The 72,089-nt window shown below is 41.1% G+C and overlaps 1 protein-coding gene across 3 annotated transcripts; it reads right to left on the bottom strand.

Annotated features, from left to right (window-relative positions):
- Positions 1–46,002: 46,002 nt before the first annotated feature.
- On the bottom strand, positions 46,003–71,431 carry batf3 (basic leucine zipper transcription factor, ATF-like 3). Of its 3 annotated transcripts, none has more exons than XM_063055815.1 (5): positions 71,264–71,431; positions 70,523–71,031; positions 70,323–70,427; positions 50,018–50,122; positions 46,003–48,668 (listed from the first exon to the last, which is right to left on the bottom strand). In XM_063055815.1, the coding sequence occupies exons 2-5, from the start codon at positions 70,595–70,597 to the stop codon at positions 48,534–48,536; spliced, it is 420 nt and encodes a 139-aa protein (XP_062911885.1). In that variant the 5' UTR covers positions 70,598–71,031; positions 71,264–71,431; the 3' UTR covers positions 46,003–48,533. The 3 variants fall into 3 exon arrangements, with proteins under 3 accessions (XP_062911885.1, XP_062911884.1, XP_062911886.1); XM_063055814.1 differs by having other exon boundaries at positions 71,286–71,431; XM_063055816.1 differs by having other exon boundaries at positions 71,324–71,393.
- Positions 71,432–72,089: the final 658 nt, after the last annotated feature.

Here is a 72,089-nt window from a genome sequence, read left to right as displayed (position 1 = left end):
CCAACAAATATCTGTTTTAATACTGAGTATTGTGTACATCAGGAAATAGACTAATATAGTAATCATGCGAGACTTTAACCTATATATATATAGACTGGGTGAATCATATTTGTTGTAATTGTTTGACTCAGATTGATCATCATTACCTGACAAGCCAAGATCATTTCTCATCAATGCATTGACCTCCCCCCTTACCAATAGGGCCGTGCTACTCTACTTTCTTTTTTCCTGTCCACTGCCTTATAATATTCAGTTCCCAGGTTTGTTCACTCCGTAGTCATGTTTCCATAATACCCATGCCAATACTTTTGTTGTTGTAAATGCTTTAAAAATTCTTCTGGGACAGGTGTGACCTGTAAAGAAGGGATGCATTGCACTTGAATCCAAGGGGGATCAATATTCTTGCAAGCAGATTTACTAGAGTTGTTGGGAGTGGTTTAAACTATGTGACGGTAGGAAACTTTGTCACATGGTGTGAGCAGAATTATCTGCAGCTTAATGTGAAAAAGACTAAGGAGCTGGTGGTAGACCTGAGGAGAGCTAAGGTACTGGTGACCCCTGTTTCCATCCAGGGGGTCAGTGTGGACATGGTGGAGGATTACAAATACCTGGTGATATGAATTGACAATAAACAGGACTGGTCAAAGAACACTGAGGCTGTCTACATGAAGGGTCAGAGCCGTCTCTATTTCCTGAGGAGACTGAGGTCCTTTAACATCTGCCGGACGATGCTGAGGATGTTCTACGAGTCTGCGGTGGCCAGTGCTATCATGTTTGCTGTTGTGTGCTGGGGCAACAGGCTGAGGGTAGCAGACACCAACAGAATCAACAAACTCATTCGTAAGGCCAGTGATGTTGTGGGGATTGAACTGGACTCCCTGACGGTGGTGTCTGAAAAGAGGATGCTGTCTAAGTTGAATGCCATCTTGGACAATGTCTCCCATCCACTACATAATGTACTGGGTGGGCACAGGAGTACATTCAGCCAGAGACTCATTCCTCCGACATGCAGCACAGAGCGTCATAGGAAGTCATTCCTGCCTGTGGCCATCAAACTTTACAACCCCTCCCTGAGCCAATAGGGTGGTTCTGGACTTATTTCCTGGCATAATTTACATATTACTATCTAACTATTTATGGTTTTATTACTATTTAATTATTTATGGTGCAACTGTAACGAAAACCAATTTCCCCCGGGATCAATAAACTATGACTACTAATATGGCAGGGGGATGGGAACTGGTATGATAGAGCTGAGTATGAGCCAGCAGGTTTACAAGTAACATAGGCGTAACATGAATGTAAGGAAGGACAAACCAATGATTGAGTACAAATTCAGACAGAGCAAAGAGTTAAATTGTACCACAGAGGCACAATTCAAAAGGGCGAAAAATGCAGGACTGAAGCTGCTGTATTTAAATACACGTAGCATTCGGAATAAGGTAAACAAACTCATGGCGCAATTAGAGGTTGGTCAGTATGATGTTGTGGACATCATTGAGTCATGGCTGAAAGAAGGCCATAGTTAAGAGCCTAACATCAAAGGATATACTTTGTATGGAAAAGACAGGTATAGGCAGTCGTGTAGCTCTGTTGGTAAGAGTTGGTAACCTGATTCTGATTCTGAATGACATTATTAGAAAGAAGTGACATAGGGTCAGAGAACGTTGAATCTTTGTGGGTGGAGCTAAGAAACTGCAAAGGTAAAAGAACCATTAGGGGAATCATATATCGGCCTCCAAATATTAGCCAACCTCCATGTAATAAAGGTAATGTCACAATTGTAATAGGGGACTTCAATATGAAAGGAGTTTGGGAAAATCAGGTGGTGTCAGATTGCAAGAGAAGGAATTTGTTGAATGCCTATGAAAGGGCTTTTTAGAGCAGTTTGTGCTTGAGCCTACTAGAAAAAAGGCTATCTTCGATTTAGTGTTGTGTAAAAACACAGATCTTATGAGGGAGCTTAACATAAAGGAACTCTTAAGAGACAGTAATAGTAATAAGATTGAATTTATACTGCAATTTAAGAGGGAGAAGCATAAGTCACATATATCAGTATTGCAATGGAACAAATGGAATTACAGAGGCATCAGAGAGGAGCTTTCCTAGGTGGATTGGAGGAGGATACTGGCAGGGATAATGGCAGAGCAGAGGTGGCTGAAGTTTCTGGGAATAGTTCACAAGACGCAGGAAAGATATGTCCCACAGAAGAAGTTGTTCTCAAATGGCAGGGGTTAGGCAACTGTGGTTGACAAGGGATATTAAGGATTGCACAAATGCAAAGGAAAGGGCATATAACAGCAAAAGTAAGTGGGAAGTTGGATGATTGGGAAGCTTTTAAGATCCAACAAAAGGCAAATAAAAAAGCTATAAGAAGGGAGAAGATGAAATATATTGCCCTCAAACTAGCCAATAACATAAAACAGGATACTAAAGGTTTTTTTCAGTAATATAAAAGGGAGGTGAGAGTTGATATTGGACCACTGGAAAATGTTGCTGGTGAGATAGTAAAGGGAGGGCAAAGAAATGGCAGATGAACCTAATGAGTACTTCGCATCAGTCTTCACTGTGGAAGGCAATAGCAGTGTGCCAGAGGTCGGTGAGTGTCAGGGAGCAGGAGTGAGTGCCATTGCTATTACAAAGGAAAAAGTACTAGGCAAACTGAAAACTCTTAAGGTGGATAAGTCACCTGGACCAGATAGACTACCTCCCAGAGTTCTGAGAGAGGTTGCTGATGAGATAACGGATGCATTGGTCGTGATCGTTCAAATATCACTTGATTCCAGCACGGTCCCAGAGGACTGGAAGATTGCAAATGTCATTCCGCTCTTTAAGAAGAGAGAAAGGCAAAAGAAAGGAAATTATAGGCCAGTTAGCCTAACCTCAGTGGTTGGGAAAGTGTTGGAGTCTATTATTAAGCATGAGGTTTTGAGGTACTTGGAGACTAATGATAAAATAAGTCAAAGTCAGCATGGTTTCTGAAAAGGGAAATTTTACCTGACAAATCTGTTAGAATTCTTTGAGGAAGTAACATGCAGGGTGGACAAAGGAGAGGCAGTGGATGTCATTTACTTGGAGTTTCAGAAGGCATTTGATAAGGTACCACACATGAGGATGCTTAACAAGGTAAAATCCCATGACATTACAGGAAAGATACTGGCATGGATAGAGGAATGGCTGGCAGGCAGTAGTCAGTGTGAGGGAATAAAGGGGCCTTTCCTGGTTGGCTGCCTGTGGCCAGTGGTGTTCCTCAGGGGTCAGTATTGGGACCACTACTTTTCACATTGTTTGTCAATGATTTAGATAATGGAATTGATGGCTTTGTGGCAAAGTTTGCAGATGATACGAAGACAGGTGGAGGGGTAGGTAGTGCTGAGGAAGCAATGTGATTGCAGCAGGACGTAGACAAATTAGAAGAATGGGCAAAAATTGGCAGATGGAATAAAGTGCTGGGAAATATATGGTAATATATTTTGGTAAAAGGAACAATAGTGCAGACTATTATCTAAATGGGGAGAACGTTCAAACATCAGAAGTGCAAAGGGACTTAGGAATCCTCGTGTAAGGCTCACAGAAGGTTAATTTACAGGTTGAGTCTGTGGTAAAGAAGGCAAATGCAATGTTGACATTTACTTCAAGGGAAATAGAATATAAAAGCAAGGAGATAATGCTGAGCCTTTATAAGACACTAGTCAGGCTGCAGTTGGTGTATTTCCAACCGTTTTGGGCCCTGTACCTTAGAAAGAATGTGTTGTCATTGGAGAGATTCCAGAGGAGGTTCACAAGGATGATTCTGGGAATGAAGGGGTTATGAGGAGCATTTGGTAGCTTTGGGCTTGTACTCACTGGAATTTCGAAGAATGTCTGGGGATCTCATTGAAACCTACTGAACATTGAAAGGACTAGATAGTGTGGATGTGGAGTGGATGTTTCCTATGGTGGGGTTATTCAGAACTAGAGGGAATTGCCTCAAAATTGAGGGGTGACCTTTTAGAACAGAGGTAAGGAGGGATTTTTTTTAGCTGAAGAGTGATGAATCTGTGGAATGCTCTGCCACAGACTGCTGTGGAAGTCAAGTCCGTGGGTATCTTTAAAACGGAAGTTGATCATTTCCTGATTGGTCAGGGCATCAAAGGATATGGCAAGAAGGCAGGTGTATAGGATTGAGCAGGATCTAGGATCACCCATGATGAAATGGCGGAGCAGACTCGATGGGCTGAATGGCCTAATTCTGTTCCTACGTCTTACGGTCTTATGGTCTAAACATTCAGATACAGAGCCAAAAACCCAATGAAACCTCAAATACTCTGCATCCACTGCTTGTCTTTTGTCTATCAGTTACACCCTCGTTAAAAAAAAAGCCCCAGTAGATTGCTCTATAGCAATTTTTTTCTATTGTAAATCTATGTTGACTTTTCCCATTTTCAGAATCGCAATCTGTTTTCACAGATTTGAACATTCTCTCTGATACTGATCTGCAGCTCCCAGGTTTCCTCTGTTACCTTTTCCCCCCACCACCCCTCCAGTTTTCAGGAACTATCTATTTTTGTCTACACCGCTAATGCAAATTATCAGGCTCGAGGGAGTTATTGACTTTCACTTTTATTAATTACTGCAGCACTATTTTAAACTAATACTAATTTCCTTTAATGAGTCCTTTTCATATATCCTCTGGTTACCTCACAACTTTTGTAGTTGTTTTGATGGGCTGCAGATGAAGGTCTCTTCGGGGGCTTTTACTATTTCTCACATGGTGGTAGGATCGGTGCTTTTGCTGCCGCAAGTAAGGAGAGGGGCAGGGAGATCGTCAGAACTTCTTCTGCTGCTTGTGCGTGAGAGGGAGAGGGGGCTTTGGGGTTCTAACTTTTCTGCCATTCATTCTTTGGGGTATTTTTCTGTTTCGTCAATGTCTGTGAAGAGTAAGAATTTCGAGTTGTATACTGTATACATTCTCTGATATTAAATTGAACCATTTGAACCATTTGAATGATGTGAATTTTAATTTCGTACATGATTTTTGTCTTTTAAACACCCTTTGATCCATTTTATACTGGCTACACCCTACAACAATAAAGTGACTTTGATGCTTGCATCTGAATCAAAATAAGAGTAGGTTAAACATAATTAGAATCTAATTAGAATAATTAGGGACAAGCACTTGGTCACATTTGGCTGCTTCATCAATTAATGAGACCTTGGCTGACTTTTTTTCTTGAATCCCACTTTCCTGAACTAACCATATATGCCTTGTTTCCCCTAAAGCTAAAAACATATCAGTCTCTATCTGGAATACATTCATCAACTGGGCTTTCACAGCAGTCTGGCTACAAATTCCACTGAGTAAAGAAATTTCTTCTGATTTCTATCCTGAATGGTGAAGCCCTTATCTTGTGGATATACATATCCCATTCAGGGGGAACAATATCCCTTCCTTTAACACAAAATAGTCTGCAGATGCTGGGGTCAAAGCAACACTCACAACATGCTGGAGGAACTCAGCAGGTCAGGCAGCATCCGTGGAAATGATGCCGGAACCCTTTGTCAGGACTGAAGAGGGAAGGGGCAGGGGCCCTATAAAGAAGGTAGCGGGAGGGTAGGAAGGAGAAGGCTGGTAGGTTCCAGGTGAAAAGCCAGTAAGGGGAAAGATACAGGGGTGGGGGAGGGGAAGCAGGGAGGTGATAGGCAGGAAAGGTGAAGAAGGAACAGGGGAAAACACAATGGGTAGTAGAAGGAGGCAGAACCATAGGGTAGGTGATAGGCAGCTGGGGGAGGGGGCAGAGTGACATAGGGATAGGGGAAGGAGGGGGTGGGAATTACCGGAAGTTGGAGAATTCTATGTTCGTACCAAGGGGCTGGAGACTACCTAGATGGTATATGAGGTGTTGCTTCTCAAGCCTGAGTTTAGCCTCATCATGGCAGTAGAGGAGGCCATGTACGGACATATCTGAATGGGAATGTGAAGCAGAGTTAAAGTGGGTGACAACCGGGAGATCCTGTCTGTTGTGGCGGACGGAGTGGAGGTGCTCGACGAAGCGGTCCCCCAATCTGTGTCGGGTTTCACCGATGTAGAGGAAGCCGCACCGGGAGCACCGGATGCAATAGATGACCCCAACAGACTCACAAGTGAAGTGTTGCCTCACTTGGAAGGACTGTTTGGGGCCCTGAATGATGGCAAGAGAGGAGGTGTAGGGACAGGTGTAGCACCTACGCTTACAAGGATAAGTGCCGGGTGGGAGATCCGTGGGGAGGTACGTGTGGACCAGGGAGTCGCGGAGGGACCGATCCCTGCGGAAAGCGGAGAGGGGTGGAGACGGAAAGATGTGCTTAGTGGTGGGGTTCTACTAGGCACATCTTTCCCTCTCCACCCCTCTCCGCCTTCCGCAGGGATCGTTCCTTCGCCACTCCCTGATCCACACGTCCCTCTCCACTGATCTCCCACCCGGCACTTATCCCTGTAAGCGCAAGTACTGCACCTGTGCCTACACCTCCTCTCATGCCACCATTCAGAGCCCCAAACAGTCCTTCCAAGTGAGGCAACACTTCACTTGTGAGTCTGTTGGGGTCATCTATTGCATCCGGTGCTCCCGGTGCGGCTTCCTCTACATTGGTGAGACCCGACACAGATTGGGGGACCGCTTCGTCGAGCACCTCCACTCCGTCCGCCACAACAGACAGGATCTCCCAGTTGCCACCCACTTCAACTTTGCTTCACATTCCCATTCAGATATGTCCATACATGGCTTCCTCTACTGCCATGATAAGGCTAAACTCAGGTTGGAGGAGCAACACCTCATATACCGTCTAGGTAGTCTCCAGCCCCTTGGTACGAACATAGAATTCTCCAACTTCCGGTAATTCCCTCCCCCTCCTTCCCCTATCCCTATGTCACTCTGCCCCCTCCCCCAGCTGCCTATCACCTCCCTCTTGGTTCTGCCTCCTTCTACTACCCATTGTGTTTTCCCCTGTTCCTTCTTCACCTTTCTTGCCTATCACCTCCCTGCTTCCCCTCCCCTACCCCTTTATCTTTCCCCTTACTGGTTTTTCACCTGGAACCTACCAGCCTTCTCCTTCCCACCCTCCCCCCACCTTCTTTATAGGGCCTCTGCCCCTTCCCTCTTCAGTCCTGACAAAGGGTTCTGGCCCGTAACGTTGACTGATCACTTCCACGGATGCTGCCCGACCTGCTGAGTTCCTCCAGCGTGTTGTGAGTGTCCCTTCCTTTAAGTGATCAAGCCCCATGAGCCATGTGTCCACAATTCCAACTCCTATTTTTGGAAATTCACAATTTAATCCCTGCATCTATTGATGGCAAAGTGGGGCTATTATTCTGTGTTTGTGAGATTATTGTCTATTCCCTGTGACTGGGTGCTTGGCCTGGTACTTTGGTTGGCATCCCCGAGAGATGTAAAGGTTATTGAGACATTTAGCAAAGTTACCATGATAAATTACTGAAGATATTGGGAATCTGAAACAAAAACATTAGCAGACAGCATTGATGGAGAGAGAAACATAATCTTAACATTTTAGTTGATATCTTTTTCTCCGGGGCTAGGAATTGTTGGAGATAAAACTTTGTTGTTAAATTGCAGGGGAAGTGGAGAAGGAAGAGAGAACCAAAGGGAGAGTATAGAGCAACTCAGCAGATTAAGCAGCACCTACTTAGGGGTTGAAATGACTTGTCAGCAATTTGGAATGAACCCTTACATCAGGACAGAGAGTGGAAAGGGAAGATAGCAGAAAGAAGAGAGGGTATGAGATTATGAGATAGGGGCTGATTGAAGAATGGTAGATAAAGACGGCTGAAGGATGATGGACAGATGGAATCAGATACAGCAGGAAGAAGGGTGGAGATGGGAGACAGAAGCAGCTGGATGATAGGTGGAGGCAGATGGGGGGGTGGAAGAAAGTTAGGTGGACCATGTGGGGGGAGGGGAAGTGAAGGCAGGCAACTGTTGGTATTTTATGTGGTGGAAGACATTAGTAGTTAAGTAACAGTAAGGGTGATTGTTTAAGGTAAAATAGGTAATAAGGGTGTTCAGTGAGTAAGAAAAGACTGGACTGGTAGAAGTTAAAAAATTATCTGAAATTACCAGAAGAACAACTGCAAACAATGGAAATATAAAATGCAAATTCTAGAATAACTAATTATTTAATTAGTCACAAGGTGTTGTAAATATTTAGCAGGCTGGGCAGTACTCTATTAAAGAGAGAAACAAAGTTACATTTTCAGATTAATGACCCTGCATTAGAACTCAGTGATTAATTTGGAAGGCTGTAGTCAATGCCTACTTAGGAAATAAGATGAGGTTTTATTCATAAAGCTAAAGGTGTGTTGGGTGAGTAGAACACAGTTCCTTCCTACCTCCTGCAGTACTTTCAAGAAGATCTTTTAATAAGAAGCTATACTTTAATTTTCAATTACTTAACAGATTCTACCCAGGATTTATGACAGCCCTTCCTTTAACAGATCCAAAAAACTCTCATGTGGATATCTTTGGCAGAGCGGCAATGGACACCTACTTCTCTATTGGTGTAAGAATAGAAAGCTCACAACAAGGAAATGTGTCCCCATTTTCTGTATTCATGGAGAAGAGGGCAAGAATTGTTCTGGGTAGACAAACTGTCTACCAAAACGATTCTTTTCGGATCCTCTTCCAACGTTGCAACACAAAACCAGAACAGTTGAACTTGCAATAGCAATATCATTGATTAAGAATGCATATTTCTGTTTGATTCTACAAAAGGCTTTGGGACAGAACAGGTTAACAAGTTAACAAATGAATAATATGCCCTGTACATTAGCGGTGCTTATAAACTAAATGATCTCCTAATTTTAAAATGTCAAACTCTCAAAAAACTCAGTGCCTCTCAAATACTGGAAGCTGCAAGTTACAATAGAAAATGAAAGATGAACATGAAGAAAAAGGAACCAGTAAATTCCCAAAAGTAGATTGTTTGCTTGGACTGATGTTGAAACACCTACTTTAACTATTCGAGTACTGAATATTATTTTTCCAGTTTTCTACCACACATTTACATCCATAGTATTAATTAATTCAAGTAAAATTTCAGGTGTATGAATACACTGGGAAGGAAATTGGATAAAATAAGCTTTTCACTTTGTGCCTTCCCTTGATAAATTTAAAAACCTTTATTACTTGCATAGTAATCGCCTCATTAAGCCAAAATGACCTTTTCTTGTTTCCTTTTGTCCTTTGCAGTAAAAATAAAGCCGGCTATTTTCTTAAAATCCGAGACAACATTTAGATCCCCTTTTGAACTCTGTATCCGGTTTTGGTTCCTTCATAAACAAAGTGATACAGTAATTATAGAAAAGATTTGGAGAAGGCCCATGAGAAACTTTAGCAGCTTAAACGTTAGTTCTCTAAAAAATGAGCTTTGGCATCTTCAGAAATTATTAGACATGGGGCAATTCGATAGAGGCATTCAAACTAGATGGAGATTGATTGTAATTCCAAAAATGGAGATATTCTAATTCACACCATTAAATGCACAATGATAGGTATAGATTAGGGGCTCTTACTTTTCCAAAGATAAAACTAGTTACTAATTATGCTTGTGTATTGCAACCCTGCATGTTGTTTAAAAAAATTGGAGAGAAGATCATGGAATTAAAATTTATTTTCAGTAGTTAGTAATTAATAAATAGCATTCTAAAAGGGGAGGGTGAGCAGCCAGAGGTCATGGTCAATATCAGTACCAATGAGGTAGGAAGGGTGATGAGATACGGCAAAGTGAGTTGAAGTGCTGTGTTAAAGGACAGTAACTCCTGGGTGGTCACCTCAGGACTGTTACCCACGGCACTTGCTAGTGAGGCGAGTAGGAAGATAATACAGTTGAACAAAGGCTAAGGAGATGGTGCAGGAGAGAGGGCTTCAGATTTCTGGATCATTGGGCTCCCTTCTAGGGAAGCTAGGACCTGTACAAATGGGATAGTTTGCACTTGAACTGGAAGGGGACTAATATCTTGTGGGAAAATTTGCTAGTGCTGTTCCAGGGGGTTTAAACTAGATTTGCAGAGGGACGGAAACCAGGGTGCCAGGGCAGATCGTGGAGTGGTTATAGGGAAAGTAGATATTGAATCCACATACAAAGACAGGGACTGAAAGGTTGAGCATGGTGTGACTAATATTCTGAGTTGCACTATTTCAATGCAAGGAGTATTGTAGATAAGGCAAAGTTGCTGAGAGCATGGAATTATGACATCAGTGAAACTTAGTTGCAGGATGGTCAGGACTGGCAGTTCAATGTTCCGGGGTTCTGTTGTTTTAGGAATAATAGAAGGGGAAGTACTAAAGGGGGAGGGGTGGCATTACTTGTTAGGGAAAACGTCACGGAAAATGTCAGGACAGATGTGAGGGCTTCTCCGCTGAGGCTATACAGGATGAACTGAGGAATAGAAAAGAATGAGCTCATTAATGGAATTATATTATAGCCCACCCATTAGTCATTGGGATATAGTGGAGCAAATTTGTAGAGAGATCGCAGACAGTTGCAAAGGTTGTAATAGTAGCTAATTTTAACTTCCCACATACTGAGCAGGACTCCCATATTGTGGATGGGATAGAGTTTGTCACATGTGTTCAGTAAAGTTTCCTTTATCAGCTACAGAGAGTGTGATACTGGATCTCCTATTAGGGAATGAGACAGGGTAGTTGACAGATGTGTGTGTAAGGGAACACATTGAGACTACTAATCATAATGCCATTAATTTCAAGATACAGTAACTACAGAGAAGGATAGGGCTGGACCTTGGGTTGAGATTTTAAACTGGGGTAAGGCCACTTCTGATAGCATCAGAAAGGATATGGCAGGTGTGTTTTGGGTTAGATTTTTTTTGGCAGGGATGCTTAGTAAGTGGGAGCCTTCAAAAGTGAAATACATGTATTGAGAGAACAGAGTCTCTTTATCGGTTAGGATAAAAGGCAAAGCCAACAGTTTTAGGGAACCTTGGTTTTCGAGGAATATTGATACACTGGTTAGGAAGAAGGAGGTGCATGGAAAATATAGGCAGCAAGGAACAAATAAGGCATGTGAGGACTGTAAGAAATGCAAAGGGACAGTTAAGAAGAAAATCAGGAAGACTTGAGGTTGCTCTGGCAGACAAGGTGAAAAAGAATCCCAAGACTTTCTACAGATATATTAAGAACAAAGGGATATTTTTAGACTGAACCTAGTATACTGTGCGTTAAGTTTGAGTGACTAAGGACTAACTTCTATGCAAAATCTTATTAGGTGAAGTACTAAATAATACAGGGGCAATTTTGAGTGAGCCTCCCGAGGAACAATATTCTTTTGCCCACAATGTTCATGATATTTTGCGGGATAGAACAGGTCATACTGTAGATAGCAAACCACGTAGAAACTTCTTCCCCATAAAATCCTTCATTTGGGAAGAGTGGACATTGTGGAGCAGGTAAAATGGACATTGGATTGGGACTGTGGTGGGATATTCATGGGGAGAGGGCTAGCTTAGAGAGAGAAGGGAGAGAGCAGGCTGTGTGTGTTATGGTGTGTCTTTCAGGTTGTCATAGGATCTGAAGGAATGCTGGGTAAGTTATGGGAAAGCGATTGATTGATGGAGACTAATAAGGGAGGTAGAAATCACTGGCAGGGAATTGTTTGGGATTGGAACAGTTGTCAGTCAGGGAGAGGATTGGAAGCTGTTTCATGAGATAGTTAATCCTGAGCACATTGGTAACATAGTTGAAGACCAAAGAAAGACCAGAAAGCAAGAGGACCTATCCAGATGTCCTGACCTCCAGTAGGGCTGGATCTTTTATATCACTGAACCTATCCTCATCCATTCAGGTAGAACCGTGCTGTTGACAAGGCTTTACCCAGGGGTTTGAGGATAAATTCTATGATATCATGGGGTGCCCAGAACTTCTTCAATTGGACCCGCCATATAACTACAGTCAGCACTGTTTACACTGCATCAAGTGACTTACGTCCTGACAATCATAAGTTGTTTTCACCAGTTATGAGACATAACTCATGAATGTGATGCAATCCACTTGCTTAACTGAGTATAATACCAACAAATCTCAGGCAGAATGATATCATTTATCATAAAAGAGTCTACTTGATTGGATCCACCAAACAACTTAAATAGTCATTCTCTGCAATATGTACCATTAATAAAAACACAGCAGTTACTCACTTATGGTGTTCTAATAGCACCCTAGATCCCATGACTCTATAAGCAAGAAGAACAAAGTTCAAAGTAAATTTATTATCAAAGTATATATACACACACACACACATATATTAGCATATGCAACCCTGAGGTTTGTTCTCTTGCGGGCATACTCAACAGATCCAAGAATCAATAAAAGGTTACACTCAACAGGGCAGACGAACTTCCAATGTGCAAAAGATAACAAACTATACAAATACAAAAGGAAAAGAAATAATAATTATAAATAAATAAGCAATAAATAGAGAACATGCAATGAAGAGTCCTTGGAAGTGAGTCCATATGTTGTGGGAACAGTTCAGTGATGGGGCAAGTGAAGTTATCGCCACTTGTTCATGAGCCTGATGGTTGGGGTATTAACTGTTCTTGAACTTGGTAGTAAGAGTCCTGAGGCTCTTGTTCCTTTTTACTGATGACAACAGAGAGAAACGAGCCGAATCTTTGCAGACTTCTAAAGAAATAGACGTGATGTTGTGCTTTCTTTGTAATTGCATTTATGTGCTGGCCCAGAACATGTCCTCTGAAATGGTAGCAATGAGGAATTTTAAGTTGCTGACCCTCTCCACCTCTGATCCCCTGATGAGGACTGGATATCTAGTTTCCTTCTTCTGAAGTCATTAATCAGCTCGTTAGTCTTGGTGACGTTGAGAGAGAGGTTGTTGTCATGGTACCTCTCAGCCAGATTTTCAATCTCCTATATGCTGATTCATCACCACCCTTGATTCAGCCTATGACATTGATATCATTGGCAAATTTTAAAATGGCATTGAAGCTGTGCTTAGCTGCAGTCGTAAGTGTAAAACAAGGAGAGCAGGAGATGAAGCACACAGCCTCGTTTTGCACCTGTGCTGATTGAGATTGTGGAGGAAATGTTGTTGGTAACCTGAGCTGACTGGGGTCTGCAAGTTAGGAAATTGAGAATTTAATTGCATAAGGACGTATTGAAGCCAAAGTCTTGATGCTTATTGATTTATTTTTGAGGGGATGATAGTAATGAATGCCGAGCTGTAGTCAATAAACAGCATACCGATGTAACAAGGTCACATGAGAACATGATCACCTACCTGTTCTCCTCAAAGTTACACACCACCCAGTCTTGGAAACACATTGTCAGACTGTCGTTTGATGGATCTCAGTATAGGAATTCCTAATTACCAGAAGGACCTTGATGATTCGATAAGTTGCATTACACCTTCTCGGTGGAAAGTAAGGAAAAGCAATAAATGCTGGCCGCACTATTGATAACCAGATGGTGAAAATCAATAAATAAAAATAAAGTTCCCATTTGCTTCTGATCTTCCTTCCTATTTTGATGAGCTATTCCTTAATATTCCCTATAAGTCTCACTTGCCAAATATCCGATGTATTAGATGGTGTTGTTGTACTACATCGATTGAATTCTCTGTTTTCACAACTTACAGAAAGAGAATGATTTTGTTTCTCTCTCAGTTGTTTCATTATTTGTCTGAAGTATGTTCAACCATGTCCTCAATCTTCCACACAATAATCTTGGATTGAGATGTCATTTTGTAGTTTAGCAAGATTTTTGATGATCTGTTCTTCAACTTGAGCACCCTTGCAAGATTTGTTTCTTCCGTGATATTTTTCATCCAAGCCACTGGCACTGGATGCAATGGTAAAATAACTCTGCTTCATACCATCTTTATTTCATAGTGCCCTTAAATAAAAAGGAATGAAGCAGATTATTCCCCAAGACAGACAATGATCTGCTGGTTAGCCATGATGTGTTAAAATGGATCTCAGTTCTTCAATGGTACATTATTGCTGTTTTCACCTCAATCCTTTTTGAGGAACTATTTGAGACTGTTTGTCCCCTTGTCAAAATAACTTAAGTGGAAAAGTGTCATTGGTAATCACTTCCACTGTTAATATTTCTTCAATGGCTTGGGCCTGCAATCTTGACAGATGGGAGACCTGTCATGAACTCTGCAATGTATTTCAATAAACCTGGTCAATAAACAATGCTTCTGGTAATGCACTCATCGTACTCACAATCCCACCATTAAACTCTCCTAAAATGTTGGTGGGTTACACCTAAAACCCCATTTAATATAACATTGTTCTGATAACAACTTGTACTTTAATTTGCAACACACATCAGTCGCATATATTGAGGGAAATGATCAGCTGACATGTTGGGTTGAGACTCTCCATCGGGACTGAAAAGAAAGAAGAGGAAGAAATAGCCGGGACGAAATGGCAGGGGAAGGGTAGAGCAAGAGCTGGTGGGCAATAGGTGATTCCAGGAGATCCAGTCATTTTTGTGTTGCTCCAAATTTCTAGCATAAGCAGTCTGTCTGTGTACTCATAGCTTCTCCTTGTTCATTTGTGTCTCCCCACTAATCTCCCTCATGGCACCTATCCCTGATAGCAGAAGTGATATACCTGCCCAATCACCTCCTCCCTCACCTCCGTCAAGGTCCTAAGTAGTCCTTCCAGGTGAGGCAGCACTTCACCTATGAATCTGTTGAAATCATCTACTGTATCTAGTACTCTAGATGTGGCCTCCTCTACATTGGTGAGACTCAGTCTAGATGAAGATGCTCACTTTGCTGAGCATCTTAACTCTATCTGTCAAAAGCAGGATTTCCCAGTGGCCAACCATTTTAAATCCAACCCTTATACCATTCTGACATGTCAGTCTATGGCTTCTTCTGTGGGCATTCAGGTTGGAGGAGCAACACCTCATATTCTGTCTGGGTAGCCTCCAGCCTGATGGCATGAATATCGGTTTTAGCAAATTCCGGTAATACTTCACGTTCCCTCTTCCCTCTTCTTCAATTCCCCACTCTGCTCCCCCTTATCTTCTCTTCTCCTCACCTGCCTATCACCTCCCTCTGGTACCCCTCCTCCTTCCCTTTCTCCCACGATCCACTGTCCTCTCATATCAGCTTCCATATAGAGTCATTGAATCATAAAAAACTACAACAGAGAAACAGACCCTCAACCCATATAGTACGTGCTGAAACCATGTAAACTGCTAAGACCCCATTCACCTTCATCTGGACCATACCCTCTAAATCCCTCCCATCCATTACCTATTCAAATTTTTCTTTAAGTTGAAATCAAAATCTCATCCACCACTTGTGCTGGCAGCTCATTCCACGCTCTTATGACCCCCTGAGTGAAGAAGTTTCCCCTTATGTTCCCTTTAAACATTTTACCATTCACGCCTAACCCATGACCTCTAGTTGTAGTCTCACCCAACCTCTGGAAAATGTCTGCTTGCAGTTACCCTCTCTAAACCCCTCATGATTTTGTATACCTCTGTCAAATTTTCCTTCAATCTTCTATGTCTAAGGTACAAAGATCTAACCTATTCAATCTTTCCTTATAATTCAGGTCCTCCAGTCCAGTCTCTGTACTTGTCAATCTTATTTACATCTTTCCTGTAGGTAGGTGACCAAAACTGCACACAATACTCCAAATTAGGCATCACCAATGCCTTATACAACATCAACACAACATCCAACTGCTGCACTCAATACTTTGATCTATGAAGACCAATATGCCAAAAACTTTCCTTACGACCCTATCTACCAGTGACACCACTTTCAATGAATTATGGACTGTATACCCAAATCCCTTTGTTCTACCACACTCCTCAGTGCCCTGCTGCACACAGTGTAAGATCTATCCTGATCTAGATCCTGTTGCAAATTTTGATCATCTTCCTCACTGTCCACTACACCCCCCATCTTGGTGTCACTGATCAATTTCACCACATTATCATCCAGCTCGTTGATATAGATGACAAACAACAATGGACCCAGCACCAATCCTTACGGCACTCCACTAGTCACAGGCCTCCAGTCAGAGAGGCAACAACCTACCACCACTCTCTAAGCCAATGTCTAATTCAATTTACAACCTCATCTTGAATGCCAAGCGAATGAACCTTCTTAACCAACCTCCCATGCGAGACCTTGCCAAATGCCTTGCTGAAGCCAGTGTAAACAACATTCACTGCCTTGCCTTCAACTTTCCTGGTAACTTCCTCAATAAACTCTATTAGATTGGTTAGACATGACCTACCATGCACAAAACCATGATGACCATCCTCCATCAGTCCCTGTCTATCCAAGTACGCATACATCTGATCCTTTAGAATACCTTCCAGTAATTTTCCTACTACTGTTGTCAGGCTCACTGGCTTATAATTTCCTGGCTTATTCTTAGAGCTTTCCTTAAACAGTGGAACAATATCAGCTATTCTCCAACCCTCTAATACCTCACCTGTTGCAAAGCATGATCTAATTATCTCAGCTAGGGCCCCTGCAATTTCTGCACATGCCTCCCATAGGGTCCGAGAGAACACTTTGACAGGCCCTGAGGATTTATCCACCCTAATTTGCCTCAAGACGGCAATCACCTCCTCCTCTTCAACCTGTATAAGGTCCATGATGTCGCTGCTGTTTTGTCTCACTTCTATGACCCTGTGTCCATCTCCCAAGTAAATACAAATGCAAGATATCCATTTAAGATCTCCCCTGTGTCTTTTGGCTTCAAGCATAGATTACCATTCTGATCTTCCAGAGGACCAATCCTTTCGCTCTTAACATATCTGTAGAAGCCCTTAGAATTCTCCTTTACATTGTCCGCTAGAGCAATCTCATGCTTTCTTTTAGCATTCCTGATTTCTTTCTTAAGCGTTGTCTTGCATTTTTTATACTCTTCAAGTACCTCATACATTCCTGCCTGCCTATAGCTGCCATACACCTCTTTTTTTTCCCTAAACCAGGGCCTCAAGACAAAGGTCCCTAAACCTGTTATCCTTGTATTTTATTCGGACAGGAACGTATAAACTCTGTACTCTCAAAATTTCACTTTTGAAAGTCTCTGACTTACTAAGTACGTCTTCGCCAGAATAAAAGCCTGTCCCAGTCCACACTTGCCAGATTCTTTCTGATACCATTAAAATTAAGCTTTCTCCAATTTAGAATCTCAACCCAAGGACCAGATCTATGCTTTTCCATAATTACCATGAAACTAATGGTATCATGATCACTAGTTGCAAAGTGTTTCCCTACACAAACTTTTGTCACCTGCCCTGTCTCATTCCCTAATAGGAGATCAAGTATTGGTCACTCTCTCACTGGGATTTCTATGTACGGATTAAGGAAACTTTCCTGAACACATTTGAACACCTGAACTCTATCCCATCCAGCCCTTTTACAGTATGTGAGTCTCATTAATATGTGGAAAGTTAAAATCACCTACCATCACCACTTTATGTGATCTCTCTACAAATTTGTTCCTCTAAATCCAGTTGACTATGGGTGGTCTATAATATAGCAGCGTTAATGTGGTCATACCTTTCTGAATCCTCAGTTCCATCCATAAAGCCTCACCAGATGAGTCCTACAGCATGTCCTGACTGAGAATGCTGTGATATTTTTCATGACTTGCAGCACCACCCCTCCATCTTTAATCTGTCCCACTCTACAGAACCGCAGGACTTTGAGCTGCCAGTCCTGCCCCTCCTGTAAACAAGTCTCACTAGTAACTACAGTATCATAAGTCCATGTGTTGATCCATACCCTGGACTCATCTGCCTTTCCTGCAATACTTTTTGCATTGAAATATATGCAACTCAGAACATTAGTCCTACCATGCTCAACCTTTTGATTCCTGACTTTGTCTGAGGTCTTAACAGCATCTGTCTCCACAACCACTCCACTACCTGTTCTGGCTCCCATCCCCCTGTAACTCTAGTTCAAACCTCTCCCACGCAGTACTAGCAAACCTTCCTGCAAGGATATTAGTCACCCTCCACTTTATGTGCAAACCATCTCTTCTGTTCAGGTCCTACCTTCACTGGAAGGGAAGCCTCCAGATTTTACCTTTTCCACCTACTACCTCCCCCACCTTCTTATTCTGGCTTCTTCCCCCTTCCTTTCCAGTTCTGATGAAGAGTCTTGACCTGAAACTTTGTGTATTCGTTTCCATAGATGCTGCCTGGCCTGTTGAGTCCCTCCAGCATTTTGTGTGTTGCTCTCGACAAAACATCTTATTTTGTTTCTATCTTCTATATTTGATTGTGTAATTGAAATAGATGAAGTCTTGACCTTTATGATTGTGAAGCAACCTTTACAAACAGGATCCAGAATTGCAGTTTATATTATTTAATTTTCAGCAACACATATTCACTATTATCAATAGTAAATGTCTGAAGTGATTTAGATACGTATTCTTATCCATAAATGAGTGATCTCCTAACATATTAATGCACTGACAACTAGAATATACTCTTGCCTTGAAGTCCTTCTTCCCTCAATTCAACCATCCAGCATCCTCTTTGACCTTCTGCCATCAGGCAGGAGACTCTGATGTATAAAGACAAGAATGGCCAGGATGGGAAACTTTCTTCCCTCCGCCCATTAGGCTTCTGGACTCCCTGCCTCATCACATTTGAATTGTCACTGGTTAATCTGTTCTGTACTTTACAAAATTTAATTTATGCACTTTAGTTTGTTTATTTATGTGTAATCCATCTGTAGATGTTGTCCTTACTTTCATAAGTAATTGTGTGTTTTGTTTACTCTGGTGCTTTACTCCCTGGTTTGAAGAAACGTAGTTTAATTCAACGGTATACACGTCTGTAGTTAAATGACAACAAACTCGACTTGACTTGAAGATTGTTTCTGGTAGTGTAAATGCTAATTAAGCTTAATTGTCCATTCTTCTCAAGAGCTTTGGCACAGTGAAGACTTCTTTTCTGTGGCTTCATGTTGTGAAGCATTCCCCTTCTTTGCACAATTCAAATTATTTTGGTTAACTGTCTTGATGTTGGACCTTCATACTGAAGATGTGTGCTTTTTATGTTGAATCATTTTACCATTTTAATTCATATGCATGTAGTAGATGGTTTCTGCAACAACTATAAATTAATTCATACCAGTCTAGGTTCAGAGAGTCAGAGATAGACTTCTTGGATCATAAGACCATAAGACCATAAGACATAGGAGCAGAATTAGGCTTTTTGGCCCCTTGACTCTGCTCCACCGTTCCATCATGGCAGATTTAATATCCCTCTCTACTCCATTCTTCTGGCTTCTCCCTGTAATCTTTGATGCCCTGATCAATCAAGAATCTACCAACTTCCATTTTAAATATACCCAGTGACTTGGCCTGCACAGTCATCTGCTCCAAAGAATTCCACAGATTTACCACATTCTGGCTGTAGAAATTTTTCCTCATTTCTGCTCTAAGTGGGCATTCCTCAATTCTGAGACTGTGCCCTCTAGTCTTAGACCCCCTCACAACAGGAAACATCCTCTCCACATCACTCTGTAAAGACCTTCCAATGTTCGTAGGTTTCAGTGAGATCCCCCCCACCCATTCTTCTAAATTCCAGTGAGTACGGGCCCAGAGCCCCATTAAACACACTTTATATGTTAACCCTTTTGTTCCTGGAATCATTCCCGTGAACCTCCTCTGGACTCTCTCCATTGCCAGCGCATCCTTTCTTAGATAAGGGGCCCAAAACTGCTCACAATAGCAGTCCAAGAGCGGTCAGACCAATGCCTTATAAAGCCTCAGTATTACATCCTTGTTTTGCATCCGAGTTCTCTCGAAATGAATGCTAACATCGCATTTGCCTTCCTTACCACCTATTCAATCTGCGAGTTAACCTTTAGGGAATCCTGCACAAGGACCCACAAGTACCTTTGCACCTCTGATTTTTGAATTTCTCCCTACTTACAAAATAGTCTATGCCTTTATTCCTTCTGCCAAAATGCATGACCATCCACTTGCCTGTATTATATTCCATTTGACACTTCTTTGCCATTCTCCTACACTGTTTACGCCCTTCTGCTGCCACCCTGCTCCCTCAACTCTACCTACCCTTCCACCTATCTTCATACAGTCCACAGACTTGGCCACAAAGCCATCAATTCCTTCATCCAAATCATTGACATAAACGTGAAAAGAAGTGGTCCCAACAACGACCCCTGTGGCACACCACTAGTCATCAGCAGCCAACCAGAAAAGACCCTCTTTATTCCCACTCTTTGCAAAGATAGGCGGGGGGAGAGAGAGAGACGGGGGGAGAGACTAGTCTCCTTTTCTGTAACACTATGGGCTCTTATTTTGTTAAACAGCCTTGTGTGTAGCACCTTATCAAAGCCCTTCTAAAAATCCAAATACTGTAAATAACATGTACTAACTCTCATTTTTCTATCTTGCCTGTTATTTCCTTGAGGAATTACAACAGATTTCTCTGGCAAGATTTCCCCTTTAGAAAACCACGCTGACTTTCACCTATTTTATCATGTGTCTCCAGTACCAGTACCCTGAAACTTCAACTTTAATGATAAACTTCTGCAGCTTTCCAACCACTGAAGTTGGGTGAACTGGCCTATAATATCCTTTCTTCTGCCTCCCTCTTTTCCAGTGCTCAGGAACCACTCCAGAATCTAGTGCTTCTTGAAAGATCATTACTAGTAACTCCAAAATCTCTTCAGCTCCCTCTTTCAGAACTCTAGGGTGTAGTCCATCTGGTTCAGGTGACTTATCTATCTTCAGACTTCTCAGTTTCCCAAGCACCTTCTCCTTAGTAATAGCAACTGCACTCACTTCTGCCCCCTGACACTCTCGCACATCTAGCATTCTCCTAGGGTCTTCCACAAAGAAGACCGATGCAAAATGCTTATTAAGTTCGTCTGCCATGTCTTTGATCCCAATTACTACCTCTCCAGCATCATTTTTCATCAGTTCGATATCCATTCTCGTTTCTCTTTTACTTCTTATATATCTGAAGTAAATCTTTTTCTATCCTCTTTTCTATTATTGGCTAGCTTACCTTCACATTCCATTTTTTTCTCTCTTTATGGCCTTTACGTTGCCTTCTGTTGGCTTTTAAAAGCTTTCTAATCTTCTACCTTCCCACTAACATTTGCTACATTATCTGCCCTCTCTTTTTCTTCTATATTGGCTTTGACTTCCCTTGTCAACCATTGTTGTCTATTCTTCCCTTTAGAATACTTCCTCATTGCTAGGATGTATCTCTCCTGCACCTTCCGAATTGCCCCCAGAAACATCAGCCATTGCTGTTCTGCTATCATCCCTGCCAGTGTCTCATTCCAATCATCTTTGTTGAGCTTGTCTCTCATGCCTCTGTAACTCCCTTTGCTCCACTGTGATACTGATACATTTGATTTTAGCTTCTTCCTCTCAAACTGCAGGGTGAATTGTATCACATTATGATCACTGCCTCCTAAGGCTCAAAGTTCAAAGTAAAATTTATTATCAAATTGCATATATGTCAACATATACAACCTTGAGATTCATTTTCCTATGGGCTTACTCAGTAAGTAATTTATATTAAGCTTCCTTATCCTATCTTGGTCGTTACACAACACCCAACCCAGAACTGCCATTCCCCTGGTGGGCTCAACTACAAGCTGCTCTAACAAACTATCTCATAGGCATTTTACAAATCCCTTCACTTGGGATCCAGCACCAACCGGATTTTCCCAATCTACCTGTATATTGAAATCCCCAGTCCTCCATGATTACCATAACATTGCCCTTTTTATATGACTTTTCTATCTCCCATTGTAATTTGTAGCCTGCATCCTGGCTGCTGTTATATAGCTCCATTCAGGGTCTTCTATTCTTGTAGTTTCTTAACTCTACCCACAAGAATTCTACGTCTTCCAATCCTATGTCACCTCTTCTAAGGATTTGATTTCATTTCTTTTACCAGTAGAGCCGCCTCACCCCCCCGCCCCCCGCTTACTTGCCTATCCTTTCTGTACAATGTGTATCCTTGGATCTTTGGATCATCTAAAAGCTGTCTATATATGATACGCATTTGCCAGCACTTAACTGTAACCTATGGTTGTGGCTCTCAACAATTGTCTCACAAATTTGGATTAAAATTATCCTGTAACTTTTGTACTACTTCTCTAAACAAAACAACATCTGCTCTTTGTGTCATTGAAAGATTTGCTAACAAGCTATATGTTGGTTGACGGTTGGTTTTTATTGTCATATGCACTTCAGACACAGTGAAGAGCTTTTGTTTGTGTGCCATCAAGATAGATCATTCCACACATAAGTTCTTTGAAGGACTGAAAAGGAAAACAGACTGCAGAATGTAGTGCTACAGTTGCAGGGAATCTCACTGCAGATTGTGCAAAGGTCACAGTGAAGTAGGTTGGGAGATTAGACGCTCACCTTCTAGTGAGGCTGTTGTACTGCAGTTAGAAGAAACATATTCCTGTGCAACCAAATCGTCATTTTCTTCAGGTTCTGGGAACTGCTATTGCTGAGAATTGTGTTCTTTGGACTTCTCCCTGCTAATAAGTAGTTCTACATTCAGTTTTAGTACAACTCAAGTTTACACTGGATAATACCGAAAGTAACTCAGCTTTAGGCAAAAGAAGTTTTTAAGATATGAATGATTAGTGCATGGTTTGGGCAGCAGACTAAAATATAAAGTCGCTGTTTTATGTCTTTCACAATCTTGGGCATCCCAAAATATATTACTGTCAGTGATGTCTATTGTGAAATATAGTCACTGTTGTAATTTAAGAAATGCAAATTGATGTACAGCTAGTCTCCTCAAACCGCAATGTGATGATCATCAAATTAACTGCTTTAGTCATGCTGACTAAGGAATGAATTAAAGGATGTTTAATTCCACAGCTCTTCTTTAAATTAATACCATGCATGATTTTTTAATGTTATTTTTCATATGCCCTGCTGAAAGAAACAAGACAGTTTCACCTCTGATCTGAAAGCCAGCACCCCCAACGCTGCAGTTTCCTACTGAAGTGTCTGCCTGAACTTTAATGGCCCAACCCAAGGAGTGAACCTTGAACAGGAATGCTGCCACTTGGGTTTAACCAGTGCATGTTACTGCAAGGGATTAGGAGTACACGAGGCACATCAAAAATCCCCAGATGCTTCAAACAGCCATCTGTCCATGTTCAGACTTGAATATTCTTATATTTTTCTTAATATTATTCAGGATGAAATTCGACTTTGGTTGATGGTGCCAAATGGATGATAATTAATCACAGATGTTCTCATTTCTGCATAATCAATTCCATTGAATTTAATGGCACTGAAGACAGAAACAAGTCAATGGCCATCCGTGTATTTAAAATAGCTGAAAGAATTTATACTTTAAGGAAATATTTCTTCTGAACAGTATGATTTCCTTGTTAAAGACATCATTTCATGGAACAGGTGGAAATAAACAATACAGTATTTTCTGTCTCATTGGTTCCTGTATTGACAATCCAGAGAGTTTATTCACTTGTACATATTGCTTCTTTCATGGTGTTATTTATTGTAATAATTCTTAAATTGTTGATTGATGAGGTTACTTTATCAAGCTATTGAAAAGAATATCCGGTCCTCCCGACGTGGCTTCTTCTACATTGGTGAGATCCATCGTAAATTGGGGGACCGCTTCTTGAGCACCTCTGCTCCATCCACCAAAAGCAGGACTTCCCAGTGGTCAAATATTTTAATTCTGATTTCCATTCTCGTTCCAACGTGTCAGTCCATGGCTGTACCAAAATGGGGCCGCCCTCGGAGTGAAGAGATAACGTCGCTGCTCCAAAGAGCGCGATATGAGGTCATCCTTACCCTCGGCCATTGGGCTCTGTAATGAGTCAACCTGTAGCCAGGGAAGTGATGACCCCCCTCCTGCTAGACTGTTTGTTGTAACATTTTTAAAATTCTTTCTACTTCTCTTCTAATACAGTTTGAGGATAGAGGGGAAGCCTTTTAGGACCGAGATTGGGAAAAACTTCTTCACACAGAGAGTGGTGAATCTGTGGAATTCTCTGCCACAGGAAACAGTTGAGGCCAGTTCATTGGCTATGTTTAAGAGGGAGTTAGATATGGCCCTTGTGGCTACGGGGGTCAGGGGGTATGGAGGGAAGGCTGGGGTGGGGTTCTGAGTTGGATGATCAGCCATGATCATAATAAATGGCGGTGCAGGCTCGAAGGGCCGAATGGCCTACTCCTGCACCTATTCTCTATGTTTCTATGTAATATCTATATCTGTGCACTTGTGATACTACTGTGTCACTGTACTATTTCCTTTGGGTTCAATAAAGTATCAATCTATCATATATATTGTCTGGGTATCCTCCAACCTGGTGATATGAATATCAATTTCTCCTTCTGATGAACGGAATTTCCCCAATCCCTTCCTCTATTCCCCAGTCTGACCTTTTACTTCTTGTCTGCCCATCACTTCCCCCTGGGCCCTCTCCTCTTTCCCTTTCTCCTATGGTCCACTCTCTTCTCCTATCAAATTCTTTCTTCTCCAGTCCTTGACCTTTCCCACCCACCTGGCTTCACCTATTACCCTCCCGCTAGCCTCTTTCACCCTCCCCCACCTTTTCATTCAGACATCTTACCGCTTTCCTCTCCATCCTGAAGAAAGGTCTTGGCCTGAAACGTTGACTGTTTACTCTTTTCCATAGATGCTGCCTGACCTCCTGAGTTCTTCCAGCATTTTGTGTGTTGCACTGGTAGATATTGTCTCTTTCATAGTGTCATTTTAATTGTTCTTAAGGTGTTGATTGATGAGGTTACTTTATCAAGCTATTGAACCATATGAATGTTTGCTTGAAAACAAATTCCTTTTCTGTTTGGGGTAGTAAGACAGAAATGACCAGTAATATTGTTATTAAAAGTAAAGACTGACTAAAATTATAAAAGTCCTAGACTTATGAATTTATTTCAGTATAGAAAGTTTTTGTTCTGCTCTCTTGATGAGGTTGTTCAAGGGTTGTGAAATTCTTCTTTGATTTCAGTAACTTTAGTTATCACTTTGTTCCAATTTTGTAAATGCTTTATTAAAAAAAGATAATGATTCTGATTGGCTAGATTGCAGTCATTAATTCCTGGTGAAAGCCTTCAGATTAAAAATAGGAGAACAAATTGGTATCAGTGCCTCGTACCTAAGGAAGACTAGATTGTTACCTAGAGCTTGTAGGAAACAAGACTGTATGATTTTATTCTTTAAACTTTAACGTAGTTGGTAAGTTGACATCCTCACACATCTCAGAAAAATAGTTCTGGACAGAACTATTATTCCAGCCAAAGTCTGTTACTTACACCTATTTTTCTACAACATGTTTCAAGGTAGGGATGACATCAATGAGAAACATTATTCAATGCTGAGAATATTTCAATTGTGAAAAGTAACAAAGCCCATTCCAGCAGGAGAATGATACACAAATTGATACAGAAAAATCAGACGTTTAACAAGCATTTCACATTAGGATGTAGGTATATTCTAAATTGGGCAAAAGCACTGTGATGTAGTTCAGGGCAAGATTATAAAAGTGATGAGAAGTAGGATTCCACTATATGCTCAATCAGCAATCCAAATGCAAGTGGCACACACAAGATGCTCAGGTTCACGTCACACAAAATGCTGGAGGAATTCAGCAGGCCAGGCAGCATCTATGGAAAAGGGTAAACAGTCGACGTTTCATGTCGAGACCCTTCATCAAGACTAATTCAAATGCAATTTTGCTCTGTTCATTTCTATTTAAACTGCTTTTCATTGTGTGTCTAAAATCTACCAGTAGTCAGCTGGGTCAGCCAGCTTTTTACCAAATGCACTTAATTTTTTTTTGATGTATCAAGTCCTCACCAGCAGGTTCAGGAACAGCTATATTTCTGCAACCATCAGGTTCTTGAAAGTGCTTGCACAAACCCAGTCCTACCTTAGAAATGGAAACACCTCCAGCACTACCATGGACTTGTCTATGATTGTGTCTATTTTTAACAGTATGATATAATTTTATGTATATTTTTAGTAATTAATTTTCTGGGTGTTGTTTGCACTTATATGCTTGTGATATGCAAGTAAGTTTGCTTGGTACCTGAACCTCATTGTACTTGTGCATAAGACAATAAATTTGACTTGACAAGAGTTGATTAACATAATACTTAACATAAATTAATAAACTTGAAAAAGCAATTATTACTGAGAACACATGCTCTATGTATAGCCGCAAACAAGAGAAATTCTGCAGATACGAGGAAATCTGCAGATGCTGGAATTTCAAGCAACACACATCAAAGTTGCTGGTGAACGCAGCAGGCCAGGCAGCATCTCTAGGAAGAGGTACAGTCGACGTTTCGGGCTCAGACCCTTCGTCAGGACTAACTGAAAGAAGAGCTAGTAAGAGATTTGAAAGTGGGAGGGGGAGGGGGAGATCCAAAATGATAGGAGAAGACAGGAGGGGGAGGGATGGAGCCAAGAGCTGGACGGTTGATTGGCAAAAGGGATATGACAGGATCATGGGACAGGAGGCTTAGGGAGAAAGAAAAGGGGGAGGGGTGAAGCCCAGAGGATGGGCAAGGGGTATAGTGAGAGGGACAGAGGGAGAAAAAGGAGAGAGAGAAAAAGAATGTGTGTATATAAATAAATAAATAATGGATGGGGTACGAGAGGGAGGTGGGGCATTAGCGGAAGTTAGAGAAGTCGATGTTCATGCCATCAGGTTGGAGGCTACCCAGATGGAATATAAGGTTTTGTTCCTCCAACCTGAGTGTGGCTTCATCTTTACAGTAGAGGAGGCCGTGGATAGACATGTCAGAATGGGAATGGGATGTGGAATTAAAATGTATGGCCATTGGGAGATCCTGCTTTCTCTGGCAGACAAAGTGTAGGTGTTCAGCGAAACGATCTCCCAGACTGCGTTGGGTCTCACCAATATATAGAAGGCTGCATCGAGAGCACTGGATGCAGTATATCATCCCAGCCAACGCACACACAAAATGCTGGAGGAATTCAGCAGGTCAGACAGCATCCATGGAAAAGAGTAAACAGTCAATGTTTCGGGCCAAGGCTCTTCATCAGAACTCTTATGTATAACCCTCCATTTCATGAAGAAATTGATTTTAAATAATTGTTAAGAGAGTTTCAAAAACCTTTATTGACCTTGTTGATGTACCTTGGTTACTTTCGATATCACAAACAAGAGAAAATCTGCAGATGCTGGAGACCTTTCTCAGCCCGAAACGTCAACTGTTTACCGTTTTCCATAGATGCTGTCTGGCCTGATGAGTTCTTCCAGCATCTTGTGTGTGTTGCTTAATTTTGATATGATTGGTTTAACAATATGTGCAGTAACTGTGCAGTTTGAAATGTTTCCTTAACCAGTAAAACAAATAGATTCCTGCAGACAACACACATCAAAGTTGCTGGTGGCCGATTAGGAAAAGAGGAGGTGCAACGAGACCTGGGTGTCATTATACACCAGTCATTGAAAGTGGGCATGCAGGTACAGCAGGCGGTGAAAAAGGCGAATGGTATGCTGGCATTTATAACAAGAGGGTTCGAGTACAGGAGCAGGCAGGTACTACTGCAGTTGTACAAGGCCTTGGTGAGACCACACCTGGAGTATTGTGTGCAGTTTTGGTCCCCTAATCTGAGGAAAGACATCCTTGCCATAGAGGGAGTACAAAGAAGGTTCACCAGTTTGATTCCTGGGATGGCAGGACTTTCATATGATGAAAGACTGGATCGACTAGGCTTATACTCGTTGGAATTTAGAAGATTGAGGGGGGATCTTATTGAAACGTATAAAATCCTAAAGGGATTGGACAGGCTAGATGCAGGAAGATTGTTCCTGATGTTGGGGAAGTTCAGAACGAGGGGTCAGAGTTTGAGGATAAAGGGGAAGCCTTTTAGGATCGAGATGAGGAAAAACTTCTTCACACAGAGAGCGGTGAATCTGTGGAATTCTCTGCCACAGGAAACAGTTGAGGCCAGTTCATTGGCTATATTTAAGAGGGAGTTAAATATGGCCCTTGTGGCTAAAGGGATCAGGGAGTATGGAAGGAAGGCTGGTACAGGGTTCTGAATTGGATGATCAACCATGATCGTACTGAATGGCGGTGCGGGCTCAAAGGGCCGAATGGCCTACTCCTGCACCTATTTTCTATGTTTCTATGTAAACTTGATCTGAAGGAATTTCAAGGTCAGAGTATGTTAAGCCAAATTCTTGGCCTAACAAAATTTTCTATCTTCTGAGTTTTACAGGCTGGAGAGAAATATTGAAACCCAAACAGTGCTGTATTGGATGAATCTGTATAAGACTGAGAGCTTGCTTTTAAATTGAAAGAAAAGGGATGGTCCAGTGAAAGTAAATTCTGCAAGTGGTTCTCAGGCCACAGAGAGGATAGTTCTACTGCAATAAGAAAAAAGGGGTTTTTAGTTTAGAACAATGTCAGGGGAGGAATATGTTAAAATTTTCAAGATTAATTGGACTATATTAGCAGTGATGAAACAAAGAATAAAAACAAGATGTGGATGTGGTGGTAGAAGGATGGGTTGGCAAGTTTGCAGACGACACAAAGGTTGGTGGTGTTGTGGATAGTGTAGAGGATTGTCAAAGATTGCAGAGAGACATTGATAGGATGCAGGAGTGGGCTGAGAAGTGGCAGATGGAGTTCAACCCGGAGAAGTGTGAGGTGGTACACTTTGGAAGGACAAACTCCAAGGCAGAGTACAAAGTAAATGGCAGGATACTTGGTAGTGTGGAGGAGCAGAGGGATCTCGAGGTACATGTCCACAGATCCCTGAAAGTTGCCTCACAGGTGGATAGGGTAGTTAAGAAAGCTTATGGGGTGTTAGCTTTCATAAGTCGAGGGATAGAGTTTAAGAGTTGCAATGTAATGATGCAGGTCTATAAAACTGGTTAGGCCACACTTGGAGTACTGTGTCCAATTCACTATAGGAAGGATGTGGAAGCATTGGAAAGGGTACAGAGGAGATTTACCAGGATGCTGCCTGGTTTAGAAAGTACGCATTATGATCAGAGATTAAGGGAGCTAGGTCTTTACTCTTTGGAGAGAAGGAGGATGAGAGGAGACATGATAGAGGTGTACAAGATAATAAGAGGAATAGATAGAATGGATAGCCAGCGCCTCTTCCCCAGGGCACCACTGCTCAATACAAGAGGACATGGCTTTAAGGTAAGGGGTGGGAAGTTCAGGGGGGATATTAGAGGAACGTTTTTTACTCAGAGAGTGGTTGGTACGTGGAATGCACTGCCTGAGTCAGTGGTGGAGGCAGATACACTAGTGAAGTCTAAGAGACTACTAGACAGGTTATATGGAGGAATTTAAGGTGGGGGCTTATATAGGAGCAGGGTTTGAGGGTCGGCATAATATTGTGGACCAAAGGGCCTGCACTGTGCTGTACTATTCTATGTTCTATGTTCTAAGACAAATGTAAAGCATCTTCTTTAGGGATAATGTTATTTTAGATGAGAATGATCTTAGGTATAAGAACCTGGAGTGCATAAGTCAGAAATGACCCAATGGTATTTCAGGGAATATTTTAGGACACAAAACGAAATAATGTTATTGCATTGCAAATAGTCATAGTAATCATGTTTAACTCTTCAAAACCATTTCCTGAGATAATGACAGCATCAGTTCCAAGTTTTAGAGATCTCCCTTAATTATACAGTCTATAAGTTTGACAAAAGGTGCTTTTCGATAAAATTAAACTTATGAACAACTTTATAAAGGATTGTCGATGAATACTTTATGAAAATTATTGTGAAAATTTAAGATTCATTACCACATCATTTTCATTTTCAGGTAGGCTGTGATCCTCTTTACAAGTAACTGAAATTGACCTGCAGTGGGTCTATTGAAAAGACTGTGCATCAATCATAGTGTGCAATTAGCCCACATCTGTTGCTTCCATTACAGACTGGGCCCCAACTTTGTGCAGCTTGTTCATTTACACACTGGCTATGTGCAGTCAGTGTTATTGCTTTGTTCGTTGGCCTCAGTATGGGTCCACATTTATGAATAGTTGACACAATCCAGGGACATACAGCAGTTCTTGAAGTGGAGGTGATAGTACTGCAGTAGGTTGTGGGAGGTGCATGCTGCACACTTACACATTCAAAGATGGCATGACATGAGGGACTCCAGAGTTAATTGGCTATCTTGATGCAAGAAATAAAGACACTGTGTTCGGTACCTGCTGAGGACCCAGGCATATACTACAAAGGCACTGAGAAGATGATTATTCTGGCTATCGCTAGGGGTCAAAATAGGATACAGTACTAAAAGATCTCCTCAAATGAGCAGTCAAGGGCAGCGAATGTGGTTCCAAAATCTCAAACTTCAATAACCAAATCTAGAAACTGTACAAAAATCCTTAGGTGGTTATCTTATTGTTAGTGCTGTGTCTGTACAACTAAATAAAAGTATACATGTGGGGGTGAGGTTAACTGGTATATTCACTTTGCAGAGAGAGAACAGCAGATTTCTCCGTATGGGCAAGTTATCAGTCAATAATTAGTGCTAAGGGGAGTCAGTGTGCTAAAAGAAGTAATCCCCTACGTTAAATGTGAAGTTATCCACTTTGGTGGCAAAAATAGGAAAACAGATTATTATCTGAATGGTGGCCGATTAGGAAAAGGGGAGGTGCAACGAGACCTGGGTGTCATTATACACCAGTCATTGAAAGTGGGCATGCAGGTGCAGCAGGCGGTGAAAAAGGCGAATGGTATGCTGGCATTTATAGCGAGAGGGTTCGAGTACAGGAGCAGGGAGGTACTACTGCAGTTGTACAAGGCCTTGGTGAGACCACACCTGGAGTATTGTGTGCAGTTTTGGTCCCCTAATCTGAGGAAAGACATCTTTGCCATAGAGGGAGTACAAAGAAGGTTCACCAGATTGATTCCTGGGATGGCAGGACTTTCATATGAAGAAAGACTGGATGAATTGGGCTTGTACTCGTTGGAATTTAGAAGATTGAGGGGGGATCTGATTGAAACGTATAAGATCCTAAAGGGATTGGACAGGCTAGATGCAGGAAGATTGTTCCCGATGTTGGGGAAGTCCAGAACGAGGGGTCACAGTTTGAGGATAGAGGGGAAGCCTTTTAGGACCGAGATTAGGAAAAACTTCTTCAAACAGAGAGTGGTGAATCTGTGGAATTCTCTGCCACAGGAAACAGTCGAGGCCAGTTCATTGGCTATATTTAAGAGGGAGTTAGATATGGCCCTTGTGGCTACGGGGGTCAGGGGGTATGGAGGAAGGCTGGGGCGGGGTTCTGAGTTGGATGATCAGCCATGATCATAATAAATGGCGGTGCAGGCTCGAAGGGCCGAATGGCCTACTCCTGCACCTATTTTCTAATGTTTCTACGTTACAGTTAGCTGTCCTGTTTTAATAATGGAAGGTGCTTGCCATCACCTGGCAAAACTTCTCCATTGATTTCAAGTCAAGTTGAGTCCATTGTCATATGCACAAGTGCATGTATGTGCAAATGTAATGGAAACTGCGGGCACGTAGCTTCAGATCACAATATTCAGGAAGAAAAACATAAATTATGCAAAAATTGTACAAGAGAAAACATAATTTTAACTAAAAAATGAACAAAGCTCTATGGGATTTTATAAACCAGGTCAAAGTACATTCTTCTAATGTAAATTATTATATACTGTACATTATAATAGAATTAGGACCTTGTATTATCGCACACTGTTTTGCATTATTGATAACAAGATAATTCAATTGTAGATTTCTATAGTCCCATGATCACTGCTATACATAACACTTGAATATTGGCTTTCATTCAACAATAGCTTTGCCAAGTTTGGAATGAGATTCGCCACTTTAAAAAGCAGCAGACAGAGAATTCTAGAATATTTATGATAGGCTAAAGTAGTTCATTGCAAACAAATGACATAAACCTATATATTTCTCAAGCTGTGACAAATAAAGTTAGTTAATTTGTTCTTCTGTACTTTGCTGTTGACATAATATTAATTATATGACTGCTGAGGTATTTCACAGAAGAATGAGTCACTGCCATTTCAGAGTCAGGGCAGATGTAACATCCCAGAAGTCAGTATGTTGGAAGAATAAAAGCTTTTCCTGGAGCTTTCAATTAAGTGTAAAAGCTTGAGTAGATTAATAATGCTTGTGCGTCTTTATATCTCAATGTGCTTAGACATCTCTGGGTGACAAACATTAAAATGAGTTTGCTTCTGCACATTTCCCACAGGAATGTGTGACACCAGCTGAAGAACTTGTAAAAGCAAACCTTATTTTTTCATAACACAGCTTACGTTATGAGTGTAAGGGAGTGTCATTGGACGTGTTGTTCCCCTGAATTGATGCATGGTAAATGATCTCTTTTTCTTTTAATGCATTAGCAAAGCAGTGGAGCGTACAGAAAAAATACATTAAAAAAGGGAGAAAGTTACTTCAAAGAGTACTGATCATCATGTCTGTTGTTGAGGCCTGAATATTTTAGGCAGTACTCAAGAGTAGGTCAGCCATTTTTCAGGCATGTAGTGGTCCATGAAGGTGGACTTCAATGCACCCATTTTACATGCATTTTGTGAGATCCAATTGCTATCCCATTTATGTCGGGTGTTGTTACCAAGCCTCATATTGACAATGTAGATGCCACTAAAGGAAATGTAAGATGCACTTACAGCATTGCTGGTAAAGTAGGAAAGGGAAGGTGGTAAATGTCTGGCCAGTGGATTAACTGATAGGATTTTCAGTTAAAATACCTTCTACCATTTGTTGTCCTCTGTGGCGAGAGCAGAGGATTTTCAGAGTCCCTACAATACAGTACATAAAAGTCAAAGAGGGTATATAATAGAGCAAAAATTAATGGGAAATTAGAGGATTGGGAAGCTTTTAAAAACTACAGAAGGCAACTAAAAAAGTCATAAAGAAGGAAAAGATGGAATATGAAGATAGGCTAGCTAATAATATTAAAGAGAATACCTAATGTTTCTTCAGATATAGAAAGTGTAAAGTGTAAAAGAGTAGATGTCAGACTGCTGGAAGATGATGCTGTAGCGGTAGTAATGGGGGACAAGGAAATGGCAGGTAAACTGAATAAGTATTTTGCATCAGTCTACACTGCGGAAGACACTAGCAGTATCTTGGAAGTTCGGGAGTGTCAGGAGGCAGAAATGAGCGAAGTTGCCATTACTAGGGAGAAGATCTGAAGGTACATACTGTAAATCACCTGAATCAGATGGTCTACATGGTTCTGAAAGAGGTGGCTGAAGAGATTGTGGAGGCATTAGCAATGATCTTTCAAAAATCAATAGATTCTGGAGGACTGGAAAATTGCAAATGTCACTCCACTCTTCAAGAAAGGAGAGAGGCAGAAGAAGGTAAATTATAAGCCAGTTAGTTTGACCTCAGTGGTTGAGAATATGTTAGAGTCGATTGTTAAGGAGGTTTTGGGGTACTTGGAGGCACATGATAAAATGGGCTGAAGCCAGCATAGTTTCCTCAAGGGAAAATCTTCCCCATAAATCAGTTGGGATTCTTTGAAGAAATAACAAGCAGGATAGACAAAGGAGAGTCAGTTGATGCTGTGTAGTTGGATTTTCAGAAGGCTTTGACAAGGTGCCACACATGAGGCTGCTTAACAATCTAAGAACACATGGTATTGCAGGAAAGATACTAGCATGGATAAAGTGGTGGCTGATTGGAAGGAGGCAAAGTGTGGGCTGCTGGTGGTGGGCTGCAGGGATCTGTTTTGGAACTGATTGTTTTCCTGTTATGTCAATGGTTTGGATGATGGAATTAATGGCGAAGTTTGCAGCTGATACAAAGATAGGTCAGGGCAGGTAGTGTTGAGGAAGCAAAGAAGCTACAGAAAGACTTTGATTAGGAAAATGGGCAAAGAAGTGGCAGATAGAATACAGTATCAGGAAGTATACGGTCATATACTTTGATAGATAAAATAGATAAATGGAGAGAAAATTAAAAATCAGAGGTGCAAAGAGACTTGGAAGTCCTTGTGCAGGATTCCCTAAAGGATAAAGGGAATCAGGTTGAGTCAGTGGTGAGGAAGGCAAATGCAATGTTAGCATTCATCTCAAGAGGTCTAGAATATAAAACCAAGGATGTAATGTTGAGGCTTTATAAGGCACTGATGAGGCTTCACTTGGAGTATTGAGAGCAGTTTTGAGCCCCCTATCTAAGAAAGGATCGGCTGACATTGGAGAAGGTTCAAAGGAGGTTCACAAAAATGATTCCAGGATTGAAAGGCTTATCATACGAGGAGCATTTGATGGTTCTGAGCCTCTACTTACTGAGAATGGGGGGGGGAGGGGCAGGTGGGAATCTCATTGAAACCTATTGAATGTTGAAAGGCCTCGACTGTGTGTTGAAAGGCCTAGATGGGGGGTGGGGAATTTTTCCTCTGGTAGGGGAATCTAAGACCAGAAGACACAACCGCAGATCAGAGGGATGTCCGTTTAAAATGGAAATTAGAAGGAATGTCTTTTGCCAGAGAGTAGTGAACCAATGGAATTCATCACCACAGATAGCTGTGGAGGCCAAGTCATTGGGTATACTTAAGGCAGAGATTGATAGATTCTTGATTATTCAGGGCACGAAGGGATATGGGGAGAATGCAGGAGATTCGGGCTGACAGGGAAATGGATCAACCATAATGAAATGGTGGAGCAGACTTGAAGATCAAAATTGTCTAATTCTGCTCCAATATCTTATAATCAGTACAGCCTTTAAGCTGAGTATCCATGAGTACCACTGTAGATTGTTCTATCTTCTGCTCGTTGTGGTTACCAGCATCACAGTCATAGAGAGATCATTCCATTAACAAGGCCAAATTAACATCTCACAGCAGTCAGTCAGAAGTAGCTGCCTTTTTTTTAAAAAATCACTATTAATTTAAAGTGCTGGTAAGAACAAAAAATTGAACTTAGTATCTGCATTATAAGGTTGGCAAGAAGCCATCAAGCTCCCTGTTTATTTTCTCTATGAATTCTTCATCACATACTTGATAAATGCTCTAAGTTCAAAGTTGAAAGTAAATTTAGTATCAAAGTACATATATGTCACCATATACATACACAGTAAATCCAAGAAACACAATAGAATTGTTGAAAGACCGCACCCAACAGGATGGACAAACAACCAATGTGCAAGACAACAACCTGTGCAAATACGATAAATAAATAAACAAGCAAACGGACAGATAGACACCTAAATAAATATCAAGAATGCATGATGAAGAGTCCCTGAAAACAAGTCCGTAGGATATGGGAACAGTTCAGTGATGCGGCAAGTGAAATTATCCTCTTTGCTTCAAGAACCCAATGGTTGAGGGGTAATAACTTTTCCTGAGCCTAGTGGTGTAGAGGCTGCTTTATCTTCTTCCTGATGGCAGCAGCGTGAAGAAAGCATGAACTTTGTGGTAGGGACCCTTGACGATGGATGCTGCTTTCCTGTAACAGTGCTCCACGTCGATGTGCTCAGTCATGGGGAGGGCTTTACCCATGACAGACTGGGCCATATCCACTAATTTTTGTAGAACTTTCTGTTGAAGGCCATTGGAGTTCCATACCAGGCCATGATGCAACCAGTCAATATATTCTCCAGCACACATCTATACAAGCTCGTCAAGATTTTAGATGACATGCCAAATCTTTGCAAACTTTTAAGGAAGTTGAGGCGCTGCTGTGCTTTCTTCATAATGGTACTTATGTGCTGGGCCCAGGCCAAATCTTCTGTAAAGATAGGACTGAGGATTTTAAAGTTGTTGGCCCTCTCCACCTCTGATCCCCCAATGAAGACTTGGTCATGCACCTCCAGCTTCCTCCTCCTGAAGTCATTCTTGTCCCTGTTTCATGGTCTGTCTTAATCCTTGAGAAATAAGGTATCAACAATAACAGGAAGCATTAACATGCAAGTTCTGTGATAGACTCAGCATCCCAAACAGAAGTAAAACCTCTGCAGTAATAAAGCAAATAAATGTCAAAGAAGAATTGTGGGTTGGACACAAGCCAAAATGCTGGCTCCAGGAAAGAAAAAAATCAGAAAACAGAATGTCAGGGCAAAATGTTCATTCTGGCAGTTGCAAGAGATTTATCACCAGAAGGCATGCACGATGGTTGTTTAGAATGAGTAGTATTTGCTCCTTGCTTTCCATCACTTTAGATAAGACTTGGCAAATTGTGTGGTTTATTTTTCACTGTTTGCAATATTTTTTTCTTATTTCTGTTTTCTGATGACACTGGTGAGTAATTGTAACTTGCTTCGTGTATAATCAAATTCCTGCTGCAAACTGGGTGAAGTAATTGTGAAAAATCAGAGTTATTACTCTGCTTTACTTTGCTGGTCCTCATAATGCTTTTCAAAGGACAAACAGGTTTCCCGAAGGTTCATTTGCTTATCAATGCTTTATAGGAATTTCACAGCAATACGTACACTAGCAGAAACCTGCTTATAATTCCTTTGTGCTCGTTACACCGGAATTTTCAGAAGTCAGTTATGGTATACATCACATAAGGAAACTTCAACTTCCAACTGAGTTGCAAACATCTGAGCTGTTCTTTCATCAGAATTTGTTTGTCACATTGTATCCCACTGATGATGTTACTCATCTCTACATTTTTTTAAAGTGAACATACAAAAATTCCAAAGGTGCGACAAATGAATAAGAGATGTTTTCTTGGAGGAAATGACTCACTAACAATTCCTCCAGGGCACTGAGCTAAATAATATTCATTTCACAAAATCATCGTTTTGCTGTGTGCAGAAATATTTCCTGCACTGATCTTCATTTTACTTAAATATTTCATTTAGATTAATTAGGGGAATGATTGCTTTAGTGTTGTTGAACACAGTCAAGCCCATGTTTATTTTATTTAGAGATTTAAATGCTGAACAGGCCCTTCCTGCCCAACAGTCCACCTATTTAACTCTAGACTAATCACAGGACAATTGACAATGATCAATTAGTCCACTAACCAGTCTTTGGACTGTGGGAGGAAAGCCATGCATTCATGGGGAGGATGTGCAAACTCCTTACAGATATGGATATGAACTCTGAATTCCGGAGCACTGAGCTGCAATAGTGCCATGTTAACTGCTGCACCACCACGGTGCCCCCAAATCTTCTGTAAGTGCAATCATTTCTTAAACTCATACATAACTAGAGTTTAGTGTGCCAGAGAAACAGTGACTCAGGCTGGTGTTCACACATATCAGAGGCTGATGAATGGTGTGAGCCATACACTGAAGCAGATCTGGAATGGAGAGGTGAAACCTCATTAATATTAGCTGGAGAGAACAATGCATGCCTGACCATGGAATTCAAGGCATTCATTATCATGTGGGTAGCTCTCCTTTCAAGTATATTATTTAACATTTTGTTCCACTTCTGGCTGTTGACGTTGGTTCCTGGCTGCTGGCCTGAACCGACCTATCACCCCTGACCCAGTCACATGTCTGAGGATGACTCACACTCATCCAACCCTTGCATTACCTGACAAGCACATTCCATCATCTGAAGCCAATGCTTCTCACAATTTCCCTTCTTCCAATGTTCCTAATCATTCCTCTCTCTGCCCTTTCACTCATCCCTCATCTCCACAAACCATAGCCCTAATAATTTTCTCCAATGCAGAAAAGATTTTGTTTGAGGTCAGTAACTTAAGGTCTCTACTAGTGTTTACTTGACCTAGATTCTGTCTACTCTATTTAGGACAGGCAGGACTTAGCCCATCTTTTCTGGTGTATTGTAGTTCTTAGGCTTTCACCAGTTCAACTATAACTTTGTGATGATGTATGCAAACTGGTACTAGAAATCTGACGAATTTATCAGTTCTCAGGAAAAGAACTGATGTTCTTGTAGTTTTTCAATTTATATTTTACATTCTTGCAATTATTTTGTTTGAATACTGGTTGATATATACGAAGATTTTTTTGAAAGCAGCTACCACAACCTACCCACTTGCCCGACTGGACATTAATTCACATCAACCATGTCTGTGGTAAGATGTGTAAATTCCTGTTAAATTAATGGAACTTTCACCCACTGTTTTTGGATTTTTCCCAAACTTCAGGCATACTGGAGTGATATTTTGAGTGAAATGGAAAAGATTCTGAAGATGGAGCTTGAACTGGACCCAGTGTCTTTTCTCTTAGGCTTACCCAGCAGTCGTATTATTACCCAGCATATTGGAAAAAACTTCTTAACATCCTGACTTTTAGTGCGAGGAAGAATATTTTACTTTGATGGATATCCGATAAGGCCCCTGGACTTTCTGGTTGGCGTAAATTAATCATGGAATACATTCCTTTGGACTTTTTGACATGTATGGTACACTCAAAAACAAATAGTTTTCATAAAACATGGCAACCTTTTCTGTAGTATGTAGATGTAAACCTGTCTGTTATACCAATAAGAACTTTTGTATAGAATGTTGGGGTGATGTCTATATTTTGATGGAATTATTCTGATAGCTGACATCTGGGAGGGGAAGAAATGTAAATGTATCTGTAAATTGAAAGTTTTGTTATGCTGAGCAAAAAAAATTTTTTTTAATTAATGAATTATAAACTGAAGGAGATAGATATTGAAGATAAAACAAAATAATTTTGAGTACTGAAAATATGAAATAAAAAACTGATGGTGGTGGAGGAAATGGAAAAGATGATGTCTTGACAGGCAGTTAAAAAGATAGTTAAATTGTAATTTACTGATACAAAAACTTCCATTTTCCAGTATGGGCAGGATTTTGACCCAATTGGCTGCTAGCAGGTATTAAAAGATCTGCTTATTAGCATTTTTCCCATAAATCCAGGGTATATATAGATATGCAAAGAAACACCTATGTGAGATTGTACCTAGGCAGGAAAAAACAATTACAATTCCAAAAGCATTTGTAAGGTTATAAATGATATCATCATATTAGCAGCCTTTTCCACGGAGGAGAAGGAAACCAAGTAGTAATGGACAAAAACAGAGTTGAATGCCAGGTTCTTTAACAAACCCTGAAAAGATGAAACAATAAATTTAAAAAAAAGAATGTGTATATTCATTCTATGTTATTATTAATTGAATATTTTTATAATTATCAGTGACTCCCTGGCAACTTTGACTACACTTTTCATTACTCATATTAGCCCTATAATGAATATTTTCTTGCTGTTTGCAGAATGTAGACTGCTTCACTTGCAAATGGCATGGAATACCACATAATCATCAGCAAATATCTCTGCTTCTCACCTTCTGGTGAAAGATGGCTGTCTTAGGATATTAGATTGAGGAATGTTTGCAGTAATGGCCTGTGGCTAAGAACTTTAATGCCTTTGATGACCACAGTAAGCATGTTCTCTATGAGATAGCATCTAACCATTGGCTTTGATAATCACTGATAACAATTGGTCATCCAACCAGTCATGGTTTGAAAAGGAGAATAAAATGATACCTGTGTGGATCCCTGCAGCATCTGGCGACTCTGTGATATCTGTCTGAGACCAGCATTAGAACATCTTTCAAGAGAGTTAAAACCTGGATTAACCAACTAGTTGGAGTGTTCAAAGACATCTTCAACCTCTCCCTGCAGAAGTCAGAGGTTCCCACCTGCTTCAAAAGGTCATCAATCAAACTGTTGTCCAAGAAGAACAAGGTGAACTGCCTCAACAACTATCACCGGATAGCACTCTCATCCACTGTAATGAAGCACCTTGAGAGGTTGGTCATGACTAGAATTAACTCCTGCCTGAGAAAGGACTTGGACCCATTCAAATTTGCCTATGGTAACAACTGGTATACAGCAGATGCCATCACATCCGCTCTCTACTCGGCCTTGGACCCTCTGGACAACAACAAAACCAACGTCAGGCTGCTATTTATTGATTACAGTTCGGTGTTCAACACCATAATCCCCTCGTTATTAATCAACTGGGGCCTCTGTACTTCTCTGTGCTACTGGATCCTTGACTTCTTCATCGGGAGACCATAGTTGGTGTGGATCAGAAATGACATTTCCTCCTCACTGACCATCAACACAGGCACATCTCAGGGATTCATGCTTAGCCCACTGCTCCACTCTCGTGGCTGTGTGGCTAGGCACAGCTCAGATGCCATCTAGAAATTTGCTGATGAAACAACTGTGTTGACAGCATTTCCTATGGTGATGAGAAGGCATGGAATGAGATAGATTGGCTGGTTGAGTGGTTCTACTATAAGAACCATGTGCCCCATGTCAGTAAGACAAAGGAATTGATTGTGAGCCTCAGGAAGGTGGAAGTCAGGAGACCACACAACAATCCTCAGAATCAGAATAGGAAAGAGGAAGCAGTTTCAAGTTTCTGGGTGTCAGCATCTCAGAAGATCTATCATAATGATGCAATTACAAAGAAGGCATGCCAGCAGATATACTTCATTGGAATTGGGGGGAGATTTGGTCTGTCACCTGGGATTCCAGCAAGTTTCTACAGATACACTCTGGAGAGCATTCTGACTGTTTACACCACCCTCTGGTATGCAAGCACCATTGCACAGAATCAAAAGAGTTCGTAAACTCAGCCAGGTCTATCTTGGACACTAGCTTCTCCATTGTTGACAATATCTTCAAAAGGAGATACCTCAAGAAGGTGGCATCAATCATGAAGGGCTCTCACTATCCGGGACACACCCTCTTCTCATTACTACCATGAAAGAGGAAATGCAGCAGCCTGATGAAACACACACAATGATTTAAGAACAGCTTCTTCTCGTCTGCCATCATATTTCTGAATGGTCCCTGAACCCATGAACACAACCTCACATCTTACTCTCTTTTTGTACTATTTATTTTCTTTTATATATTCTTTTGTGATCTATAGTAATGTTTATGTATTTGCACTGTACAGTTGCTGGAGAAGAACATATTTCATGACGTATGTCAGTGACAATAAATCTGATTCTGAACGTTCAACAACACACATCAAAGTTGCTGGTGAACGCAGCAGGCCAGGCAGCATCTCTAGGAAGAGGTGCAGTCGACGTTTCAGGCCCAGACCCTTCGTCAGGACCTAGAGATGCTGCCTGGCCTGCTGCATTCACCAGCAACTTTGATGTGTGTTGCTTGAATTTCCAGCATCTGCAGAATTCCTGTTGTTTGATTCTGAACATTTCCCACTCAATAGCTATTTCTCCAAGTGCTCTTGATGCAACACTTTGTGAAATGCTGCCTTGATGTCAAGGACTGGCACCCTCATCTCATTTCTGGAATTCAGATCTTTGGTCAATATTTGGACCAACCTTGTGATGTGCTCTGGAGCTGAGTGATTCTGGAGAAATTAGAACTTGTCATAAGATCATCAGACCATAAAATATAGGCACAGAATTAGGCCATTCGGCATATCGCATCTCCTCTGCCATTCAATCATGGGCCGATCCAATTCTTCCAGTCATCCCCACTCCCCTGCCTTCTCCTTATACCCTTTGATACTCTGGCTAATCAAGAACCTATCTATCTCTGCCCTAAATGCACCCAATGTCTTGGCCTCCACAGCTGCTTGTGGCAACAAATTCCACAGGTTTACCACCCTCTGACTAATTTCACTGCATCTCTGTTCTAAATGGACGTCCTTCAATCCTGAAGTCATGCCCTCTTGTCCTAGACTCCCCTACCATGGAAAATAACTCTGTTCAGGCCTTTTAACATTTGGAATGTTTCTATGAGATCCCCCCCCCCCCTCATTCTCCTGAACCCCAAGGAATACAGCCCAAGAGCTGCCAGACATTCCTCATATGGTAACCCATTCATTCCTGGAATCATTCTGGTCAATCTTCTCTGAACCCTCTCCAATGTCAATATATCCTTTCTAAAATAAGGAGCCCAAAATTGCACACAATACTCCGTGTGGTCTCACAAGTGCCTTATAGAGCCTCAATATCACATCCCTGCTTTTATATTCTATACCTCTAGAAATGAATGCCTACATTGCATTTGCCTTCTTCAGCACCAACTCAACCTGAAGGTTAACTTTTAGGGTATGCTGCACAAGGACTCCAAAGCCCCTTTGCATCTCTGCATTTTGAATTCTCTCCCCATCTAAATAATAGTCTGCTCATTTATTCCTTCCACCAATGTGCATGACTGTACACTTTCCAGTATGTACTTCATTTGCCACTTCTTTGCCCGTTCCCCTAAACTATCTAAGTCTCTCTGTAGGTTCTCTGTTTCCTCAACACTACCCACTCCTCCACCTATCTTTGTATCACCAGCAAAGTTAGCCAGAAATCCATTAATCCCATAGTCCAAATCATTGACATACACCATAAAAAGCAGCAGTCCCAACACCGGCCCCTGTGGAATTCCACTGGTAACCGGCAGCCAGCCAGAATAGGATCCCTTTATTCCCACTCTCTGTCTTCCGCTGATCACCCATGCTAGTAGCTTCCCTGTAATTCCATGGGCTCTTATCTTGCTAAGCAGCCTCATGTGTGGAACCTTGTCAAAGCACTTCTGAAAATCCAAGTACACCACAACTACTGCATCTCCTTTGTCTACCCTGTTTGTCTACATTCCTCCAAAATGTGCAGTAGGTTAGTCTGGCAGGATTTTCCTTTCAGGAAACCATGCTGGCTTTGACCTATCTTGTCATGTGCCTCCAGGTGTTCCGTAATCTCATTCCTAACAATTGATTCCAACAACTTCCCAACCACTGATGTCAGGCTAACAGGTCTAGTTTCCTTTCTGCTGCCTCCCACACTTCCTAAATAGCAGAGTAACATTTGCAATTTTCCAATCATCCAATACAATGCCAGAATCTATCGATTCTTGAAAGATCATTGTTAATGCCTCTGCAATCTCTCCAGCTACTTCCTTCAGAACCTGAGGGTGCATTCCTTCAGGTCCAGGAGATTTATCCACCCTCAGACCATTAAGCTTCCTGAACACTTTCTCAGTCGTAATTTTCACAGCACATACTTCACTTCCCTGACACTCTTGAATGTCCTGTAAACTGCAGGTCTTCCACTGTGAAGACTGATGCAAAATACGTATTCAGTTCCTCTGCCATCTCTGCATCTCTCATTACAATATCTCCAGCATCATTTTCTATTGGTCCTATATCTACCCTCAACTCTCTTTTACCCTTTATATACTTAAAAAAGCTTTTAGTATCTTCTTTGATATTAGTCATCAGCTTCTTTTCATAATTCATCTTTTCCTTCCTTATAACCTTCTTGGTTTCCTTCAAGTTTTTAAAAGCTTCCCAATCCTCTATCTTCCCACTGGCTTTGGCTTCCTTGTATGCCCTCTCTTTTGCTTTTACTTTGGCTCTGACTTCACCTGTTAGCCACAGTAGTGTCCTTCTTCCATTTGAAAATTTCTCTGACTGCTCTTCTATATCCCATAACATGCTCACTGTACATTCTCCAGACAATGGGATTTCCATCTTTTCACATTCTCCTTTTGAAACATCCAGATTTTCCAGTGGCTTTTATTTGCACCATTGACCAGACTATTGCTGGTGATTGCAAAATGTTCAACTCCTTTTCCAGAAGTAACAGTCCTTACCTGCAAACACTCCTTCCAGGTGAAGCACTTGTTGGCATCCGTACAGACAAGTTAGAATATTATATCTGCAACTCACAATCTGCTATACTAAATGGAGATTATTGTCACTTTATTTCTCCATCCAACCACCACTCTGACCTGTCTTTGGCTCTATTACATTGAATCCTAACATAGCCTTGAAGATCAGGATCTCATTTTTCACTTGGACACATTGCAGCCATGTGGACTCAATATCACATTCTATACTAGCCCTGACTCAGTTTCTCTGCCTCTTCCACTGTTGCCTGCTTCTCATTTATCTGTGACATTGGCTCCATTTTCTTCTGGCATTTAGCACCATCTGGCCTGTCAAGCAGTTTGCAGATTTTACAGTTTTCTCTCTCTCTAACTGATGTGTTCTGTTCATTTATATGTGATCTCTTTCTTAAACATTTATCAACTGAACGTTCATGTCAAGTTTATTCCCACAGCAACACTAAACTCACCTTTTCATCAACATTTCCTTTTCCCCAATCCATTCCCTCCCCTCCCCCCCAACTCTCTCTTTCCAGTTTGATGTTCTGACAATGTGGTCTTCAACCTGAAATGTTAACTGCTCCCACATTTGTAGATCCCAGCATAATTTAATCATAAACAGTCTGGTATACACAGTGACATGTCAATCAGAAATTCACCTGAGCAATGCTAATCTTCTGCTGATCAGTCAAGGCAAATTTCACCTGGTGATGATACCTGTGGATGCAGTGCCTTAAATGAACGTTAACACCCACAAACAACATACATTCACAGAGAAAGCTTCATTATCAAATTTAAATGTTATATTACTGCCTGGAATGAAGAAAATTAATATTAATTCAACAGTATCATGCTGACTAACAAAAATGGCAGTTTGAAGAAAATTTCGTAACACTAGAAGCTGTTCTCAGAATATTCCTGCCTAACCAAACAATCACTATTGTTATTGCATGCAAATTCTATACAATAAAAATTTGCAGTAGTTCCTGTGAGAATAAGGAAGTTTAGTTTGTAATCAAACACTTAAAGTTCCAGATGTACTGTTGGAAGTGCCCTGCCTGGTTGCATCATGGCCTGGTCTGACAATTTAAATGTGTGGGAACATGAGCTGAAGAGACTAGTGCACTCAGATTCAGATTTAAATGCATACACTGCCCAACGCACATCCCTCTCCATCATTGGTAGTACCTACAGGATGCATCAAAGATCAATGCCATCTTTTCACAGCCACCGTTGGGCAAGGGGTACAGAAGCCTGGAGCCCCATACCAACATGTTCAAGAGCAGCTACTTTCCTTCCACCATTTTGGTCCTTGAACTAATTGGCACAATAGTAATCACTAAGCGTAGCAACACTCTTGACCACTTTAATCAATTTACACTAAAAATGGACTTCTTTTGCTGTAATTCTATTCTTTCTCATAAAATTTATATATAATTTGTTTCATTTTTCCTGTGAATGCTACTTTTGTGATGCCATGTGCCCGTAATACTGCTGCAAGTTAAGTTTTTCATTGCAACTGTGCAGACACGTACTTGTGCTTATGACAATAAACTCAATTTCGCCTTTGAACTATGCTTCTGCAAGAAAATGTTTGGAATCATGAGAATGAACGTCAAACCCTTAAACTGTGTTGCTAGATGTATTGGAACATAACTGTTTGCATTCCATAACGACTATTCCATCCGCATCTGTGAATTTACTGTATGATGAATCTCATGTGTAGGTAATTCATCAGAACCTCAAGTAAGAATACCTGAGGTTTTTGATGAGCCTTAAGGCCTGGCACAGTATGTTTTACAGTAGCCGCGACCCGGGTTCAATTCCTGCTGCTGTCTGGCAGAGTTTGTGCTTTCTCCCTGTGGCTACATGGGTTTTCTCCAGGTGCTCCAGTCCAAAGATGTGAGGGTTGGTAGGGTAATCGGTTATTGTAAATTGTCCCGTGATTAGATAAGGGTTAAATCAGAGGTTGCTGGGCAGCATAGCCTGATGGGCAGCAAGGAGCTGTCTGTGCTCTATCTCAATAAATATATAAATAAATACTATTGAGCTTACATGTTAAATGCAATCATAACAGCATACTACTCCATTTCCTGAAAAGAAGAATTCACATTCCTGTGAAATTTAAAGGAACAATTCTGTGACGTTACTCTGTTGCTCCTGATGCCTAGTTGAGCGGCAACAGCCAAAACTTAACATAATCATTCATTATTATCCTCCATATTTATATTAAATCCATTGAATGCAGTTTTACACACAACTGAAAAGATATATCGAAATGAAATAATTTTTTTTACATCAGTTTCAAAATGAACATTCATGAGAAAAATCTAACAGTAACTCATTGAAAGCTTCAATAAGATTTAAGCTTTTGAAGAATTTATCTTTTTTAATCTATTGATGAGCGTTTAAGAAATCAATCCAGTTGCCTTTATCTAATTCAATAGCTTAATAATAAGAATATTTGAAGAGTAAGAATAGAAGGGAGAAACACAGTTTACATATAACTCATCACCATAACTCACCACAAATAATTGAAATGATTCAACAGTTTATTCTGAAGAACATTTTAAAATTAGGTCTTATTTGTAGATTTAAAAGATTATCAATAAAATGTCACTGAATACTTAATTATGTAGAATTGTAGTAATTCAATCAAATTATTCTGAATTACATAAATAATCTCCAAATACTGAAGAGGGTAGATGGTATTGAATTGAACAAATGATCAGAATCTACTTGGAGATGACAGTGGGAATTGTTTTCCTAGGCTTTGGGGCAGCAGGCAGAGAGATGCAGAGTTGCAAATCCGCAGTGAGTTCATCGACTGCTAACAAGTTGGCACATCCAGTGGTAGTTTTGCTTAGCTGCTGCTCCAAATACTGATGCTATCTTCATAGAATTACAGAAGCTTATAGTGTAGGATCAGGCTACTCAGTCTACAGAATCAAGCAATCCTGTTTGACAGCACCACCCTCTGCAGTCTTCATCTTCAGCTGTTTTAACTATTCTCTGATTTCCTCTTACAAGATGCTACACCTAGAAACTGGTTCAGCTCAGACTTCAAGCGTCAAATGATCACTGGACTTGGATAGGGAGGATGATGAAAAATGGGCTAGTGGGCCTCGCATGACATGACAGACACACTTCAGAGTCTTTTATGTCGTGTCAGGATTGCTATCAGAGACTGCTGGCAGGACAGACTGGAGCCCAACTGATCAGTCCTTGGCATAACCCCAGGAACATATGTCGTGCCATTGGATAGCGTCAGGGTACATTCCTTGACTTCTGCCATGAGTATCTAGGTGGGTTTCTGAAATTCCAAGCATTTGACATACTTATCCTTACCCTGAAGCAGGAACCGGCCAAATATTGTAAATATTGTAAATGCAATATCACAGTAATTTGGGGTATTGTTAATGCCTTATAATTCAGACACAATTAGCAAACCTTTAGGTGTGAGATACTTTCCCCAAAAATTTCTAGACCATTTTCATTAAAAGTAGATCAAATTGGAATGCAGAGGGCTTGCGATATAGGATCAAGGACTAGCAGCAGGTTAACTCTGCTTGTCATGTTTGCTCTGCCATATGTCATGGACGATCTAACTGGAACCTGAACTCTGCATTAGTCCCCATCTCCAAAAATTTCTCAATGCCGGCTTACCACTGCCTTTTAGGGCAAAAATAGTAAAAGACACTTCTCCCACTGCTTTACAAGGAAGTTTATTCAGAAAACTCACAACCATTCGAGGAAATAAAAACCCTCATATCTGCCTTCACTAAGTGACTCCTTATTGTCAAACATTGACCCCTGGCTCTAGATGCTCGCACACAAAAAAGGATTCTATTCACATCCTGTGTACCCTTCCTGTTCAAGACTTATCAGAATCAAATAGGCTTCAAAGATGAAAATAGTTGATACTCCAGATAACCGTCAAATTGCAGAAAGCATGTTTAAGACACTGATTGAAGCCAAAGTATATTTATGTACAAAAATTGATGAAGACAGAAATAGCCACCAAAGCATATTGTTTTGTAGGCATCATCACTCAGATTGCAATTGGACAGTTTTACTTGGATGCTTCTCTGTGAGGTTTGAAGTAAACTTTGTGTGTTTATGCATCTACAAAGTCAGAATGAGCTGACTTCTTCCTCACATTTTCTAGTTATTCTACAAATTTCAGAGAACAAAAGAAATTTTTTGGGATGACACCAACTACTTTGGCAATCAACCTTGTTTTGCACTCTCTTACCTAGGTGAGGCAAGTTTCCACTCTGCACCTTGCAAAGATTTTTGATGCAGTGATGGGCTGATCAATCCCTGGGGAGGCAGAGAAAGAATTCATTCCACCAGTTGACTACAATCAGATGCACTCCTCATCATTTAAGCAGCTGCATCATGATTGCAGACCACTGAGCAATATCTAATACATTACCTGCTTTTTCAATTTAATCAAGGTCACATGAGGTCATTTTGCTGATAGCAGGCATAAAAACACAGCAATCGATGTAATCCAATGAAAGCCACATAATCATTCACACATATTAAAAAATACAACAGATAATCGAAATGTAACAGTTTGTGCCATATGGCTCTACTAAAGCCTGATTTATACTTCTGCGTCAACTCCACGCGGTAACCTACGCAAGTGACCAACATGCGTTGTGAGCATCTATACTTGTGCGTTGGTATGTCTGCATTGCTCTGCAATTCGTGCACGTCGTGCATGCGCACACACCTGCCCCCGCAAGGCTTCATGGTCATGGTAGTCTTTCTTGGGGTAAACAAGTTTAAAGCGAGCGTTTTTTTTCGTAAAAGCGAAATGTGTCCTCTATAATTTCGGAGGTCTGTAAAGCTTTATGGAAAGCATTGCAGCCAAAGTTCCTTCCCTGCCCTTCAGTCGGCCAATGGGAAGCTATTGCAGCGTAGGAGGAGATGCGATGCTACCAAGTGGACCAATCACAGTTGTTGCGGTCTGCGTTGCTGTGACGCGCAGTTACGTTTTGGGAGAGGTACGCGTCAGGCTCTGGCGTAGGGATCCGCATCGGCTCTGTGTAGGGTTTGCAGCGACGCAGTACCTACGGCATTGAGTTGAAGCAGAAGTATAAATCAGGCTTAAAGCTCAAGATAATCATTATGTGAACTCTTCACAAATGCATTAGAATTTCCTCTTGTTTCTTTGAAAGTGGAATTGTTAGCCCATTAAATAGTGGGATGAGATTTTAAATATTAATTGTTGAAAGCATTAAAATGTGGTCTGGGTGTCGTGGAAAAGTTCATCACTGGACAGCTGAACATTGGCAACCAAAATAAGTGAATAGAAAGCTGATAGATCATTATGTTAGTTCGCTCAGTGGAGCTGTGGGCAGTGCAGGGTTTTTGGGCTTCATATTTCCAGACATTTGTGTTTTAGCTGTAAAACATCATCAAAACAGTTCATCTACATCAGAAAGTAAACCACTCAGAATCTAAGAAGACAATTCATTTTACATAAAGGTGGCACCACATTCAGGGGCTATTGAATAGTATTCCTTATTAATATCCATGATGAGATAAAAGCTGAACAATTCTAGGCTATTTAGAAATAGCTCTGTGTAAATAATTCGGTGCAGGATCCTGAGAGTTTGGTTCCTTCAAGCTTAGAGGAATTGAAACACCCATGCGGTGTTTCAGTGTTTCTCTAGGGCACATGGTCACAAAATGTAACTTGTTCAGTTATCAGTTTCTCAGTGGACTGAACACTGCTTTTTTCTTTTCGTGTTGGTTTCAACATAACAAAATTTTGATTATGTATAGAACATAGAATAGTACAGCACAGTACAGGCCCTTCGGCCCACGATGTTGTGCCAACCCTTAAACCCTGCCTCCCATATAACCCCCCACCTTATGTGTTTTAAATTAGAATCCCTGAGAGTTTGTGCCCCAATGTACCAACCATGCTTCAAGTACATAATTGTTGAAAAAAAATTGCAAATGCTGCATTTGACTTGTGGGGAGTTTTTCCACCAAAAACGTCCAAGATATTAAAAAAAAAAGCTGCACGTTTTCAAAATACTTTCTTCCTGTTCAATAGGGTGAGTTTAAGCTAAGCAAAAAGTACACACTGAATAATAAGCTTGCAAAACTTGTATCCTTAGGCTTGGCCAAACAGTGTACAGGACCACAGCAGCATCATTTAGGTCACAATTAGGCCTATCATAAAGACAATACTTAGGACAATAGACTGCATACAAGAATCAAATATACTTCAAAATATGAATATATATGTTAAGTTCTCACTAAAAAAATATCAAATTTAAATCTTCATTGCTTGAGCCATCTATGAGACTCCACTTTGGCCTTCATGAGATAAACAGCTGGCGATTATGCTAGGGTGAGGTCTGGGTGTTGTGATAAAGTTCATGGTACAGTGTATCATTGGACATACTCGTTCATGATCTTTCAAAGCATCTGATAAATGTTTCACTTCTTCACTAAGTTTCCTTATTTCCCTTTTTAGCGCAGTGTTTTCCTGTTCCAGCCCTTCATATTCCTGTAAAAAAAAGCAAGTCTTAAAGAAGAGGAACTCAAACCCATTTTAAAAAAATGAGTAAGCTAAAAGAATATTAATTATTAAAATTAGCTTCAGTCAAGTTGCCTGGGAATTTAATCTTACAGTACCAGAGTTCAAAACAAGAGGAAATTGGGATGAAAGCCTTCATTCACACATATTTTCAGTGCATGATCATTACAAGTGAATTGCTCATACATGTGTAACATTGGGAATCAAAAGAGCAGACAGAAATTATAAGAGGTTTGTTAACCTTTACATAAACATAAAGATTTACCTAAGCAATTATAAGAAACATGGTTAGAGATGACAGCCGTCAGGTGGGTGGGGAGAGGGCAGAAGAGAACGGACAGTAAAAGATGAAAGAGGAAAAGATTATTAAAAAAAATAGAATAGGCATTTTTTCAGGACAGAAAGCTGGATCGATTTCTGGATTAGTCTTTTTTTAATCTGCAATTAGAAATAGATTGGTTTATTCATTGTTAGATTTCTTTGGCTTTGATTCCAGCATGACCTGATCTATACCAACGATGTGAGTCTATATCAACGACTCAGAAGGTTCTGGGGTTTGGATATTGGAAGAGGCTGAGCTACCTGACACAGGCCTGCTGGGATGGTTGACCCCTTTCTGTGCTGTAACAAAACTTTATCGGGCCAAATGAAACTAACACTCATCCAGTAGACTGGAATTCAGAGAGGATGGTAGGAGATGGGCCATTCTGAGCAAAATAAGCCGGCTGAGAAGTAAGATGTGGATTGTTAGAAAAAGCTCAAGCTTAGTGTTGCAACACACATCAAAATTGTGGTGAACGCAGCAGGCCAGGCAGCATCTCTGGGAAGAGGTACAGTCGACGTTTCAGGCTAAGACCCTTCGTCAGGACTAACTGAAGGAAGAGTTAGTAAGAGATTTGAAAGTGGGAGGGGGAGGGGGAGATCCAAAATGATAGGAGAAGACAGGAGGGAGAGGGATGGAGCCAAGAGCTGGACAGGTGATTGGCAAAGGGGATATGAGAGGATCATGGGACAGGAGGCCCGGGGAGAAAGACCGGGGGGGGGGAACCCAGAGGATGGGCAAGGGGTATAGTCAGAGGGTCAGAGGGAGAAAAAAGAGAGTGAGAGAAAGAATGTGTGTATAAAAATAAGTAACAGATGGGGTCCGAGGGGGAGGTGGGGCATTAGCGGAAGTTAGAGAAGTCGATGTTCATGCCATCAGGTTGGAGGCTACCCAGACGGAATATAAGGTGTTGTTCCTCCAACCTGAGTGTGGCTTCATCTTTACAGTAGAGGAGGCCGTGGATAGACATGTCAGAATGGGAATGGGATGTGGAATTAAAATGTGTGGCCACTGGGAGATCATGCTTTCTCTGGCTGACAGAGCCAGAGTTAGTGCTGTACTGCTTAGTGTTGTACTGCTCCTCCTCCATGGTGAGGAGTGGGGATGCTAGGTCAGGGCTGAACATCAGGGTGTGTGCTCACAGCATTTATAAAGGAGCAGGTTCTAGTGGGCGGGAGTCGGCAAGTCCACATGGTGCAATGTTAATAAGGTGGTCTCTCGGCTCTTCCCAAATTCAAGCAAGATCAGCACAGGAAATAATAAGTGGCCACTACCTTACTGTAAAAGCAAGGGCCAGTCCCCATGGATTTTCAGTCATTCATGCTTTTTATTAATCTACAGTAGATCGGGTAATGATAAAGCATTGCATCAAAGTAGGAAGGGAAGTATCTTTGGATGTTCTCTGCTTTTTTCTTTTAGATTACCAGCATCAGCAGATTTTATTTTACTCTTCAAGTTTCATTTGATGACAAAACATTACAATTTAGTCTCCTTCCAAAACTTTCTTGGTCTCCATTCTTCCTGCAGGCAACAGAGTAACTCATTCTCTGGCCCCCGCTATTCTGACCAGCTGGGAAGATGTGCAAAAAAAAAGGAATCCTATTTAAGATATTCCATAGAAAATTCATATAATATTACACACTTAAATGCAACACGGCAGGCCAAGAAGTAACACTAATACTATTCAATAGAAAATGTGAAAAACAAGAACTTGTGTTCTCAAACCGCCGTTCACAATCTTAGGAAATCCCAAAGCATTTTACATCCAATGAATTACATTCAGGGTTACGACTTAAGCAATTTTTGTCAATCTATTAATTGAATATTATTTTAGGGGTAATAACAGCTGAAATGACTCCACAGATCTACTTCAGACAGTGAGCTGAGAAGTGATCCTTGGTTTGCGCCCCTCTTACTACAATGCATCTCTGATTCTTCACCGCCATGCTTAAGACCTTGGAGAATAAAAGCTCAAACAAATCAGTCTTGTCAACTTCTCTTCAGGAGACCACAGGTAGGGAAGAGTTTAGCTTTAATGCTAAGCCTCATTTTGAACTTATGCATGTTTACACATATACAGCATCTGATGATGTTTGCTAGCTATGAGCTGTGTTCATCTGTATGGAAAGGGGAAAGGAGGAGGGCACATTCTGTGCTTTCAGGAAGTAAACACTTAAAATAGGATCCTCTGTGTCTTCAAGAAATTAATTTAGTAGCAATTTTGTAGCTTTTGCTGAGAGTTGTTTTCTGGGCCACATTAATCTCCCAAAATGTAATACCTCACATTTATCCACTTTCAGCCACATAACTTGTTGATCAAGATCCCCTGTATTTTTTATAACCTTCCACATTACCTAGAACACCACCTATTTTATTAGCATCCACAAACTTACGAACCGTGCCTTATATATTCACATCCTATCCTTTATATAAATTACAAACAACAAGGGTCCCAACATTGACCCCTGTGTCACACCTTTAGACACCAGTAGTCTGTGAAGAATACCTTCGACCATTGCCCTCTGCTTCCTATCACTGAACCAATAATGAAGCCAATCCGTTATCCATCTCTGGATCACATGTGAACTAACCTTCCAGACTAGCTGTCATGAAGGGGCCAAGGCCTTTCTAAGTCTGCATAGGCCACATCCATCTGCCTTCTTGACTACCTCCTCGAAGGACTCCAAGAGATTTATCAGACATGACTTCCCATGCAGTAATCCATGCTGACTGTCCAGAATCCACCATCATTTTTTCTACAAATATTGGTAGATACTGTCCGTTGACATCCCCACCACTAATGTCAGACTCACTGGCCTGCAGTTTCCTGACTTCTCTTTGCTATCCTTTTTAAACAGTGGTGCCACATTAGCCACTCTCCTGTCCTCTGGAATCTCAACCGTGATCAGTAAAGATCTCTGCAAGGGCCTCCGGAACTTTTTTCCTCTAACTTCCCAAAAGGTCTGAGAAGGCACTAGGTCAAGCCCTGAAGATGCACTCTAAGGCCTCTGAAACCTCCTCCCTGCTAAATTGTATGTGGACCACGACAACACCACTCATTTTCTCTATTTCTTTAGCTTCCATTGTTTTCTCCACATTATAAAGGGAGAGAAATATTCATTAAAAATCTTATGTATTTTCTCTGGTTCCTCACCTTGCCTGCCAGATCGTTCTCATATCCTCTTTCTACTGTCTTTACTTCTCTCTTAAGTGCACTCGTACTCTTCTTGTAGTCATCAAGAGATTCACTAGTTCCCAATTGATTAAGTTTGTCTCCTTCTTTTTCTTAACCAGAGTTCAATATCTCTATTCATTATGAAACTTCATTGTTCATTACTTAGCTGACTTTATTTTTAATTTTTAATTTTTAGCAAGGCATTTGATAAGGTACGTCATGCAAGGCTTATTGGAGAAAGTAAGGAGATCCAAGGGGACATTGCTTTGTGGATCCAGTACTGGCTTACCCACAGAAGGCAAAGAGTGGTTGTGGACGTGTCATATTCTGCATGGAGGCCGGTGACCAGTGGTGTGCCTCAGGGATCTGTTCTCTTTGTGATTTTTATAAATGACCTGGATGAGGAAGTGGAGGGATGGGTTAGTAACTTTGCCGAGGACACAAAGGTTGGGTGTGTTGTGGATAGTGTGGAGGGCTGTCAGACGCTACAACGGGACATTGATAGGATGCAAAACTGAGCTGAGAAGTGGCAGATGGAACTCAACCCAGATAAGTGTGAGGTGGTTCATTTTGGCAGGTCAAATATGATGGCAGAATATAGCATTAATGGTAAGACTCTTGGCAGTGTGGAGGATCAGAGGGATCTTGGGGTCCGAGTCCATAGGACACTCAAAGCTGCTATGCAGGTTGACTCTATAGTTAAGAAGGCACTGGCCTTCATCAATTGTGGGATTAAGTTTAAGAGCCAAGAGGTAATGTTGCAGCTATATAGGACCCTGGTCAGACCCCACTTGGAGTACTGTGCTCAGTTCTGGTCGCCTCACTATAGGAAGGACATGGAAACCATAGAAAGGGTGCAGAGGAGATTTACAAGGATGTTGCCTGGATTGGGGAGCATGCCTTATGAGAATAGGTTGAGTGAACTCGGCCTTTTTTCCTTGGAGCGACGGAGGATGAGAGGTGACCTGATAGAGGTGTATAAGATAATGAGAGGCATTGATCGCATGGATAGTCAGAGGCTTTTCCCCAGGGCTGAAATGGCTAGCACGAGAGGGCATGGTTTTAAGGTGCTTGGGAGTAGGTAAAGAGGAGATGTCAGGGGTAAGTTTTTTCACGCAGAGAGTGGTGAGTGCATGGAATGGGCTGCCGGCGGCGGTGGTGGAGGCGGAAATGATAGGGACTTTTAAGAGACTCCTGGATGGCTACATGGAGCTTAGAAACATAGAGGGCTATTGGTAAAGCCTAGGTAGTTCTAAAGTAGGGACATGTTCGGCATAGCTTTGTGGGCCGAAGGGCCTGTATTGTGCTGTACGTTTTCTGTGTTTCTATGTTAAACACTCAATACCTCCTTTCTGCCAAGTACTTTAACTTTGATGATAAGACTGCTAAGTTATAGTTGTTAAAAGCTTTCTGGAAGTCTACCTGTTATTTTATCAATCTGGTTAAATATGATTAGAGTCCTGGAGAGATGTGGCACTAAAATAGGCCTTTGGCTCACCAAATATGCACTGGGCATCAAGTACACATTTGCCCATAACAAGTCAGTGTTGCCTTGTCTTGCAGCAGTATGGTGGAAGTTCCAGGTGTCAAGGACCATGAAGTGTGTGAAGTTACCATAACTAGAGAGAAGGTTCTTGGGAAACTGAAAGGTCTGAAGGTTGATAAGTCACCTGGAGCAGATGGTGTACATCCTAGCATTCTGAAAGAGGTGGCTGAAAACATTGTGGAGGTATTAATAATGATCTTTCAAGAATCACTAGATTCTTGAAACTTGCAAATGACACTCCATTCTTCAAGAAGGGACAGAGGCAGAAGAAACAAAACTATAGGCCAGCTAGTCTGACCTCAGTGGCTGGGGAGATGTTGGAGTCGATTATTAAGGATGCGGGGTCAGGGCACGTGAAAAAATAGGCTATAGTCAGCATGGATTCCTCAAGGGAAAATCTTGCCCAACAAATCTGTTGAAATTCTTTGAAGAAATAACAAACAGGATAGGCAAAGGAGAATTGGTGGATGCTGTGTACTTGAGTTTTCAGAAAGCTTTGATAAGGTGCCAGACATGAAGCTGCTTAACAAGCTGAGAGCCCATAGTATAGCAGAAAAGATACTAGTAAGGATAAAGCGGTGCTGGTTTGGCAGGAGGCAAAGGAAGGGAATAAAGGGAGCCTTTTCTGGTTGGCTGCCTGTGACTAGTGGTGTTCCACAGGGGTCTGTTTTGGGACCGATTCTTTTTATGTTATATGTCAATGATTTATTTATGTTTTATGATTTATGTTATATGACAATGGAATTGATGGCTTTGTTGCAATATTTGCAGACAATATGCAGATCAGTGGAGGGGCAGGTAGTTTTGAGGAAGTAGGGAGGCTACAGAAAGACTTAAGACAGTTTAGGAGAATGAGCAAAGAAATAGCAGATGGATTGAAGTGCTGGGAAGTATATGGTCATGCACCGCAGCAGAAGAAATGAAAGGGTTGACTATTTTCTAAGTGTAGAGAAAATACAAAAAACTTGGGAGTCCTTCTGCAGGATTCCCTAAAGGCTAATTTGCAGGTTGAGTCTGTGGTGAGAAAGGCAAATGTATTGTTAATATTCATTTCAAAAGGATTAGAATATAAAATCAATGATATAATGTTGAGACTTTATAAAGCACTGGTGAGGCCTCACTTGCAGTACTGTGAGCAGTTTTGGACTCCTATCTTAGAAGGGATGTGCTGAAGCTGGAGACGGTTCAAAGCAGGTTCATGAAAATGATTCCAGGATTGAATGGCTTGTCATATGAAGAGTGTTTGATGACTCTGGACCTGTATTCACTAGAATTCAGAAGAATGAGGGGTAACCTCATTGAAATCAATTAAATGGTGAAAGGCCTTGAAAGAGTGGATGTGGAGAGGATATTTCCTACGGTGGGAGAGTCTAAGACCAGAAGACACAATCTCAGAATAGAGGGGTGTCCTTTTAGAACTGAGATGACGTGGAATTTCTTTAGCCAGAGATTAGTGAATCTGTGGAATTCTATGCCACAGACAGCTGTTGAGGCCAAGTCTTTATATATACTTATCGTAGAGTTTGATAGGTTCTTGGTTGGCCAGGGCATGAAGGGACATGGGGAGAAGGCAGGAGATTGGGGCTGAGAGGAAAATTGGATCTGCCTTGATGAAATGGCTGAGCAGGTTTGATGTGCCAAATAGCCCAATTCTGCTCCTATATCTTATGGTCTTAATTAATCCATTTTCCTCTTCTTGACTATTAATTACCTCCTGGGTCATTATTTCTAAAGGTTTTCCCTGCCGCAAGACTATACTGTTTGACTTCTAGACTGGGCTTATTGATACTCAGCGTTTTGAACCAGGAAGCAATAATCTCCATATATTGACACCGCTCCATATCCAAAGAACCCTTGAGGATCCAAGGAAAAATCCCATCCAGTCCTGGAGACTTACCCACCTCAAGTTCAGCCAACATTTATTATAGCTCTGTCTTGTGAATGTTTAACTTAAATGTCTCAACTATCTCTTCTACTATTACTTTGGAATCACCTTCATTCCTGTTGCATACAGATACAAAGGGTCAAAATCCACGTGCAAGGTCTCATTTTTGGAGATAACCAAGGGGTACAGAAGTGAGGCTTAGGTGCACTTATACATCATTATGGAGGTCTGATATAATGAGAAGACATGTGCCTGGTTAAAGAAGTATTTGTAAATATAGATAACATTCTGCTTTCCTTTCAGTAAAGGGTCCCTTTAAGTGCTGCATCATGAGATTAATTTGTTGTATATGTTGCAAGACTGACACAGCTTGAGAAGCAACTGTCATAAATTGTTGTGCCTTTTTGCAGCTCCTGGTCTCTGTGTGAATCTAAACAGCACCCTTATCTCACAGTCTAACGGGGAATACTAGTTAAGTAACCAGCACTGTAACTTACAGTTTGTGTTTCTTTTTTGAGATCTCCATTATTTGCATAATTTCTCTGAAAGGCTCGTTTTCCAATAGAAGGACAACAATGTCAGTAAAAGTGAATTCACGCTTCAGCTCACTTCCCCTGTCTATGAGCAATCTTAAGTCCATGTAATTGCATGGGTGTAATGAGCAGTACTCTCAAAATTTCCCCAATGTGTATGAGTACCAAACCAACAAAAGCCCTAAATTCTAGCAGGGAGGAGCACTTTGAATCATCATCTTCATCACCTAACCTGTGATCTAAATTGTCATAATTTTCTATTTTAATAACAAATCATGTGGTGATGCTTTGCATTTGGTAAAAACATTGGTAAAAATCTATTCACCTATTTCTTGTAGAGCTATGTTAATGGCCTAAAAGGTTTCTTCTTCTGTCTGTGTCATATTTTAGCCTAATTTCAAACTCAACATGCCTCTATTAATATAATACAAATATACAATTTGCTTAGCTCCTATCACTTGAAGGAATATGAATTCAGGAGCTGAGAAAATATAGATTGTTAATTACTCTAGGATTTTACCCTCAGATTCTTGTAGGGATATTACAGTATTCTGCAGATGCTGGAAATCTTAAGCAACGCACAGGAAACGCTGGAGGAACTCAGCAGGTCAGGCAGCATCTTTGGAGGGAAATAAACAGTTGACGTTTCAAGCTGAGACCCTTCTGCTTCTCTCCCCCACTCCTTTTTTTGTTTCTCTTCCTTCTGGTGGGCCACTCACCCCTCTTCAGCTCCCTCTGGTTCCCCAACTCCACCCCCTTTATTCCACAGTCCGCTATTCTTTCCTATCAGATTCTTTCTTCTTCACTCCTTTACCTCTTCCATCTATCACTTCTCAGCTGCTCACAACTTCCCTCTTCTCTTACCCACAAACCTTCACCCTCACCTGTCACCTGCCAGCTTGGACTCCTCCACCTTCTTATTCTGGCTTCTGCCCCCTTCCTTTCCAGTCCTGATGAAGGGTTTTCACCCAAAACTTTGACTGTTATTCCCCTTCATAAATGCTGCCTGAAATGCTGAGTTCTTCCAGCACTTTGAATGACAGCCTGTCCCAGATACAAAACGGAGCACTGATCATCAAGCAATGATGTCAGCCCCTCTGCCCTCCCTGTCCTATAAACTCTCAGACAGCAAGACCAGTTATATACTTTCAAGTAGCCAGCTCAATCTTTTCCAAAATCACAGTGCACTGCTCTAAAAAATAAGCAGGCAATAATTTTTCACAGTACCATGCTCTTACAAAGTGAACCAACTGCTAAAACTAATCAAAATTGTAAAACTCTTTGGTATCTGTAAAATACGCAATAGAACCATGTTTTACTGAAAAATACCCACCTGTGAGTGCCAGGCTTTTTACTACTTAATTCACACTTCATGCACCTGTGTTTTAACCCATGTTACATATTTTGTGGTATACCAAAAGGAACCCACAGTCTGGTTAAGCATCTTTAATTATCAAATTATAAAAGATAAAAATAAAGTTTTACAGTGAGGGAAAGGGTAAGTGTTGGCTTCTGAGGCCAATCACTTCTGATTCACTTCTGATTCCCAATCACTTCAGTCAGTGGAAACTAGGGACAAAAACCAGAAGACTGTGGTCGAGTGAACTAACACTTTTCACTATACTTTATGAACAACTGAGAAGGAAACAATAAATCCATGAAAGAAATCTATCAGCTGGTTTAACCGGAGCACCCAACAAGCTAACAGTGGACAACGTATAATCATTTCAGATGAAGCAAGATCGGACATCTTGCAATTGATATTTTCATGAAGCTCACCATTACAGTGGGCATTTAGTCGGCATCAGCTTCTGATCCAGACTATACTATTTTTCATGGGTTGTCTGCTTTCTTAATATACAATGGATTCCGGTTAATTGGGCCATCAGTTAATCAGGGCAGCCGCTTATTTGGGACAACTCTTAAAGAATAAAAACTAATCAATAAGATAGCCGGTATTCCCTTTGTTTATTTGGGACACCACGCTGCTGAACTGGGACAGGAATCTTGCCAATCAGTTTCTAACTAGTGTCAGTCACGTGCATTTGTGTGGCCATTAGACACTACATTGTCCTTAGAGTGAACAGTTTTTAAATAACACAGTTGTGTGTGCTTGTGTTATGTTATCCATTTGGGCCGATGGACACAAATTCAAAGAGCATTGATTTCTGATAGTAAACACGAGGAATTCTGCAGATGCTGGAAATTCAAGCAACACACATCAAAGTTGCTGGTGAACGTAGCAGGCCAGGCAGTATCTCTAGGAAGAGGTACAGTTGACGTTTTGGGCCGAGACCCTTCGTCAGGACTAACGAAGGTTTGTCAAGACAAATCTCTTACTAGCTCTTCCTTCAGTTAGTCCTGACGAAGGGTCTCAGCCCGAAACGTCGACTGTACCTCTTCCTGGAGATGCTGCCTGGCCTGCTGCATTCACCAGCAACTTTGATGTGTGTTGCTTGATTTCTGATAGCTTTGTTTTATTAATTTTTTTAATAATTCAGATCCTTTCCAAGATGGCACAAGAAAATGACATCAGCTGAAAAAATTACCCTCCTCTACTAAATTAAAAGCTATCCTCCAAACACCACTCATCGTCAGCTAACAGAGATAACTGCAGTGCCGAAATCTACAATTACATGCTTGATACACTGCAAGGGCCCAGTGGGGAAGGACCACGGTATAGGTTTCTCCACCCGTGGGATTGGGAGGGGTCGGGGGGCGGGGAGTATACCCCTCAACAATGATATGGTAAGCTGAACTACTGGAGTGCCACATGGGTGGCTATAAATACGGATATGTACTGACTATAATGGAAACGTATGTAAAGGATGAAAAGTTATTGAATGGTTTATTGTATATATTTAATTTTGAATAAAGTATATTTTGAAATTTTAAAAAATCTGCGAGATAAACTGCGAGAAGAATATGCATTATTCAAGGGACAACGGGGAACATCTGAGAAGGAAAAGCAAGAAGGTAGGTATCCAGTTGTTTAAGAGGATCTCAATCAATGATTTTCCATTGTAACTGGATGAGGTATGCATATCAGTAGACTAATATTTGAAAAATAAGTCAGAGGAGCTAGCTAAGAAGATGGAAATGTTGGCACCACATTAAATTCAAGAAAGCACACAGTGGGAAAGATGGTGCTAAAGTTGTAATTGCAGAAATGTGGAAATCTACAAAACTCCCCTACTTGCTTCAAAAATTTTGTGCAGATGATATCTTCAATGCTGATGAAACAGGTCTTTTTTTTATCATACCATGCTGAACTGTTCCCTTGGCTACAAAAATGCAACACAATTAGGTTCAAAGAAAGAAATGAATAGCATAATAGATTGATTTTTGCACTTGGCGTCTGTGCTGATTTTGTTCATTTACAGTCAATCAAAGGAACACAGCAGTGTACACTGGATGAACTCTTCCATCGATCAATTTCAGGAACTAATACACAATTTGTCAGTACAGTGGTATTGCTAGTGTTATAGCTAGTCAATTTTTTTTCTGTATTTCATTTAAATACCTATTTCATTACTCAGTTAAAAGGTAGCTTATCTCTTTTATGACCACAAGATCACAAGACAAAGGAGTAGAAGTAGGCCATTCGGCCCATCAAGTCTGCTCCACCACTTCAACATGAGCTAAACTATTCTCCCATCTAGTTCCAACTTCTGGCTTTTTCCCCATATCCCTTGATACCCTGACTAATTAGATACATATCAATCTCTCCTTATACATCCTCAATGATTGGGGCTCCACAGCTGTATGTGGCAACAAATTCCATAGATCCACGACCCTCTGGCTAAAAATTTTTTTCCTCATCTCTGTTTTAAATGGGTACCCTCTAATTCTAAGACTGTGGCCTCTTGTCCTGGATTCACCCACCAAGGGAAACAGCCTTTCCACATCTACTCTGTCCAACCCTTTCAACATTCAAAATGTTTCTATGAGATCCCCTCTCATTCTTCTATACTCTAATGAATACAGTCCAAGAGCCAACAAACGCTCCTCATATGATAGCCCCTGCGTTCCAGGAATCATCCTCGTAAATCTTCTCTGAACTCTCTCCAACATCAGTACATCCCTTCTAAGATACGGGACCCAAATCTGCACACAGTATTCCAAATGCGGTCTCACCAGTGCCCCACAGAGCCTCATCAACACCTCCTTACTCTTATACACCATTCCTCTTGAAGTGAATGCCAACATAGCATTCGCTTTCCTTACTGCCGATCCAACCTGGTGGTTAACCTTTAGGGTATCCTGCACGAGGACCCCCAAGTCCCTTTGCACTTCTGATTTTTTAATTTTCTCCCCATCTAAATAATAATCTGCCTGATTATTTCTTCTACCAAAATGTACAACCGTACATTTCTCAACATTGTATCTCATTTGCCATTTCTTTGCCCACTCTCCTAAACTGACCAAGTCTCTCTGCAACCTTTCCGTTTCTTCAACACTTCCTGCTCCTCCACCTATCTTGGTGTCATCCGTAAACTTAGCCACAAAGCCATTAAATGCATAATCTAAATCATCGATCATCAATATACATTGTAAAAAGAAGTGGCCCCAACACCGACCCCTGCGGAAGATCACTAGTAACTGGCAACCAATCAGAGTAGGATCCCTTTATTCCCACCCTTTGCTTTCTGCCTATCAGCCAATGCTCCACTCACACCAATATCTTTCCTGTGTTTCCATGGGCTCTCATCTTATTAAGCAGCCTCTTAGGTGGCACCTTATCGAAGGCCTTTTGAAAATCTAAATACATAACATCCACAGCCTCTCTCTTGTCAATCTTATTTGAGATTACCTCAAAAAATTCCAATAGGTTGGTGAGGCAGGATCTTCCCTTCATGAAACCATGCTGGCTTGGGCCTATCTTGTCATGCACCTCGAGGTATTTCATAACTTCGTCCTTCAGGATCGACTCCAATAACTTTTCCAACTACCGATGTCAGACTAATAGGTCTGTAATTTTCTTTTTGCTGCCTCCCTCCTTTCTTAAACAGCAGAACTACATTTGCGACCTTCCAGTCCTCCGGAACCATGCCAGAGTCTATTAATTCCTGGAAGATCATTTCCAATGCCTCCACAATCTCTAAAGCCACCTCCTTCAGAACCCATGGGTGCACCTCATCCGGTCCGGGAGACTTATCTATTCTTAGTCCATTCAGTTTCCCAAGCACTTTCTCTCTAGTAATCTTGACTGTACCTAATTCTATTCCCTGAGACCTCTGGCTATCAGGTATGTTGCTAATGTCTTCCACTGTGAAGACTGATGCAAAATACTAATTTAGTTCCTCTGCCATCTCTTTGTTACCCATTATAATTTCTCCAGCATCATTTTTAATCGGTCCTATATCTACCCATGTAACTCCTTTACTCTTCATATATTAAAAAAACTCTTAGTATCCTTTTTTATGTTAATTGCCAACTTCCTTTCATAATTCATCTTTTCTTTCTTGATGACTTTCTTAGTTTCCTTCTGTAAGTTTTAAAAAGTTGTCCAGTCCTCAGTTCTCCCACTAATCTTTGCTTCCTTGTGCACTGTCTCTTTTGCTTTTATTTAAGCCTTAACCTCTCTCATTGCCACATTTGTGCCATTTTTTCATTCATGATTTTCTTTTTTCTTGGAATATACTTTTCCTGCACTTTCCTCATTTCTTGTAGGAATTTCATCCAATTCTGCTCTACCGTCCCTCCATCTAGCTTACTTTTCCAATCTACTTGGGCCAGTTCCTCTCTCATACCACTGTAGTTTCCTTTGTTCCACTGAAATATCGATACACCTGATACCAACTTCTCCTTTTCAAATTTGAAACTCAACTCAATCATATTATGATCACTACTTCCAAGGGGTTCCATTACCTCCAGCTCCCTAATCGCCTCAGGTTTGTTACACAGCACCCAATCCAAAACAGCCGGTCCCCTGGTGGGCTTATGGACAAGCTGCTCCAAAAAGCCATCCTGTAGGCATTCTACAAACTCCCTCTCCTGAGATCCAGTACCTTCCTGGCTTTCCCAATCCACTTTCGTATTAAAATCCCCCATAATTATCTTGACATTTTCCTTCTGACACGCTTTTTCTATTTCCAGCTGTAACTTGTAGTCCACATCCCAGCTGCAGTTTGGAGGCCTGTATATAACTGCTATTAGTGTCTTTTTACCCTTGCCATTTCTTAACTCAACCCATAAGGATTCTACCTCTTCTGATCCTATGTCCCTTCTTTCTATTGATTTGATACCGTTACTTACCATCAGGGCCACGCCACCCCCTTTACCTACCTTCCCATCTTTCCTATACACTGTGTATCCTTGGACATTCAGCTCCCAATCACATCCATCATTTAGCTATGACTCGGTGATGGCCACGATGTCATATCTTTTAACCTGTAGCTGTACAACAAGGTCATCCACTTTATTTCTAATGCTGCGTGTTTTTAAGTACAGTACATTTAGATCGGTATCTGTTACTGATTTTGCTATATTTCTATCGCACAGCAAATTATCTTGTCTATTCACCTGCCTGTCCTTCTTGCCATCTTTGCTGCACAGTATCTTTGACTTATTTCTATTTTCCTCTTCCTCGACCCTAACACCCTGGTTTCCTTCCCCCTACCAACTTAGTTTAAACCCTCCTTAACAGCTATATTAAACAATCCCACCAGGATATTAGTACCCTTTGAGTTCAGGTGTAACCCATCGTTTTTGTATAAGTCATACCTCCCCCAAAATAGATCCCAATGATCCAAGAATTTGAAGCTCTGCCCCCTGCACCAGTTACTTAGCCACACATTCATCTGCTTAATTCTGCTATCCTTACCTTCATTAGCGTTTGGCTCAGGCAGTAATCCTGAGATTATTACTCTGGAGGTCCGGCTTTTCAATTTTCTTCCTAGCTCCCAGTAATCTTCCTTCAGGACCTCCTCTCTTTTTCTGTCTATGTCATTGGTACCAACATGTACCAAGACTTCTGGCTGCTCGCCCTCTCTCCTCAGAATACTCTGGACCCAATCTGAGATATCCCGTACCCTGGCACCAGGGAGGCAACACACCATCCAGGTATCCTTGTCCGGCTCGCAGAATCTCTTGTCTGTTCCCCTCACTATGGAATCCCCTATAACTACTGCATGACTCTTAAAAATGACTTTTTAATATTTCCAAGAAACTGCGGCTAATTGCTTTATTGGGCCAAAATATACTGGTCCCGGTGTGTCCCAATTAGCCGGAATTCACTGAATTTTCATAGCATCTTTTGCACATTAATTGAAAGACACTTTGACCAAAGTGATCTAGCTAAATGGAAAAGCAATAAATAAATAAATCCCAAACATTTATAACTCCTTATTTAAAATCCAAGGATGAGATATCGTAATTTTGGACTTCAGTTAGCTCTGTAACAATTAACGCCTGATTTTAAGTTGGCCAGTCATGATCTGCACTGAGGTTGTGATGGCATCAGTTTATTTCTCTGTCATGAACCTATCAATAATGAATTGAAGTTGCTGCCTGCATTCCTATCAAACTGGGCACCATCAATGCATGACTCAGTCACACCTGCGGCTCCACAATTCAACCACTTAGCTGAGCTTCAGAACTGTAAAAAGAAGCACTCCTCTATATCTATGATATAATTAGAACATAACTTATATTTTCCCTGATTTTCCAGAGGTAAAGTACTAAGAGATCTACAAGCATAATTAAACTATCACAACTGTCATATTACGACAGGACTCCATTCCTTTGAGCAGTTTGCAAGTTGGAAGCGCAGCTGTGAGCTGGTTCCCTGGTGGTAGAAAATGCTTGCAGTATCACAGCGGCAGGCAAGCCCATACCACCACGCTCCCAGAATGCTTGTTTGTATGTACTGGCTTTACATAAATTGGATGTTCATAAGCTGGGGAAGACTTGCACTTGTTAATGTGCCAAAATGCAAACCATTTTAAGTCATGGAATAAAAAAATTCTTGATCATTATAGCCTTGTTTGCTAAATAATCAAAGATTAAAATATCCATGCATGAAAATGCTCTCTTTCCTTCAGTTTCGACATGTAACAATGAAGAACATATGAGAATGAAGTTACAAACATCACAGGAAGTGGATTGTCACTAATTGATGGGAAATTAGTAGCGGAGTAGCATGCTTGAAGACCTGATTTACCTTAAAATGTGTCTCTGCTCTTCCTTCAGTGGAGGGGCATACTGCAACTAAGCAGTAAAAACTGAATAACATCGGGTTCCTTCTTCTAGTAAAGAGAAGGCTGAGGGATAATCAGATAGAGTCCTTTAAAATAATCCTTTTGATATGTTAAGTGCAAAGAAGATGTTTCATTTGATGGCAAGGGATGCTAAATATCAGGCAAATACTTAACCAGGTTATGAATTCAATATTCATTATAGTTTCATTCAATGTATGAACATCTGGATAAGAGCTTTAAAGTGTACCCACGGTGTCAGTTTTATCTCAATAGTAATATCTGTGTACTTTGCTTTGTAAATAGATAGGTTGACATTTCTCTTACATCCTCTTATATGTACTAAGTTCATAAAAAATATGCCATTGTTTATCACTTCTAAACATTATCCACAATGTTTTTATAGGGAAATATAGGAAATCTATTGTAAATACATAACATCCATCCTTTTGTACACTTCAACACTTTTAAAGTTTGCTCCAGTTAGATCATCTAGAACTATAAGTCGTGTACTTGGGATAAGATGGTGGATATTTCAGACTAAGATGAGTAGATATTGTTTTGTGCCAAGGTTGTAAATCTCAGATATTCTCTACGCTACAGAATACTGGTTGCTGAGAATATACAAGATGTGGTGAATGATTTTTTTCCCCCAACACTAAGGGAATTCACAGATCTAGCTCAAGATGGGAAAGTGGGACTAAGGTCTGCTTTCTGGCTTCTGGACTCTTTCTTTCCAGGCCTGATGAAGGATCTCAGCCCAAACATCAATTGTTCATTTCTCCCCATAGATGCTGCCTGAACTGCTGGGTTCTTCTAGCATTTTGTGTGTGTTGCTTAAAGTGAGCTTTGATGTTCAACAGCAGAGCAAAGTAAATATTGGCCTACTCTGACTCCCACGTTTTATATTCCCACAGATTTAAAATGTTATAAGTATTTCAGTCAATTCACGTGATTGAGGGAGTTTACAGCTGAACAAAGTGGGAGTGGGGGGGGGGGTATGGTAGACAGCAGCTTTCATCACATTCCAGTCGGGGGTGATACAAGAGAATCTGATCCAGGCATTCTGTCAACACAAGGAGCAGGTACTGCTGGTGCCCAACAATGGCCATGCTCACTCTGTCAGCCGGAGTCCAGGCCTCATTCCTGAGCAACTGCATTGCCTCCCCAGCCTGCCTCTTCCTGGACTTCAGAAGCAGCTTCTCCACTCTAATAAGGGTAACTCCTTATTGTGTAGAGGGCATAAATTCAAGCCATGCTCTTAGCACAAGTTTGTAGACTGAGCATGTACCTGTAAATGTTTGCACTCCAAGATCAAGAATACAGTAATGAATTAGTTATCTTTGTTCAGCAGTTCGAGATTTCAAGTCTGATTAAAAGATAGATTAAACAAGAGTTTTACTTCGCATTTAACCAATACTTTACCATATTTGTCAGTGGTTGCTATGACCATCTGAAGCAAACAAGGGGGGAAAGATTCCATCATCAGTGTAACTTTCAGAGCTTACAATTCTAAGAAACGGTATATTAATTAATCCTAATTACAGTCATAAGGAAAAGCCAACAAGACAGATATGATTGTACAGTACTACAACAATTAGAGTCATAGAGACACACAGCTCATAAACAGGCCCTTAGGCCCATCTAGTCTGTGGGTGAACCATTTAAGCTGTCTACTCCCATTAACCTGCACTGGGACCTTCGTTCTCCATACCCCTACTATCCATGCACCTATCCAAGCTTCCTAAACATTGAAATCGAGCTCGCATGCACCACTTGTGCTGGCAGCTCGTTCCACACTCTCTGAGTGAAGAAGTGCCCCCTCATCTTCTCCTTAAATGTTTCATCTTTCACCCTTAACCCATGACCTCTGGTTGTAGTCCCACCCACCCAACTTCAGTGGAAAAAGCCTTCCTGCATTTACCTTATCTATACCCCTTATCATTTTGTATAACCTCTATCAAATCTCCTCTCAATCTTCTATGTTCCAAGAAATAAAATCCTAACCAATTCAACCTTTCCTTGTAACTCAGGTCCTCCAGACCTGGCAACAGCCTCGTAAATTTTCTCTGTACTCTTTCAACGTTATTTACATCTTTCCTATAGGTAGGTGACCAAAACCGCACACAATACTCCAAACTAACCCTCACCAATGTCTTAAACACCTTCAGTGTAACAGCCCATCTCTTGTACTCAATACTTTGATTTATGAAGGCCATTGTGCCAAAAGCTTTCCTCACAACCCTATCTACCTGTTGATATATCATATCTCTGTCATCTAGAGTGATTAGCTTTTGAAGAGCCTTGGCTTTTGATAAATACTTCAAGCGTGAGAAATGAATCAGGAAAGACAACACTTGCATGCAAGGCATGTATAAAGAGGCCAATAAAAAAAGTCAAATGCTGTGAACCTGTAATACTTGTTTACATAATACCTTTTGTACCACAAATCCTTCAATCCCACTATGACCTGCAAAACAAAGAGGAGCAACCACAGTCCTTCAATCCTCTATTGAGACTTTGCTTCTTACCTTTCTCTTAGATCCCTAAAGTCCGCCTACAGGAATGGCTCAGCGGCGAGAACCAAGTGATAAAACACGGGTGGTGTCCTTATGACTGGACAGCCAGGGCTTCCACAGGGCTCAATACATCAACCCTTTTTTGTAATCTATGTTAATAATTTAGCCAAAGTGCAGAGGGCATGGTTAAAAGGCTTGTTCAGAAGTGGCCCTGTATTGGCAGTGACTAGGAAGAGCTTTAGACAGCAGGAAATGTGTACCAGCTGGGCAGCTGATGGGTGAAATCACTTGAGAGAGAAGGTGGGTGGGTAGGGAGGGGGGTAAACAAAGAGCTAGAGAGCAGCAGAGATCACAGAGGATATCTCACTGAGCTTCCATCAAAGAGAAGATTTCAACTTCTTCAGAGGTGTACACCTTGAAGAGACTTTGCCATGGAGCAGCAAATCATAAAGACAAGAGGTCCGGCAGATGCTGAGACCCTTCTATGACCTGCCAGCTTGTACTCCTTTGCTTCCCCCATCTTCTTATTCTAGCTACTTCCCCCTTCCTTCCCAGTCTCTATGAAGAGTCTCAAACCAAAACCTCAGCTGCTTACTCCTCTCCATACCTGCTGCCTGACTTACTGAGTTCCTTCAGCATTTAGTGTGTTGCTCAAGATTTCCAGCTTCTGTAGGAAACTTATTACAGGAAAGAGGTGATTGCACAGGAGAGGGTGCTGTGACATTACACGAGATTATACCTGCAAGGAAAGAACAGACAAGCTGGGACTGTGTTCTCTGAAATACAGGAGTCTGAGGAGAGACTTAACTAAGTTGTATAAATAAGACCTATTTACTTTGGCAAACGAGTCAAAAAACAAAGGCAATAATTAAAAGTGGCATCTTCCCCTCTGCCATCCGATTCCTAAATGGACATTGAACCCTTGGACACTATCTCACTTTTTTAAAATTAAACAGTATTTCTGGGGTTTTTTTTGCACGTTTTTAAATCTATTCAATATACGTATAATGTAATGACTTACTTGTTTATTTATTATTATTATTATTATTATTATTATTATTATTAGGGTTTTTCTCTCTTCTGGAGTATTTATTGCATTGAACTGCTGCCGCTAAGTTAACAAATTTCACGTCACATGCCGGTGACAATAAACCTGATTCCCATTCTGATTTTGAGATGAGATTTTTATTTACCCCGAGGGTGGCAGGAATCCAAAACTCACTACTTTGAAATGTAGTACAGGCAGAACCAATTACTACGACGTTTAAACAGTACTTGCCCGTGCACAACTAGATTTGTGACCCGCAGAGCTGGATGGCTAGATTAGGTTGGGTCGCTTTTTATCCGACTAACACAGACAGAATTGACGGAGTGGTCTCCCTCTGTGTAATAAATAATTTAATGATTAAGATTTTCTGCGCTCCCCCTCCCCGAATGTTACTGTAAATGATAAAATAAACAAACCTTTTGTATCATAGCTACTTTATATTATCAGGCTCCTAATCACATTGAGTGCATGAATGTTAGCGCCTGGGAAATTTCCCAAACAACTAGGTTTGCGGTTAGTAAAGGCCAAGGCCAATTAAAGCCGTGACGGTCTCACGCCTCAATATTCAGGAACCTGGCATATGTCACACTTAATGGCAGAATTCTTTCTTATAGGCTCTTCCATGGTTTGGAAATGTACAGTCACAGTCCAGATAAATTCGATGAAAGACAATTCCCCACACAATGTAAGAAATTTTAAAGGAAGTCATAGCTTTGCCAGTGGGCCAGTCAGCACGAATACCCGCATTAGACATACATTTACTGGACCTTCAAATGCAGCTTTAAATCAATTACTGCTAGATATCTTAAAAGGGCGACATTACTGAAACTTACTGATATTGTTTCGTTATGTCTAATAGCATTTAGAACTGTAGTTTGGGGTTAATTCATTTCATTATACGCAAATGATCGGGCCACCGCTGGATCTGCGGCTCAGAGCTATACCTTGTGTAGTTTATCTGCCTTCAGGGTCTGTTTCTTCCGGCTTCTTTGCGCAGCGATTCTGTTTTTTTCCCTTCTTCGAAGTTTCTTGTTATCGCCACCACAGTCCTAGAGTCCAAATACCAGATCTTGATTTACAATATGCAGTGACAAATGACCTGCACAGTGCAATACGTATAGTGTGAGAGAGACTTTCTACTGACCTGAGACGCCTGGGCTGAGCCGCTGCTGTTGGCTGGATCATGTGCAAGGAGCTCTGCAGAATCTAACCCAGACATGGCATCCAAATAATCAGATTTATGTGTAAACACATGCACAGCTCTAACTGATTGCAAACGAAAGGAGTTCAGCGTAGCATGCTCTCAAGAGGCCGGATTTCCCATTGAACCAGTGTACGGAGCTGGAGTCAAGTACTGAGGGAGATGTCTAGCACGCCGTTTGCCATCGATCATCGATCTGGCAAAAAAAACTTCACGCTTTGATGTAATCGTAAAAGGAAAAGCAGTTCTGAGAGTTTCACATTGTCCAAGTAAAAAAAAAACAATTTTCTTCTTGGAATGCGTATGCCAAATTTCAAGTCACGTGTTTTGGTTTTAAATTTAGGAAAGTCGAAATCTCCGAACTTCCACACTATCACGTAGAATATTCGCTGGGCTGCCTAGCCTCAATCAGACACACAGTTCGAGGCACGAATTTTTTTACCCGATTCTTCCTAAAAGTAACACCAGACGATAGTTACTGACATTGCTCAGTCTAGAAGCTGACTTGCTCAAAAATGTTAATTGGCATATCCCGATTAAAATAGTAATTCACCGGCTCAACTGAAAACAATACACAATGACCGGATTTGGGCTTCGTTTCAGATTCAACCATAAACCGTATAAGCAATAGAATAAAATTACATTTAACGGCTTCCACCGGAATATTCCCCGTACCCAACTCACCGTAAACATCGCGTTATTTTACCTGTCACGAACTCCAAAGTAGTCAAAAGTTCTCCTTACGCTTTACAAATTTCTCCACTTGCGTAGTGTATCTGAAAAGACAGTTCAACTGCGTGCAAGTATATTCATCCCTTCCCGCCCACAAAGAACATGCTGTACTATAGCGACAGTTCATCAAAGCCATGTCCTGGGCGTATCCAGAAGAACAAACCTATCAAAGCGAACCGCCTGTTTCCCAGAAGAAATGACTGAGTCGCTCGAAATTAAGATGGAAAAGGTGAAGAATAACACTACAGCGTCAAACAGTGGAAAGCTTGCTCGATCAAAATGAGCTTGATTGACTTGTACATTAGGTTCCTACACTGCCCTGATTCATTTTGTGATCCTGCGGGAGCACTTCTATATCGTTGTTGGTGTTGGGGTAAAGATATTAGCACCTATCTATATTTATGGGCTGCATCGATTCTATCTCTTGGAGTGTACAATTAAAGAAGGCTTTCTTGAGATCTGTAAAAGCGAGAACAGAATGTGTTTTAGTAGACGCATTTTATTAAGGACGGGTGAACTAGAGAATCATAAACTGAAAATCTGTAAAATAGAAGTAGATTAAACACTGAGATTTTCTTTTCTCCATAGAGAAGAGTTGACCTTGAATCTGGCCCAAGCCTCTCAATAAACGGTACAGTAATTATTTTCAAATGGGTACAGTACCAAAGCTACTACTGGCCACAGAAGAGATCACCTTATACGAGCCAGAGCTATCGTTCGGGCCAGACTGGTCTTCTGGGCTGCTTTCAATTCCCCAGTGGGGTCAGAGATAAATTAT

This window comes from Mobula hypostoma, chromosome 8 (genome assembly GCF_963921235.1).
Source record: "Mobula hypostoma chromosome 8, sMobHyp1.1, whole genome shotgun sequence".
NCBI lineage: Eukaryota > Metazoa > Chordata > Chondrichthyes > Myliobatiformes > Myliobatidae > Mobula > Mobula hypostoma.
This window is presented reverse-complemented; position numbering and strand designations above follow the sequence as displayed.

Bases quoted from the DNA above. Each gene is read 5' to 3' on its own strand.
- batf3 (XM_063055815.1), bottom strand. From the start codon at position 70,597: ATGTCTGGGTTAGATTCTGCAGAGCTCCTTGCACATGATCCAGCCAAC. The intron at 50,123-70,322 runs GTATAGCTCTGA...TTTTTTTTACAG, and splicing joins AGGCAGATAAACTACACAAG to GAATATGAAGGGCTGGAACA. The intron at 48,669-50,017 runs GTATGTCCAATG...TCAATGCCGTAG, and splicing joins CTTTGAAAGATCATGAACGA to GTACTGCGTCGCTGCAAACC.